The sequence below is a fragment of the Seriola dumerili genome, unplaced genomic scaffold, assembly GCF_002260705.1.
Source record: "Seriola dumerili isolate Sdu_G_001 unplaced genomic scaffold, Sdu_1.0 BDQW01000219.1, whole genome shotgun sequence".
In the NCBI taxonomy this organism is placed as follows: Eukaryota; Metazoa; Chordata; class Actinopteri; order Carangiformes; family Carangidae; genus Seriola; species Seriola dumerili.
In genome coordinates, this window is record NW_019174474.1 from 7,406,482 (window position 1) to 7,476,967 (window position 70,486).

Genomic DNA, 70,486 nt, shown 5'->3' on the forward strand with positions numbered 1-70,486 from the left:
TGAAACTATTTTATTATAAATAAAAACCTTTTATAACTAAGTACAGTGACCAAATAAATTTTGCAGTACCCTTTACCCATTCTAATGGCACCCACTTTTGGAGCCACTGTTTTAGACATCCACTGTACAATGAAAACCTCAAATGCAGAGGTACTGAGGTTCTGTATCACACTGCACTTTCAAACATGTATTACATTGTTGGGTCCAAGTTTTAGCTAAATACTACATGTATAATCATTAATTTACTGATTCATTGGGTGAGTTATCTGAGAATATAATTTCTTTTACAGTAGCAGATCATACTCATAATTTTTTATCCTGCCAATCCGCAGCCTTTCCAGACCCACTGTGCTGGACCAGTTTTTGGTTTGTGGCGTGCGCCAGTATTTCCAGCTGCAGCCAGCCAATGTAGCTCTGAAGTGTCGCAGGGTCATGACGAGGAAGAACACTTTACAAAGGCTCCCAAATCACTTGTGCACCCTCTTCATAAAGCTCTTTTCTCAGCTCAGGAGAAGATCAAGAAGCTGACCTATGAGGATGACTCCCTGAGGAGGGAGAATGCCAGGCTGACAGAGAAGGAGCTGGGCACTCACAAAGCTCTGGAAAAGTTGACTAGTCTTTACACCCAGGTCAAGACAGACAAGGAAGAAATGGAGGCCTGGAGAAAGACAATGGAGGAGGCCTTCCAAGATGAGAAAAAAGCCTGGCAAGAGGAGAGAAGAAAACAGCTGGAAGAGATGAAAAGTTTTAGGATGAAGCTGTTGGTGGCTCAGTCACACAATCACCAGATGGAAGAAGAGGTGAGAGAATCCAAGAGAGAAATCCAAGAAGGACAGATGCAAGCGGAGAGAGAACTCGCCTATCTTAGAGAAAGTCTGTTCATCCAGAGAGAGGAGAATGCTGCGATTAAAGATCACTGGAGAGAGGTGATCAGGGAAAAGGAGGATTCTGCCACCAAACTGAAAGAATCAGAGGAAAAGTGGCAGAGGAGAGTGAGCCAGCTGGTAGAGGAGATACAGCATAACAACTTTGTCTCCAGTTCAATCGACAAAGTGATTGGTCTCATTGGGGAGCAGCAGAACACCTTGACCATGTTGAACCAGAAACAGTCAGAGCTCTGCCAGAGTGAGAGGAAATGGGAAAGAAGATCTAATGCTTTGGAGGAGAGTTACAGGAAGGTGCTGGCTGAAAAGGAAGAGAGCTGGCAGACAAGAATGCAAGAGATGGAGAGAAAGAACAAGCTGGAGAAGATGTGGCTCCAAAAAGAAGAACAGTGGAGGCAGAAGACCAGCGCCCTGGAGGAGGAGATCAAGCGGCTGATCAAAGAGAACACCCAACTTCAGGTAAACTGTCTCTACTGACTTTTTCGCTTTGGATGAGATTAACAGTGAAACATTATGTTATATATAATATTTGATTGCCGTCTCAACTACGGAGGATTGATTTTGTTTAAATCTTTGTATTAGGTGCAGATATGTGTCTCTGTACCGCTACTAGTAGCTAAGCCCAAAAAAAAAAATGGATACGGGGGAAACAGTAGGCTATGTAGCCTTTGACTAACTTATTACTTACTAACATTTTGAACATTTTGGGAAATATGTTTATTCATTTTCATTTTCACCCAGCCATGAGGTGATTAGCCTAGCTTAGCACAAAAACTAGAAACAGGGAAAACAACTAGCTTGGCTCTCTTCAAAAATACAACTACAAACACCTCTAAAGTTGTAACTAGCTCTGTAGTTGATGTACAGACACGAGATTGGTATCAATTTTCTCATCTAACTCTTGGCAAAAAAGCAAGTGTACTTCCAAAAATGTGAAACTATTCCTTTAAAAAAGTATGTTATCCCACAATTCTGTTTCTTCATTCGATTCATGCTTCAGGAAATATGGTCACAATTTCCCCCTCCTGTTATTACAGCATTGGATAGTAATACATGTTTTTGCAGAACATTTTAAAATCACAGTGATCTTGACCTTTGACCACCAACTTTTAATCAGTTCATCATTGAGTCCAAGTGAAATGTTTATGCCAGATGTAATGAAATTCCCTGTGGGTATTCCTGATATATCGTATTCACAAGAATGTGAGGTCTCTGTGACCTTGACCTTTGGCCTTTCACCATCAAACTCTAATCACTTCCTTGAGTCTGAGTGAATGTTTGTGCCAAACTTGAAGAAAATCCCTGCAGGCATTACTGAGACGTCCTGTTCACAAGAATGGGATGAATGGACAACCCAAAAACAATGCCTACCGCCTTGGCTGTCACTGTCGTGAATAAGATTCCTTTTCTTTTGACATAGATAACAGTTTCACCCTGCTTTCACTATCTGTACCAACCCAGACTTCACATCTTTTTTGACCATTCTTTGGACTGAATGCACAAAGACATGGGACGAAATGAGTCATCTGTTAAGAAAACCAGTCATATGAGCATTTTCGTGATTGAAGCGCCTCTCAGCAGGAGGACATTTTCAGTATTTTCCATGAAAATTACTGTTCTGATGACTTCTATGGATTAAGGTTTGGATAGGTTTACTTGGTCAAGGTTAAGGAACAAGTGTAGTCATGGTTCAAAGAAAGTAAGGTAAACCTTTAGCAGGCAAGACGATACAAAGAGTACACACTAATGTCAAACTCACATTTGATGACCAAAACATCCACTCCAACTTCATCCATAAGTCTGGCACAACAGTGTCACATCTGTCTTTGCCCCTGACAGACAACAGCCATTATTTACACAACTGCTAGAGGTCCCTGTCAGTTGTAAGTACAGGTTGTTTTAGGCATTTGAACAAATGACCAATTCTGTTGTTTTTCTGGGGACAACAGTCTCATCTTTAGAGAAGAAGAGAAGAAAACCAATAGCCTATATATCTTTTTGTGTTTTCAGGGGCTTACAGGTAAAAAGAAGAAACGAAAGCCATGGTGGAAGAAACACTTCAAGTTAAGAAGAAGGACACATTGGAGCACACGCGGTATGCCAGAGCAGACACCTTTACTACCTCAGTCCCAGGAGAAGTAAAATAGCTCTCCTCTCTCAACCCAACCGGTCAAGGAAGATGGGCACCCAAATGGAAAAAGAAGTATTCACACCTGGGCAAGCAAAAATTAAAATTATAAACAATCATGGCATCATATATATACTGTATATACATCTCCCACTGAAACCATCTCCTCTCTCCCCCCATTCTCTTCTCTCTCACGTCTCATCTCTCCCCTCTTTCTCTCCTCTCTACCCGTCTACCTGTCTCGTCTCTCCCCCTTTTTCTTCTTTCTACTCGACTCGTCTCTCTCCCTTTTCTCTTCTCTCTACTCGTCTCTTCTCTCTCTACCAGTCTCCTCTCTCCCCTCCTTTTCTTCTCTCTACCAGTCTCCTCTCTCCCCCCTTTCTCTTCTTTCTACTGGTCTTCTCTCTCCCCCCTTTCTCTTCTCTCTACCCGTCTCCTCTCTCTCCCTTTCTCTTCTCTCTACCTGTCTCCTCTCTCCCCTCTTTCTCTCCTCTCTACCCGTCTCTTCTATTACCCCTTTCTCTTCTTTCTACCCGTCTCCTCTCTCCCCCTTCCATGATGGTTTGGCAACATTTAATATGTATTTATCTGCAAAAATAACCCATAATTACCATTGGGTCAAATTTGACCAATAAAACCACAGATGTAACTTTAAATAGGAATTTATAAAGAGAAAATTATCAAAATGTATTTTATTGTATTGATACAACAGTTGTACTGAAACAAGACATAAAGTATTTAAAATTAGTATCACCTCAACAAACAGCATTAAAATGCTGTATTGCATGGGTGCTATAGTAATGCATATAATAATAGACAATGAAAGGAACATACTGCACAATGAGCACAAGCAGGCCTTCATTTTGCTGTTAATACTTCTTAACTAGTACTCAAGTGAAAATTTCCATGCTGGATCTTTACTTGTAATGGAGTACTGTTTATGGTATAGCTAGTTTTATTTCTGTTAAAAGTTCAGTAAATACTGCCATACAATAACAGTTCTGGTATAGCTCTTTTGTTAGTTGATTCAGACTTATAATTTAGATATTCAGTGAAATAAATAAATAAATATAAAAATAGAAATAAAGAAAAAAGGTTACACTTTATTTGGGTAGTCTACAGAGAGTTTATAGAGTATGTGTAACATTTCAAAAATCTTTGTTGAACATTCTAATGTTCAATTAATGTTAAACATTGTATATATACTTAGCCAAGAATTAATAAACTATTTAATGGCCAAGAAACAGTTGAATTATTGAATCTCAACCAATAACCTGTTGAAATGTTTCAAATAGGGCTACATAACTATCTGTAGGCAAACTATGCAAATACAGTGTTATCAAAAAGAAATAACATTTAAAGACATTGATTTAATGAGGAAGGCATGACGAGAGTTACACTAGTAAAAAGCTTTGGTGACACCATACATCGCATTTCTAGAGTATTCTAGACAAGTGCAACATGCAATATCCACAATGACAGCGACATCATGTGGTCTATAAATGTCACAATTATTTTGGACGGATATTGCGTAAGGAAACCGTGGGGCGAAAAGCGGAAGTTCTAGTCACCCATATAACCTGGAATACATTACGAGTAACGGAATAGTTTCACGTGAAACTAGACTGAATAATTATGAAGTCACAAAAAGACCTTAGCTTTAGTCCTCGTCTGTGTCATACATGTACATTCACTGACGAACACTAATCTGATTTATTATTTTCAACCTTTTGTTAAATATTTATCGGGATTTTCTAAATATTGCCCCTTTTGGTTTTTTGCCGTGTGTTACATGCAACGTCATATTTCACATGCTAAACATTTATATCGAAGCAGATCAAATTAATTTTACAGTCAAATTCCATTTCGTCGAACCGTTCCAACCCCTTCATTCTTTATTTATCTATCAAGATAGACCACCCCCACCCCCCTCTAGGCATGAATTGACATGGGATAAAAGGACAAGTGTCATCATCGTAGTATAATAACAGCACAGTTATGTGAATCCGTCCTTATTTTGCACATGTACAGAAATATGCAAACTTTTAAAAGCATTTAAAAACTGTAGCCGGTTAAGTATCGTATCGTTTATGCCAAAATCCTCGTTTCAACGTTGACCTCATCATCCCCTCACTTATCAGACATTAAACGAGTAGAATTTTGAAACAAAATATATTCCCCCTGATTAAATTTCTAATGACGTGTTTTATTACTTATAGAATAATAGAATTGTATTTGCTGACTGTTTGAGCTCTCACAAAGACGGAAGTTCGCGACAGGGAGTCTTCTCACTTCCTTACAGTACTCTCTGAACCCTTTAATTTTTTGGTCTTTCTTGCCGTTAGTCTCTACCAACACCCGGCATTTGTTATGGCTGAGTTTGTAGTATTTTTCTTTCAGTAGGCTTTAATCATACAGCTATTCTGATGGACCTGGCCTTAGTACGGTGTGTTGTATCAGTACAAAGGGCAAGTTCGTCTTTCAGGTTTCTTGGTTGGCTAACGTTACTAAACGTAAGGCTAGCTAACTTCGCTAGCATGTGCTAACATAAGCTGGTCAAGTAAAGTAGCGTGAACTGTTCCGTATGCAGTTTTTCTTTCCATGGGCTGTGTTTGATAAAGTGGCTTTGTTATAGTAGTCTAAGTGCCGCTCGATAAAGCTAAACCGTGCGCTAACCTATCTAGTTTGTCGGCTAAACGCTAACTGTAAGCCCTGCTACTCCTGGTTGAGTTTTGCTTGATTCGCTTCAGACAGCTAGCATTCATCATCTTCTGACAAAATGATGGACTTCGATAACATATTGGACATCGCCTCGCAAAACCAGGGCCTCAGCAATGTACAGGTATGTTGGAGACTAAATCTCGCACAGAAGTTAATCAGGCCAAACAATAAAATGGAGATTTGTGGACAGCCTTGTAAGCACAAATGCCAGCTCATCTGTCAGTGAGGATCTGATAATGTGGCTAGCTGCTAACTTCCACGCTCCTGACCCTGCATGCTAGGCTATGAATTGGTTTATAATGTGTACCTTTCTCGTTTAGTTTACCCATGTTTGGGGTGTTCCTTACATTAATATACCTGATAAATAATGTTTTATCCCTCTATAATTAAGGCATTTGACAACTGTGAATAGCAAAGAGAAATGTGTCTCCTTGCTTCATGTTTAGTAAACCATATCTGTCCCCTTTTGAGCAGAAAAGATACAGTTTACAAGCTGGACCACCCAAAAAGGACCCCAGGTCGAAAGGCGTAAATCCTGCTGCTGTGCAGGCGCTTCTGAAGAAGCAACACTGTGAGACCAAAAAGAAAGGTAACCATAAAATTAAGTTAATTTAAATAATTGGAATTTGATGGTCGTGTACATACTATGCAGAAATCGTTCTTAATTGATTGTTTGATATGCATCTACTTTTTTCAGAGATGCAAATGAAAAAAAAGAAGGAGGAACTTAACGCCAAGAGGGTTGAGTTGAAGTCTGACCGTAAAGCACGAGCCATGGCTTCCAGGACTAAGGACAATTTCAAAGGTTACAATGGCGTCCCACTGGTAGAGGGTCCTAAGAAGAGGAGATCAACTCAAGATCAGGATGATATACAAGGATTTAGTAATAACTCAATTGACCCAGAGGACGATGAGGATAACTATGAGTATGAACAGACTGATTCAGAGACAGAGCAGGAGCCAGAGCCGCTGAGACCAGTGAAAACCTCAGGTGTGAGTGGAAGTAGTAGTAGTAGCGGCAAGTCCTCCTCTAAAAAATCCAGTGGGCCACCCAAGCCTGCCCCACCTCCCATGAACTTTGCAGATTTACTTAAATTGGCAGAGAAGAAGCAGTTTGAGCCAGTTGATCTAAAACCCAAGCAAGTAAGAAAGGAAGAAAGGCTCCGCACAGCTGACGAGATAAAAGAACTAGAGATGGAGCGCAAGGCTAAGAGACAGGACAAAAACAGAGACTCAAAGGCAGAGAGAGAAAGAGAAGGCAAGTCTCAATCTAACACTAGTTCGATAAGAAAAAGCACTTTAGAGAAGGAGCAGAAGAACTGCAAGCCACAAAAGAACTCCTCAGAAAAACAAAGTCTGGCTAGTGGGTCAGGGAAGAAGTCGCATAGCGATAGAGGCCACCCTTCTTCCAAGCCCTCTGTTAGTGACAGAGAAAGAGAGAGACCCAAGATGTCTCAAAGTGATAGAGACAGATCCAAAAGTGGTTTGTCTAGTTCATCTGGTGCCATAAGCAGTAAAGTTCCTTCGAAAGCCACATCTCAGGTTTCAGCCAAACAGGGGGTCAAGCCCTCATCTAGCCACAAATCCAGCACCTCAAGTGACCTTAGTTACAAAAAAGAAAGCTCGTCATCACTTCAAGGAAGAGCTTCAGGTATTCCTGGGACCAGGCCTCCTAGTACAGCTGTAACAGGCCAAAAATCTCAACATGGGAACTCCCAACAGACCAAGTCCAGTCAGGGTACCTCTTTGAAACAGGGCCCTACAGTTGGAGGTCACAAGTCTGGAAAAGGAGAACCACTAAGGCCTGGAAGTAACTCTGCAGTAAAGTCAAGTGGTAATTCAATGATGAGAAATTCATTAGGCGGCCCTCCTAAGGCAGGGAGCCAACCTCAGCAAAGGCCGGGAAGCACACTCCAGGGAAAAGCTGCTGGTGTCGCACAGGCCAGGCCTGGTGGGAGTGGTCTACAGGGTCATCCTGGAAGTAGTGCATCCCGACCTCCGGGGACTGGACCTGGTCGGCCTGGTAGTGGGGGACCAGTACCTGGACGATCGACTGGCGGCATTGGATCAGGACCTGGAAGACCCAAATGCACTGTGGTGTCAGAAACTATCTCATCCAAGAATGTTGGTGGACCCAGACCTGGAGTCCCTCCTCGTCCAGGCATGCCGCAGAGACCGGGCATGCCACCCAGACCGGGCATGCCACCCAGACCGGGCATGCCGCAGAGACCGGGCATGCCGCAGAGACCGGGCATGCCGCAGAGACCGGGAATGCCACCCAGACCTCTGATGAACAGACCACCAGGTAAGAACCAGAAAGAAAAAGATTTGTTAACTGTGGACCTTGCTTGAGTAGTAACCTTTAGTTCTACAGCACTTTTCAACACAGCATTACAAAGTTCACTTTGTATTAATGTGAAATAAAATAATTTGAACTCTGACTGCATTAATATTGTGTGATATTGATGCAATTAATGAATGTTTACACAAAACAAAACAAGGGCAAGGTATTGAAGATGTAGAAATTCAGTAGAATTTCAGTATGAAGTATTTCCATATGTTATCATAACTCATAAATAGTACAATGTACCAAACATATTACTTCATAGTATAGCATTCTACAAACCACAAAGAGGACATTAAGCACTTAATTCTGGATCTTAACACACATAGCCCATAACCCAACACAATACAAATAACATCATAAAACATGCAATGCATGTTTTAACAAAAAATAATTATTATGTTGATATTATTTGGATAATTACATAATATAACAAACAGCTGCTGACAATTTGCAAACAGTCTGAAACAAAAGTCAGTACTACAGGGCAAAGAGTTTGTTTGTCAAACTGAATGAAGCGTGTCAGCAGCACTCAGCAGCCTCTGCCATTACTCCTGGGTCACAGAGCAGCAACCTTTCTAGCACAGATAAACAAAACATAATTTCAATGTCACTATTCTAGCAAGAAATCGACTCTTGTAAACTCAGTAATTCTCAAAGGATCACTATCTTGGTAGTTTTGACATTCCTTAACTCCCCAAGCAAGACCATACAGTATGTTTATATTCATGTCTAGCAAAAGCCAGTATCCTGCATATTAAAAGTGAATACCTGTATTTATTGTCCAGGTACAATGTTACCCCCAATCACTTCTGCCTACAAGAGGAAATATGAAGATGAGGAAGATGACTATGACTCGGAAATGGACGATTTTATTGATGACGAAGGTGATGAGCCAGAGGAAATTTCCAGGCACATTAAGGAAATCTTTGGCTATGATCGAAGCAGGTAAGTGTTGTTCTGACATATTCTAATTTATTATATATAACCCAGTTTTGGCCAAATTAAAATCCTACATCAAAAAACTGTATTTGCTTTTAACTTCCTCAGATACAGGGATGAGAGTGACTATGCACTTAAATTCATGGAGAGCAGCTGGAGAGATATGCAGAAAGAAGAGGCCAGGAGGTAAGATTTAAACCTCCCAGTCTTTAACTCTACACATGTACTTTTTGTTCTGAAGGCTGCACTATTTAGGTCATTTTATATAATGTTATTTTCCCTGTATTTTCCCTTGTGCTCTGTTACTTTAGCTTGAGAATGGCTGTACAAGAAGACCTGGAGGAGGAGAGAAGAGAGGAAGAGGAGGTGAAAAAGAATTGCAAGAGGAGAAAAAATAACTGAAACCCCTGAATGAATGTATTAATGAATGAATGAATGAATGAATAAATGAAAGAACAGCCCTCCCTCCGTGTCTCCAGAAATATGGAGCAATAGTTCTGCGATTTCAACACACAAAGCCCAGTGACTGTACACCCTGGTTGCTTTTTTTCCAATTTTCTCACTGTTCAGAAAAAAAACTCTGAGTGGATTGACACATGACATTGACTCGAGGGAAAGGGAGGAAGAATTGTAGTCAGAGACAAGGTCAAACATAAAATATGCACAAATCATTCAGGCATTAGGTCGATAGAATGTCATGAAAAGTTCTTACATTTCCCTGTTATTTATTTCCCCCACTGAGTGCAGGGTTTACACTGTCAGCAGTCTTAAGTTCGAACAGGAACTGACCTGCAAAACAAAATATAAATCTCGGAAGTGTGATTTTCTTTTTTTTTTTCTTTTTTTTTTTTTTTAAGACTAACAAAGACATACAATGTGCTGATAACTTGCTATTTTTGAGCAGAAGATGTTGCATATTTTTCCAAACAAACTTTGATTATAAAGTCAGCTGAATATGCAGAAAACATTGCCACTTGATGTGTTGTGTGTTTCTCTTTAAAGGGATCTGACAGAAATGGTTGCATAAAGGGTTTTATTTAATCATATCATCATTTTATGTCAATGTTTTCTCAGAAAATGACAATCTTAGTAATATATAAAGATGTTGGATTCTACAACAAATGTCACTAGAAAATTGTTTTAGTTTTTTTTTTAGTTCTCAGTGAAAGCAATGAAATATTTTCTTGCCATAAATTGTGTGTATTATTGTTCAGTTTTTTGTTTGTTTTATAGTTATTCATTTTATTGAAAGAAGCTTGATGACTGGTGATATTTGTTGCCAACGCAGACTGCGTCGCCATGTAACAGCAGTAACGTTAGCATCAAGCATTCTGTGTTTGCTTGCATTTTTGTCCCTCTCGGCCTGCCGTACATGACGTACCAAGTGGGAGGGCTCTGCCGCTTCTCTCATGACTACGCTGAAAGTTTGCGGAAGTTTTTACAGCTGAAGTTGAAGCCAACTATCAAAAGGAGAAACCCTGAAAGAACCGTGTTTTTTTCACTTTACTTAAATAGATGGACCTCAGTTCAGAGAAAGTACAGCGGATCCTCTCCAAGGTTAGTTATGTATCAGACGTCAAGTCTGATTGAAATGAAAACTGTTAAGGTTTCAGCACAGCAGCCTGTTAGCTAACTTCTCTTAAGTGGCTGAACCAGTTCTGTCACTACACTGTCCCAGATAAATGTGGATCATTCGGAAATATATCGACACTAGTTGAAAACAAAGTGATAACTAGTCAGTTTTCAGATTCTCAGTCAAAACAAATTCGTTTAAACTTAATGAAGTGATAGAACTAAATCACTGCATTGAGCTGTTTGCCGCCTTCGGCGCCAAAGCAATTGACAAGGTATTCACTGCGAGCTTATTTATAGCCTCTCTGTCCTCTTATCCTTCAGTTACTGCTGTGCTCAAAAACCATGTATTACTATTGCAGCTGTTGAGTCCACATAACCTTTTTTATGTATGATCTATAAAATCCTGAATGATCTGATGAAACCTTCAAGAAAATGCCTGTGTAATATTACTGAGGCTTTATTGACTGATGGATCTTGATTTTGGTGCAAAATAAAACCAGAAAATAGCAGCTTACATATGGCAGCTACAGATGTTTGTCTTTCCTATCCGTGATATTAGTACAAATTCCATGATGTTGCTGTTGAGGAGTTGCAGAAAATCCAAAGAATCTACCCTGGGATGAAACCTTCCACAGGCACATACAGTGAGTTTGTTTGTTTGAACACACTTCATCTTTTGCAGGCCTCAACACGTGTCTCGTATATAGTACATCACATTAATATTTGGGTTTACTACTCATGTCACTTTCAGCATTCAGTGACAGCACACAGAAAGATCTCCTGAAATTAGTTGGTAACATCCCTGTCCAGTATGAAGGTAAGAACCTCTGAATGTAGAGACTGAGTCTGAGAGAAATCAAACTGTGAATATGCCACTGTTAGGTCAATAATATGGACTGATGGTGCTTCTTTATCCCTTAGGCCGCTCCTACAACTTCCCCATTCAGCTGTGGCTGATGGACTCGTTCCCCTTCACTCCCCCCATATGCCTCCTGAGGCCGACCCCTAACATGGTCATCAGAGAGGGCAAGCATGTTGACCCCAGGGGGCGGATCTATCTGCCAGGTCTACACAACTGGGATTATGTAAGGTTTTACACCCTCTGGATGAATTTTTAAATTGTGTGCACATATGGTTGTGTGTTGTTCTCATCAGTTTTTGGTGCTGCTTCTTTTGCTCTGTAACAGCCCAAGTCGTCCGTGGTGGTTCTTCTGACTGAGATGATTGCCAAGTTTGAGGAGGATCCCCCTCTGTCCTCAAAGACCACAGGAGAAAACAAAGATCCCCACTCGCTTCTGGCATTTGTCTCTAATCTCCAGATCAATGATGGTGCTTCACTTGATATGCAGCTTTGTTGTTGATGATCAATAATCAGATAAATTCTTGCTGTTGTTAGCTTAACTCATGTCTATTTCAGGTGGAGTCAGACACCATGATCAAACGATCAACAAAGTCTCAGTTATCGGGGGAGGGGATTTAGGAATGGCTTCTGTGATGAGCATTTTGGCTAAGGTAAAACACCTTTTTAGATAATCTTTCAAGTATTCGAACTGATATTATCCATTTTCCCTGCTTGAATTAAAACTTCAAACTCATGCATTCTCTCACTGACAGTTCATTTTCCTATCTTTCATAAAGTGTCAAGTGGATAAACTGGTTTTCATTGATGTTGCCGAGAGTTCCACCAAGGGTGGCAGTACTGATCTGGAGATTTTCAGTCTGCCGAAGGTTGAGGTGTCCAGAGGTACGTCACTCTCTGCACTGTCACACAGTCATCCACAAGTGCCTGTTGGCTGAGTCATCACTGATGTCAGATGTCAGACACTGGTAGCCGAATGGCACCGTGCTCAGGGAGACCTTTGATGAATCACCTCAGTGACAGCAAGCTTTAACTGAGTCCCACACAGCTGCTCTTCTGTAGCTGACTCTGAACTTTGGCCTTTCAGAGTGAGAAGAAAAAACAATCGATCAATGTAATTTGCTGTTGCACGTGTGGGGGAGTTAATTACTGATGACTCTTCTCTGTTAGATTTGTCAGCCTCTGCAGGCTCCAGAGTTGTTGTGGTGACTGCAAATGCATGGAGCAGTGAGCAATCGTATGTCAGCGTGGTTCAGACTAACGTGGACTTGTACAGGGGAATCATCCCAAATCTGGCACGACTCAGCCCTAACGCTGTGATAGTCATCGCCTCACAACCAGGTCGGTAACAACACCAAAGACCCTCCCATTGAAGAGCAGACCACTCTGTTAACCTTTTATACCGTCAACTAATTTCTCCTCCTTGCACCAATTACAGTTGACATCATGACCCATGTCGCTTGGAGGCAGAGTTGCTTACCTCCGACACGGGTGATTGGAGCCGGGTGTAACCTGGACTCAGAGCGACTCAGTCACGTTCTGGATATAAACCTGAACACCCACAAACTAGCCTGGGTCATAGGAGAACTTTCAGACAACAAAGGTGAGCCACAAAGGATCAATTCAATATTTACATGACAATCGTTGCGCCAATTGTCATGGTGAATACCCAACTTAATAGTTACATTCACTACACCAATGTTAAATGTTGAATTGTATTTGTATAACCAGTAATGCTGCACTACCAGTTCAGCATGTATGTTTCTTTCCTTCCGTCTGACTTGTAAAAGTGACGTGTAAATGACGCACATGAATGAGCTCGTCGTTGTTTTTGTCTTGCAGTTCCCGTGATGAGTAACACCGGGCTGAGCTCCGATGTGCAGCCAGATATCACCCCAGGATCCAGCAGCGCTAAACCATTGTTAGACAGGTACTGGTATGAATGAGTTTAACCCTGAGTGAAGGATTTATATGATGTAATTTGATATATTTAAGACTTTGTGGCTAAATCAACTGGATCTGAATCTGCAGACCCAGGTGCTGCTGAAGGAGGTTTTAGGAGTTTAGTGAATTAGATGGGATTAGAAAATGTATCAAAAGATGTACCTCTTCATGATGATGCTTAGTTTAGGATGGCTTTTGCATTCAAATTTAAAGTTTAAAAGTAATTTTTTTTTTCTGACGCACACTCTGTATTTGTAGAGCGTTTGAGATTATGAAGAATCGAGGCCAGCGGTCGTGGTCTGTGGGTCTGTCCATTGCTGACATCACAAACAGTATCCTGACAAATAAAATGAAGACTCACTCTGTCTCTACATTGGCTCAGGTATCACAACCAAGTGTAATTATTTTCATTATACTATGTATTTTCATAGATATTTAATTATACAAGATGTCACATGGTTCATCTGCGTTCTCTGTTTGCTTAAGGGCTGGGGTGGTATAGGTGCAGAGGTGTTCCTCAGCCTGCCGTGCATTCTGGGATCGAACGGTTCCACACGCCTGGCCGGAGTGTCACTGGCACAGGAAGAAGACTCCAAACTGAGGGACAGTGTCACGTCGCTTTCTAACCTCATCAGTCAACTCAGGGTATAAAAGGATACGATTGTACCATGTGGCTTTACTGCTCGGCCGGGGAGTAGCTGCGGCCGCCTGACAGGTCAGGTCTCTGCTCAGCACACCCTCAGCACACGGACAGTGCCTACACTGAAGTTGAATGCTTTTTCACTGGGATTTTGAAGTTATGGACAGGATTTCTGCCTTAAATATGTGCAATTTAATCATAACATTTGTTTCTCCATGGTCCTGTGTATTAAATGTGGGTGAAAAAAATCTGAAATATGAATGTACAAATTGCATTTTTTGTATTTAATTTCATCAGGACAATGAGAAGTTACTCATTTTGTCCCATACAAAATTTGCACTTTAGAACATGTTGCATGAATGTTCGGATACAGTTTTTTAAAAGCCATAAAATTCTATGCAAAGCATTTTCAAGAATAACGATGCCTGTAGTTTTCAACAACCATATTTTTGTCAATAACAGCTCAAGTTGTATGTGATAATGTAACTACTGTTATTTTTTTCTACTAACTGGTTACTAATGCCTTTGGAGAAAATCAGGGTGTAGGTGGATAAAGTATGAAGCATGTATATTTTATGCAGAACATGGTGCTGGGAGTGAAACAATAGATTATGTCACTGATGAAGTACAGCTTGTATATTTTCATAGCCTTATTTGCAGCCTTAGTGCTGTTTCCATATTTAATGACAAAGCTTTTAAAATGCCTTAATATTTAAACAGCCTTTCCTCTTACTTTTGTTTACTTTGTTTAAAGACATTGCACTACTAGAACCTAAGATATGTACAGGTACAGTAAAACTACATGATTTCGTGGGTGTGCAATAAATATCTGACATCATATTTGCATCATCTTTGTGGGAAAGAAGACGACAGACATACTAAGGTTTATCTCTTTATAAAAACTCAAATAAGTAGATGCATAAATGTACACAAGCTTTGGTCTGAGCCTCAGCATCACTGATGTCAACCAGACCCATAAAAGGAGCAGTGATGTGCAACTGGTGGTCAGGTCACATGACTAAAAATACTCCAGCAAGCCAAGTGCAGGCCAGGATCCAAGTTCTTTGGTATGAATCACAGCAGCCAGACCAAAGTTCATGAACAAGCCATTAAACATCTGTTAACATCTGGCTAAAAGGAAAAAGGTTTCTTTAGCAGTAACCTTGAACTCCATTAGAAAATAACTGAATACTTCCAGAGAATTGCAAAACCTGTCTGTAATAACAAAACCAGTGCAAAAAAACAAAAAAACAAAACAAAAAAACAAAAAACAACTGATGTTGAGACACTATATAATGTAATATACAGAATAGCTGAATGAAACAATATAAACATGTTTTACTATTAGGTCCTTGTACAGTATATTATGGCTCAACTTCCATTTCTCAAGAACTTTTGCTCTGTACAATTACAATAAACTGACAGTAAAGTCACTGCAATGGCTCTAAATTATGGCTGTGCATATGAACACATTTAGCTTTGATTCATTCACTTCTCTCCCTGGTCTGACAATCTGGAACAGTATGATGAGGAGTGTGTCCTTGTTTTCTTAAATTTAGCTTACTATGTGCACATTCATAAATGAACATTATAGGTAGCATTTATTTCTTGGCTAGGACTAGTTTCCCCAAAGGCATCCTGTCTCTGGATGTGTTCTAAAATGTGAAGACTTCATTTTGGAGTTACTGCCAATATGTAACACTTCCAACCACTAGAGGGAGCTACTCTTCATGAATATGTCTCATTACTGTAAATCAGTCTGGAATCCTCATGTTAGTCTTATATTTCCATCTTATTTAATCTTGATATGTGCATGCATATATACATGAATCACTACATTATTGCTGTGAAATCAAGTGTCAAACAAACAGATATAACACTGAAACTATTTCTTTGAAATTGACAAAATTTAAAGGTTAAAAAAAGCAGCAAAATACCCACAGGGTACCCACTGCCTCCTGCCTGTATTTACACCAGTAACAAATTGCACCATGTCTTCCCTGCTGCTGGTGGTCACAACATTACAACCTTTAAAAGGTCTGCATGCAAACTGCTTTGGTGCAACCTGGTTTAGTGGTGCTTTGTCATCAAGTATTGACCTAGAGATACAGTAAAGAAACTGTGTTATATTAATAGTTTTTCATTATAGTTTAACATACATTTAAGATGTGTGAGCCTGCTCACAGTTGACCATAAATGCAGTATAAATGTATAGGCTTTGGGTGCTTTAGCAAAGACGCTTCAGCCTCAAAAGCCCTTGCGTTAGAGTTGCTACCCAGTGCACTGTGATCAGGTTAAGACACTTTGTTGGAAGAAAAGGAAACTATCTGAAGAAGAAGCAATGGCGAAACACGCAGCTGGTATTAGATCACCTTAATACTGTGTAAATTTCTCATTACCGTCCATTAAAATAGGAAATCAAATCTGGTCTAAAGGAAAAATACACTCACTTTTTGTGCAGAAAAGGTTAACACAGATGGCAATTTTAAATACACTGCCCTTACAAAAAAGGTGCAAGTGTCACAGAAATCTGTACATATCAATGAAAAAAGTCCTTTCACACACGTGCACGCACACATGCAAATACATAAACCTCTGACACACTGGGTAGCTACTGGCCTTTCACCTCTTATATGGCTTTGAAAACAAATCAAGCACAACAGAGAGTCCGAATCATACTGGCATAATCAGTAACATATGAATGATACTTGAAAAATCAGAAGGTCACTGATTTGGGCAACTGCTGTCCACCTGGAGGCATCCTGCAAAAGTCTGGGCTGGATCGCACCAAGGGAACGCCTACTGCTGACTGTCCTGAGGGCCTGGAGTGGCCTGGGGGAGACCCGGTGTACAACAGTGGTGCTGGGAAGGCAGAATGGTCCCTGGGGCCCCTAGAGAAAGGCTTAGAGTAACTGGGTGAGGTGGCTCTGTGTGTGTCTGAACTGCTGGCAGTGTTGCACTGAAAGGGAGTGAGTCTGTCAGCAAAACTAGCTGGAGGAGGGGGGATGATGGAGTCCTCCACCCAGCTACCTCCTTCATATTCAGGCTCCTGTGGCAAACTGGGGAGGGCACACAACGAGGGAGGTATAGGAGAAGGGGAAGGAGGGATGAAGAGAGGAGGTGGAGGCAGAGGGTAGAGAGCAGGGTCATAGTCTCTTTTAATGGCATGTGGAGGATTGCTGTGCATGCTGGGAATTTCCTCAGGAGTGGAGGCCAGCAGCCTGTCCAGGCAGCGATCATCCTCATCAACCTCAGACAGGTTGTCATACTGGGAGGTGTTGGAGGGCCGCCTGTCTCCCGCAGACGCCGGGACATAGAGAGATACTGGGAACTTGGTTGGCTTGGGGGGAGGAAGTGTGGGAGAGGAGGAGGGGGAGGAGTAGAAAGCATGGGAAGGAGAAGGCTTTGTGGGAGGAGTGGGTGGTTTTGGGCATGGTTTTGGAGACAACTTCATCTGAGGAACCAGGGTGGAGCGAGGAGAAGGAGAGCGGCGCTGGGTCTCTGGACCAGTCCCAGTCCCTAGACAATGTGATTCACGGTGAGGCCTTTGGTCATTGTGCGCGGGGTAAAAGAAAGGTGGAGGTGGCAGATCTGGAAGATCCATAATCTCTTCCTCAGTCTGCATGACAAGAGTGTCCAAAGCAGGGGGTACGTAGGGTGGAGGCCAATCCAAAGGCTCTTCCTGGGTCTCTGGGTCTCCACGTTGGCTCTCTGGTTCCACCCGGTCTTCATTCTGGCTACACTCTGGGAGTGACTCCTTCACATTTATGTCCAACCCACCCTCAGCAAAGGGTTTGTCTGCATTTGGAGGTAATGGAGGTGCTCTACAAGGCCTTAGAGGAGAAGGTGTTCTTTGTGTGTGGACTACAACTGGATCTGGTGAGGGCAAAGAAGGTGTTTTTGCCCTGGAGAGGCTACTTGAGTCCTGGGGCTCTGCAGGAGAAGGGGTCTGGTGTAGGTTGATGCTGTCTGTTTGCTGGGCCTCTGTATCAGGCTGGCTGTTGGGCTGCAGATTTATTTTGACCTCCAGAGGAGTGTCAGGCTGCAGCGGCAGTAGGAGAACTGGTCTCTCTTGACCTAGAGGTTTCTTTGGTAGCTCCTCTGACTTGGCTAAATAGGGAAATGGAAGATAAGGAAGCCATCAACAAGGAGAAAAAAATGATACTTTGGGATAAATGAGACGAAGAAGTGACTGTAGCTTTATACTATAACAGAAATACGAAGAACACAACTGCACCTGGAGGACATTGGTCCAGCTTTTTACCGCGTAGCTCAGACATAGCAGCCTGTAAGTGCTCAACCACCATATCATCAGGCAGGAAGAAAGAAACAGCCAGCTGCTCTTGGAGAAATTCCCTCAGGTCCTCTAACTGAAACTTCTGGAGACGCTCTGATCAGACACACACAACAGAGACACAAAAGAGTGGCAATTAAATTACAGAAAGGGAGACTCTTGTCAATGAGGTTAAATGTCAGGTAACCTCTGATATAAATATAAATTTTAATGTTAAAGACAGTACTACACTAACGCAGGCCTATCTTTAAGATAATTAAGGAAGTGTCCTGTCAAAAAAGTGCTTTTGCAAAAAATTGACCAATGTGCTGAGGCAATGCTCCAGCAAAGCATCCAATGAAAAGTCAGCTTCCGGTTCTTCTCCACAGCAACTCACCACTTGCATTATGTAAGCCATCCAGTTAGGAGGCAGCCAAGCGTGATGCAGCGTGCCATGTAATCCACAGAGTAACATCCACTGGTATAGCAACAGCAGCCATGGCTCTGTCAGGGCATGAAGCTGCTTTGACTCATTTGAACGGCAGGGAAGATAACATAACCAGCCTCATACTCACTCTTATGTAACTTGAGGGTTGTATATGCCATGGCAGTTAGCATCTTCTCTCCCTCCAATATGTAAATGTCCCACAAACGCAGAGTGAGGGTGAAAGGGGTCTGTTATGTAAGACACAGGGCGGTAGAGAGTCAGTCTGATTAAAAAATAATAAAACAACCTCAAATGTGGTGCAATGTTCAACAGGAATGCAAGAGAATGCACTGTGAGATAATGATTTATGGTTATGTTTAAGAGCAGAATACATTTGGGACTAGATAGTAACTGAGAAGCTCTGGAGATGGAACATTCATGCAGTTCATATTCTTTAAAAAGAAAAATGTTAGAGAATACTCACTCTGTCAATGAAGCACTGTAGAAACCATTTGGTGGTGTAAATCCCTGTTGTCATCTGCTCCTTGTCCTGTGGGGCAGGAGTTACTGAGAAATACTCTCTTTGGGAAGTAACTCCTTATAATCTGTTCTCAGTTATAAATCTTACTTTCCAAACAGTCCTGACTCTGAACATGTGGCCTTTTGCAACATAAATTAATCACATAATGAGAAATGTCCTGATTAAATCAACTGCATCCCATGACCTGTAAGCAGTCCATTATTGTAGCTCCATGTCTGTTGCATGGGCAGAAAGCATGAGCCATACAGATGTACTGTAACTTACCAGGTGTTTCTTCAGCTTAGGCAGCATTTTGGAGAGGATCAGCTCATGGTGGGCCTGGAAACGGTGCAGCTTGGGAAATCCCGGGATGAAGAACCCTAGCACAGAGAAAAAATAAATCAGCAGGCCATAAATGGTGTGTGGTGAGGGACACAGAGACATAATATTTAGAAATGAAAAAAGTATTTTCCCTCTTAAAAGACCAAATTAGTAGTGGCCTCATTCAACAGTTTTTTATATGTCCAAACATTTTTCTGTATAATTGTTTTTATCTTTCTATCTTCATTTCTTCCTCTGTCTCACCATGCATCGCATGCTTGTTGTTGGTGAGGAGCTGGGAAAGAGCCCAGAAGGCATCTTCCTCATTCAGGTACATGAGCAAGATGGCAGCGATCTGACTCATCCCCTGGCAGTAGCTCACCTCCTGAGGGAACGCAAGAGAGGAGACAGGTTCAATTAAACAGAATGAGCAAATGAGAGGAATTATTCATAATTTAATAGAGCATAGCCACACACAGGCCTAAAGACTAAGAGAGGAGAGCACCTGAATGTCTGATGTGGTCTGAAGGCAGACTGTGGATGTGTGTGGTTTTATTGCACAGCAGGAGCTTCAGACCAACTGTAGATGCAGCTACAATATTATAAACACTTTTACCAAGGTTGTAAAAATATTTACTGCAGTCCAATACATTCTCAGTATTGTCATGTCTTCAACTTGAATTACCGCCAATTTGACTCCACCATGATTCGATGATTTACACTAAACACATTGCCCTTGGCAAGTGCAGATACACAAAACCAGACACACACACTTGGTATTTGTCCATATTAAGCCGATTTATTGCACAGCTAGAGATGGACACTCCAAAGTATCCTTTCAAGGAAATACAGTAGATATAATTGATGTTTGCACAGAGGTTAAACTACACATTCTCCACATTCTTCTCTACCATCACATAGGCGAAAAGGACAAACACACTTTTCTCCCTTATCCCTCCCTCCTCCTTTCTCTCTCGCGCTCTCCTACTGACCCAGTTTCTTCTGAGCAGCGTGTCAGAAGAGAGGAAAAGGGAAAAAGGGGACAGCACATTTCCATTTCCTCTGGATAAAACACCTCTACCACACAGGAACCGACTACAGAACCAAATCAGAAAAACAGACATGGACTGTGTTTGCGTACGGGGGAGATGTACTGTCCTGAACAGATCACTCCTGCGCAGTTGTAAAACCCAGACTTCACTCCACTGAGACATACTCTGGTTTATGATAGAGAAAGGACATTGGGACTTCAGGGCAGACTTGTTATGTCTGACCTCAGCATCCGCAAATGCATTGCTAAGACATTACTGTACAGGAAACACTGTTAAGATTACAAATGAACAATAAAATGTATGAAATGGGATTAGGGTGTCATGAGAAATTTGTTTAGCTACTGTATATCACAGTACTGTATATCATATTTTGTAGGGCTACAATGTAAAATTATTTCCCCTAATAAATTATTCTGCTGATTATTTTCTCAATTAATCAACTAATAAATGCCAGGAGATTGTGAAAAATACAGATTACAATTTCCCAAAGCTTCAAATTCCTTGTTTTGTCAGAAAAGTCCAAAACCTCAAGATATGCAGATTATCATCATATAAAACAAGGAAAAAATCCTCACAACTGAGAGAAACTGGAATTGGTTCTGCATTTCTGCTTGAAAAATGACAAATCCATGATTAATTGATTTTGTTTCCACTCTTGTATTTTGCTTTGCCAAGTCAAGTACATGTAGAGTCAAATGGGAACTTGGTCTAAAGATGTGAGCGCTGAGTATAGATGTGGGTTCACTGGTGGTCTGGCTGTTAGATTGTGTTCCTGTATGTTAAAGGCCGAGTCACACGCATAAATAAAAGATCTCACCAAAGGCTCTGAACAAGAACGAGAACAGATGGGTTTAGATTGCTTGGCCTGTTCTTTGCTGTATGGAAACTAACGCACTCGGTGGACTTGCAGCTGTTGCGCCACTGGTTTGCAGCTTTTGCTGTTCAGCCAGTGTATACAAGACTCCTCCATATTATGTAACACACACTTAAGTAGGCACATATATACACACATGCAAACACACTCACCGTGTTGTAGACAGAGTAAGCTGCTAGTACATGAAACAGCGCTTGCTGCCTAGACAGGGAACACAGAAACCACCAGTTAAAAAGAAGGATGTGATTCCTTAGCAAAAACCGAACAAGCTGAAAACACTGTATTGGAGTATAGCAGAGTTTATTACATGAAAATTCCCCAAGGCCACATGACTAATGATCTCTTAACATCCTCATGCCTAAATTAGCTCCATCAATCAGCACAAACAGATTCAAAACAGTTGCAAATATTTCTGGGGAGGTTGACAAACCCAGGCTGCAGCATATCATCCTGGTAGTGTTTGTGTAATTCTGTGTGCGGGTGTGTGTGTGTTTGTGAGTGAATGTGTTTGTGTGAATTCTATCCAAGGGTCTTAAGCCTGAGCTACCCAGCATTCCCCATTCCAACATTTTATTTTATTGAAGGGAACGTGCGAAAGTACTTCTGTGATCTATTAGTGCTGTGTTGACACTCAAAATTTAATAAAGACCGATCACAAAAAAAGATCCCATTTTTATGGCTTCCGTTTTTAGGGATCACTTAGTGGGTTTTTTTTAAACATGATTTCTCGTATGTCAGCAGATATCATGTTTTCATCATATAACTTCTTCCACAGCATGGAGCTTCTCTCCAGTTTCGCTGACCGCAGGGTTGTGTGCTGCGTAGCTGATTACATCTGGAGTTTCAACTGTTTCAGACAGTGAACACAAGGCAGTCATTGTGTAAGTGTATGTGAGTGGATCAGGGAGGGGGCATTAAGAAATATAATGTAGACAGAGAGGATGTCTCCTCTCCAGGCCTTTATAGTAAATACATGTCTTTAATACAGTGACAGAGACAGGAAAGGAGCTTTAAATAGCTGTCAGTGTCTCGGTGTGAGTAAGACAGCTGTTGACTTGCAGGGAAGGAGTGGGCAGCCAAACAGGATGGAGTGGTGTTTTGGTCTGCTTGGACTTAGCAGCTTTGAATTGGAGGGGAAGGACGTTACAGAGAGCGAGAATGAAGCACTCAGTCACATACTCCGTTAAACTGACAAAGACAAACCAGTAGCTTTCACACCTGTCCCACAACCACCAAGCAAATGCTATAAAACAGAGTGTTTGTGTTCTGAAAGTTTTTTAATGTGTGCTTAATCATTTTTCTCTTTATTATCATTACATGTATGTGTTGTCTCCAGATAACAATGTGGGCAGTGTTATTCCACACATGCACACTTCATTTTCATCAGTGCACATTTCTGTATGAATGCCATTTCCTGTGGGGCTTCGTGCACTGACAGGAAGGCTAATAAAACACTGAGAAGAGGAAACAACCGCTTTGGTTTTGTGTGAGTATGTGAGTATGTGTGCGTGTGTGTGCGTGTGTGAGTATGTGAGTATGTGAGTGTGTGTGTGTGTGTGTGTGTGTGTGTGTGTGTGTGTGTGTGTGTGTGTGTACGTTGGGGGAAGGGGGCTGCTCCAAGGTTTAAACTAGAGGTCACACCCTGCAAGAGGGCAAACCGGAACATGTGAAGTGACAGAGAAAACCAAAACAAGAACTTTGGAGACACCATGTGAGACAAAAGAGGTTGAGGATATTTGTTATGAAAGCTAACTAAACTGTGTCAGAGTAGAATTCACATGACCCACAACAATATAAGCAGTGTGTTTGCTCAAGATAGGTAAAAATTACTCAGGGTTTCCAATGTGACTCTTTTGGGTGGCAGTGATGTAATAGTTTGAAAGAGGAAATTAAGAAATTTTCATGCTACATCAGTAATGTTTGTAGATGATTTGAAAGCTCCACGCAGCTTTCTGCTGAGTGAAGCTAAGAACTCACTTGACTCCAAAGCGATCCATGAACATAATGTGGTTCCTGAAGGTTCTGTTGACGTCCAAGTCGATCTGCTTGATCTCTGTGGAGAAGTTGCGAGCCTGCTGCTTCATTTTCTGGAGGACAGAATAAGGACGACTGTTAGAATTTACTCTTTTAAGGTATCCACATTTTAGAGGAACTGTAATCAGTTTTAAGATTCATACCTCATATTTCCCTTGGTTATCTTCTTTGACTTTCTCTATGTCCAAAAGCAAGGCCCACGCCTGGCCTCTCAGCTGCAGGGGGATGCCTTTATATACTCGCTTCACCAACTGAAACACATGTGACAGAGGCATATGGGCAGACGTGAATGAGGGCTCTCTAAACATAGAGAGACGGTCTTCACCACAAGAGGCAAGAGGGTCACATATGAATGCTGCTCTGTGGGGTGTACCCGTGTTAACTCTCTTGAATGACAAGGACTCATCACACGCACTTATACACTTGCTTAAGTTGTCTAGACTGGAGCGAAGGGAGGGATAAGGGAATAAGCTCTGGTTAAAAGGGGAATGGAAAACAGATTATTAACAGACATGGAAATAATACATCACATATTTTAGCTGAAAAAAAGGAAATTGAGACAGTATGTTTGTGTGTGCGAGTCCCTGAGTTCACTGGTGTTTGATGTGCGTCACTACTGAGTTACACACCTTTTCACTGTTCCTGTACTTGTCCCAGTTCTTTACCATCTTCAGCCATTTCTCCACTCTCTCAACCTCCTGATGCTTTTGCTATGGAGAGGAAAGACATATATACATGTGGTCGACTGCATATGTGAAAGGGTGTAAATATTTCACATGCAAGGTCAAAATCTGGACTAGATCTGGACTACAGAGGTTCATACCTTCTCTTCAAGTGCACTGGGTGTTGGCAGTTCTTCCTCACTGGAGCAGAAAAGCAGAAATACACAACATGTGTTAGAAACAGGAGCATTGAGATGATAATTTAAGTTTAACATTAATATAAAACGGCATCGTGACGTGAGAAAGATGAGAGAGAAAGTGTGACAGAGATACAAATTAAGGTGTTCTCATTGAAACCACAACCACAAAGTTGTCAGAGCTTTAAGTCGGGTAACTTACTGCAGGAAGCCGAAGCGGTCAGTGACCTTAAAGATGCTGTAGTCAGCATCCTCCCATGGGTCAATTTTGACTCCCTCCTGCCTGCCCTGAAACATTCACATACCATTACCTCCTTATTAGAAAATATTGTATGCAAAATAAACTGTTAAAAGTTACTTCAGATGATGCTTGTGTAGCTGCAAACAAACTGTGATACAGATAAATAAAGTAGAAAAAATTGTCCGTGCCAGCAATAGTACATCAGCTTTACTTGTTTGTTCCAACAGCCATCAAAACAACACTAAACAGACTAAACCTTCCGATGATTTTTGCCTTCTCTTTCACATGTAGTTCTCTTGTTTTCCTCTTCCAAACATGAACACTCAAAAGGGTTTTAACCCCAATTTGTGACACACAAATTCAAACATTCACAGTCACTGTGTCATCAATTGATCATTCCAAGTAATCCCATTTCCACTGCCTGTTGGTAACAAATCTATTCTGAGTTCACACATTGCAGGCACCATTCAGGGCCTCTCTTTACCAGAAAGACTGTCGACTCCTCTGTTTTGGTGTAAAACACCTTGGCTTCCCTCTTTAAAGGCAAATTATGTTCAAGATGATCATGATTTTAATTTTTTTAGGATTGATCATTGTTACAAATCAAGACTTTCACGAACTGTGGCTCCAATTTCTCCCTTTGCACACTCTTACCTTGTCATATTTAGAAATGATTTCAGCACGTTCCTCTGCTATCAATGTGTCTATGTCCTTCTTCATGTCAAAATCTGAAAGGAAGCAGAAAAAAATCTCATTAATAATCATCAGAATTGACATAAACCAATCATCAATGTAACTGAATATTTATATAAATAAGGTATTGTAGCTTGGTGGTTTACTGCTCTCTACGGTTTTTGGTGTGGATGGCTACAATATGGAGAGGGTATGGAGAGATCATCACATACTTTAACTAGACTGCCTTGATTGCCTTTACAGGGATGGTCTGGATGTATTTTCTGAAGTTTGCATAACAAGTTAAGTGACATAAGGACAAGGAATTATCTATTCAAGTTTAGGTCAGAGTTTAGGTCGACTACAGAATAGTGCTAATCTGGAAGTATTTCAGTGTGCTGCCCATGGACACTTGAGCAGGGTGAAGAACTTCTGACTCAGGGGCTTGGACCTACGGATGGTTGTGTGCTTGCTTCATCCTATTGATGGGCTACATTTATTTGGGAAGTGTGCATTACGTCAATAAAAAAGCCCTCCAAAAAATCAACAACAACAAAAATGCAGGAAGTATTTGTAGGTCACAGAAAGACACTATTTGAGGTGGTGATGCTGCAGCTTCTCTCCATACATCTCACCATCAAATCAACTTAACATTACTGACTTGCTTACTTATTCATCACCAAAACAGAAAAGGAATAGCAACATATGACAACTCATACACATTTGACACAGATTATACTAATTCTCTGTACCATAGTGTTGGGTCACAAGGCCTACATCACACTGTTCCTTTAAAATAAATATTGTTGAAAGCTGGAGTCTATTAGGAGCCAGGGAATGAAGAGGCAAGCCACAAGGCCATCACCGACTTCCAGTTAATGTGCCCAGAGCCTCAAATGACTAAATACTTGTGTGATATGAAAAACAGTGTTTCTCACATTCTTCCAAATTTGCCTAAATTTCAGGTTTTAGATCCGATTAATTTGAATGATAAGGGCAGTGCAGGACAGGCTGAGAGTGGATCAAGATGGTTTAGACTGAATCTCTAAACCTCTCACAATGCCAAATAATCTGTGTAGTGAAATGCTTTCAAGCAGGCTTTTCCCCATTTTCCTTCTGTGATTTTTGGATGCGCAAACACTGTGTAAAACAGCCGCTGGAAAAAGTACATAAAGACAGAAAGAAAGCATGGCGTACTGTATGTTGAACTATGCATCATTTCAGGGTATTTTGCATTCACAGAAGGCCAGTGAGTCATGAGAGGTATAACAATGTATAGTATGACACAATGACAGTCATGGCACTTTTTTTTTTATATTGTATGTGTGTACAGTTATTCATGCCTGTGTGCACATACAGCCTCGCTGGAGCCAACTCACAGTACTCAAGAAGCATGACAGCGACAGACTGCCTGAGCCCATGAGGAAAGAAACAAAGATGTGGCCAACTGAAACCAGCGCCTGTAGTAAAACGAGAACTCAGATGCTCTTGTTGCCTCTCCCCCTCCCTTTTTCTCACAGTATAACCCCCACCTGACCCCAGTCTGTCCCTTTAAGCCTGTCTCTAGCCTTCCCTGGGCTGATGTGCCCGGCCAGCACAGCTCGGCTGTTTAGCAGTTGTCAGGGCTGAATAAACACCCCAGAGAGAACAGCCTCACCGCTTGTTTGCCAGGTCAGCATTTCATAGTGATGTTTGAATACAAAGAATGTGTCAGGTACACCCTGCAGGCATAGTGGACGAAAATAAATAAAAGAAAACTTTGCAGCCTTTGAATGTAGTGTAGGTGTTGAAGCATCAGTGTTAAGAGGCAGTCGCTAGTTTCTTTTAAGAAACAGGTTAAAAAAGTAGGCCTTTGTTATGCTCCACATTTAAATGCAGTCATGAGACAAATAACCAAGATGAGAAAATTTAAATCAAAGTAAAAGTCTTCCAATAGACAGGGGAGGCTATTGGTGTTACTTTAATATGAATCTAAAATAATTTCATTTTCAAATTGCTCCATAGGTCAAACTAAGGCATATAAATATAAAATTAACTTTTCATAATTGTGTTGGTTTAAAACCAAACTTCTTTGGGATCACTCAGAGACTTTCTGTGACACTGTAGAGAAAAACTCCAGAGGCAACCCCATTGCAACAAATGCTGTGCACCGAGGAATACTTTCACTGACGCCTGATGGCATGTGTAGCCAGCTGAGGCCTCAGGTGGCATGTATGTCTGGCATGCCTTGCAGCAACAGGTGTGAGAGCACCTGCCTCCTCTCACAAATACTCTTTAGCTTTTTCCAACAAACCCTTATGGCTGGTGCTAACTAGGAGACTTCGTCTAGAACAATTTCCCCAACATTTTACATCTCAATGCCAAAACAGTGGGCACAATGACAAGATAAATTAAGGAGATAGGTTGCAAGCCATTGAATTTCAAGATGCAATTTGTTTGTGAGTATACATTTATTAAAAAGTCATGTATATTTTTGGCTCAGATGTGATATGTCTTCATATCTTTACACATAGTCACAGGACAGGAATTTTTGCTTCTGCCTCCCCTAGAATCAGAATGAATCATTAAAGACGTTAGTATTGATGTGTCATTTCCTTTTCATCAGGTGCCAGATCCATCAGCCATATACCTCATGTCTAACAACACAGCACCCAGTCTTCTCCATTAAAACAACAGCTGAGTCTCTTGTCTAACAGGTGGTCAGTAAAACCAGACCAGTGAACACTCTGCTGTTCTATGCTTTCCTTTTTTACCATTTCCCTTTTCTTGTCCACCTCAGGTCAGGGTATTTTAGCTTTTTCGAGGCATCAGCATATTTTTCTGAACAGTTGTAAGCTGTTTGTGAGGGGATACCATTGACATGACTCTGACCTTGTCTATATCATATAATCAGGGAATACTGTCTGCCTACTATATGCAGGCTACATTTACACATCTAGGGTGATATGGTTTGAACAAGAAATGAATGTATAGCTTTCTCTATATTGTTATTCTCTCCAGGGATGGAAGTAATTAAAATTACATCAGCTATTTCACATCAGAGTTGAAGTGAAAAGTTGTGTTGAAGCCTGTTTGTGTGTGTTGTTTCTTTGGATCAGCAAAACTTGAAAAATATGCCAACTAGCTAAGTGGGCTTACAGTATATTATGGAATTCAATGTGTGAAAATACAAACAACACTTCCCATTGCACCTGCTGCGTTATTTAACATTGCTGGCAATGGCATCTGCAATACACAGTATTAAAAATACATTTGTTTATAAATGGATAACAGACAAATGAAAATGATTTTAAGCAAAACATGATAAACTTCAAGGCCCATCCTGGAGTAAAAAACAGAGATGTTTTTCACTCCAGCTCCTCACGGTGACTGTGAGCTTCTTTTTTTCTACATCACTGTCTACTGAGTAAATTTTTATAAAAGGTCTGTTATGCTTCATCTTTAGGTTCCAGCTGCTTACTTCCTGTGTTGAGTCTCCAAACTGCTGATAGCATTGTGTTGGGTTCAGGAAGAAAAGGAAACCAGTGGCCGCCACTCCTTCAACAACAGGTTCAATGAGAACTACAAAAAGAGTGTGACAACAAAATGGGTCTTCTCCTAAGCAAGAAAAGCTTTTACTGACAAAACCCTCAAATTATCTGGACCTGACATTTTATAGTCAGCAAAAAAGATGTGAGTGATACCACACGGAGGTCAGTTCACATTAACACACCAACACAGCTGAGCCCCTCCTCATGGGCACTCAGTGGTTGGTTCAAAGAAATTTACTTTGAACAGCTCTTTTCAAGTGGTGATTAGAAAGGTGGGTAGTTGTGGTGGAACTCAAGGTGTCTGATGGATGGAAGCTCTAGGAAAAAGTGAGTAAGCAGTAGAGAAGGTCACTAAGTGGGAGACAGATCATGCAGTTAAATATCATACATGGGGGAGTGCACATTTTTGTAGGAGTGTGTTGTAGAAAGGAGTATATGAGAGAAAGAGAGAGAGATTAATTAAGGTTTCAATTATTTATAGATTTTAAGACAGAGAAACAGCTGTAGGTTTCAAGCAGAAAATGTAAGCTGGGAATTAAGTGCGTGACAATAGGCATTCACACCTTTTACAGAAAAAATAAAAATATAGATCTTTTTACATATCTCTCAGAATGTAGCGGTGGTGAGAAAGTGGTGGGTTGACCAGTGGGCCAGTAATGCAAAGAGCTAATGACACTGCACATGTAGTGAAAAACCACTTTCCTGTATGGCTAAATTTTGATGATCTGGTTGCTTACAGGATATAAGATTTTGAGCCTGGGGCCTAGGTGACATCATTTCCTGTTATGACATAGAGCTCTAAATCTAGCTTGCGTATATAAGCTCTCAATGCACTGTTGTAACCACAAACAGCTTGCAAAGCGTTCTGAATCACATCCAGCAAATTGTATAGTTTTAAACAGCGATGCAGCAGTCAAAATTTCTTATCGCTGAATGTATTGCTTCTTTGTGCTGCGTTCAGCCTGGGCATGACTTACATGATCTAGGGTGTCATTTCTTAAGCCATAAATAAATTGGCTTTCATGAGGCAGAATTATTAGGATAAGTAATTTTACTACACTTGTGAGGGGTTCATTTTTCAGACAAGAAAGTAGAGGTATAAGCCGGGCTCTGCATGGGATCCCAAAAGGCCATTTATTCCTGTCTTAAAGTCTAGTGCATGAGTTGAGAATGCTACAAAATTTGAAAAAATAAGAAAAAAAAATTGGACTCAGATCAACATTTAGCAGTTGTCCTTAAAAAAATGTAAATCAATTACATTAAATTTAAAAGAGATGAGTGCACTGAAATTTAACACACTTTCTGATGTGTTTATTTATTTTTTAATCTTTCACATGTTTCACATGGGATGATAAAGCACAAGTCCTCTTTTTATATATTTCTCCTTGATCCATGATCATCTCTCCTTAGGTTTTTAATCAATCTTAATCTGAGTAGCAGTCAGATTTAAAACAGATGATTATACAAGTACATAGTCAGAATGAAAGGCTGAGATTAGAAGGAGTCTGGTAGTAGTCATTTTACTGTGGGATCCTGGAAAAGTGCTGTGATATACCCTGGACTGATAGTTTAGGTTAGGTAAGGTGTGTGTGTATTTGTTTATCAGTGGTCTGACATCTTGAGCCGAAACCCTCAAGTGAAACTACATTAGGGTGTGGGATGTTTATACAAGTAGAACGAACAGCAGAAGGTTGCTTCATCTGAAGCCACTGGGTTTGTTTCATCTTAACTAATTGTGTTCATAATGGTTGCTCACTGAAAACACTACATTAGAAGCATTACACAGATTTTGCATTGAAATCCCAAGGGACAGATTTATTTCTTACAGAAATATGATCACATTTTCATTTTCACTGAATGTCTGCTATGTGGCTGGCACTTAAAATCCTAGCCCCAATTTGCTGATGGCAAAATGAAGCGACAGATGACAGATGTTTAGTTCTTTACCACTGGATGATTAGTCAATGCTGTGTGGTCTGCCAAAAGACGCTCTGGCTCCGAGATAAGACAAGCTTCGGCCAGGCACTCATTCAACCATGTTAACCTCACAAATCATACTCGCATTCTGCGCTGAGTCTGCCATATATACATATGATTTATTATCACTCCGCATCATAAACCCTCAACTATCCTGCATGTGCTGCATTATGTTGCCCTGGGGTCTGAAAGTACTACCCACCAATTACCACAGACAAGTAGAAAATACCAGCGTATTCTAATGATTCCTAAATGAAGGGACTTTTAACTTTTGCGTCTGCATTTCATTTGAAAAGGTCTAAAATGAAAAATCTTAATTAACTGACACCTATTGCTACATCAAGGAGATACATAAAATATAACAGGCAGCCAAGACAGTCCTAGATAGAGTCCTACGCTGTATGTCTCTGGTATTCCTTAATCCCATGACATTCATGTTTGTGTGATACCTTCTTAAGATATTGCAACACACATTAAAGTCACAACTTTTGCAACTATTTACACATCTTTTGACTTCAGGACTTAATGATTGCAGTAATTTCTAGAGTCATTATGAATGCAAATTGCAACAATAAATTTCAAAGAATGTTCTGCAATGCAGTGTATGTTATTATCCCTGTCATTACATTAGCCTAATGCTGTAGGCTCTTGGTGATTGTGGAGAACAAGCATCATTCTAGTTCAGAAAAGGAAGGAGGCTAACAAGCAACCACATGGCTCCAATTTCCACATGAAGAAGTCTTAAGTCCCAGATGGCTTCAGAGTTCTAGTTTTTAATGGGTGTCAGACACACAGTGTGTGCATGTAAGCATGCATGTGTATAGAAGAAGCAGAAAATGAAAGGGGGGGAAAGAAGAGAGAGCTGGACAGAGAGAAAGATTAGGATCACCAAGAGGTTCTGTTTTTAGCAGGGGCAAGATGGCTGTGAAAACAGATCAGAAATGTTGAAGTTGCCACAGATGGCAATCAAGTTCACCCTCACCAAAACTTAAGATCTTTTGCTCAGTTCTTCTCAACATTATGTTGATCTGGCGATTATAAAACATGCATGTTATAAAAAGGAAGTCCCTCAGAGACTAGGAATCACTAACTCACCCCACAGGAAATTTAAGCAGGCTAGTACAAGATGTTCAATGCCGGCCCTTTCTTTAAAGGAAGGTATGGACTCCAGATGGAACTTCAGAGACACAGAAATGCTGCTTAAAATGAATAACTGTAGGCTCGATACTCTAGGTTTTATCGTGTACCATCTTCAAGCATGTTGCAAGTAATGACCAGTCATTACATATATGCTACAATGATAATGTGTATGTAAATAATCGGTACCTTCTGTAGACATAACAAGGATGCAAATGCCCTGTGCTACGAAACATGTGTTTTGCAGGTGTGATGGTGCATGGACAATGGACAATTGTTTACCCATAGTTCCAGTGGTTCCTCTAAGGAGTTGTTCAAAATGGCTATTGACTCACAATAAAGCATGGCAAATAGTGCGCTAACTTCATCTACTCTTGACTGGGTTGAAGCAACCACTATGACACATAAACCTGGGGATCAACTTAAGAACAGAGACAAAGATGATACTGAATTAGACCAATGAGAGAAAATCTAACTGTTGGGAGCCTTAATAGCGAGCCACAGTCTCAACAAGAGATTCCTTGTCTATCTTGCTGTCTTAGGCTCTCATTCTACCATCTCCCTCTGTTTCTTTTGTACAGCTGTAGTGTTTGTGTTTATGCATAGAAAATAGCAGCGACACAGAGACTGTGTGACCCAGGGGCAAAACATCCAGAATACAGGGACTGGGGAAAAGCACAAGGCTCAGAATAGATTGTTGTCCCCAAGGGGGTTTTTTGTCCTGCTCCACTCAATATTACCACTGTCGCTCTGCCTTATTGTTTTTCCAAAGCTAAGCACACAGAACATAGATTAACCTACACCATCCCAAACTATCTATTCCACATCTTAATAAAGGAAATAACAAGCTCAAGCCTAAGGGACTCTCTATCACCTCACCCTGAATCTGACCCAGCCTGAGAACTGTCTCTGCTTCCTTGCTGCTGCCTCCCCTGTTACCTGGGGGGAGGGGGGTCTCTAAATATAAAAATGACCACACAAAGTTTTAGATGCAGGAGTAGCGGGCCAGCCAGAGAGGCCTTGTTTCCCAGAGTGGCAGCACTTTTTTTTCAAGGGTGGTATGAGGAGGACAGGAATGTCAAGGGAACAGTATTCATAAACACAAAACCACAGGACCCTGCTGAGAAAGCCACATTCTCATAAATGGATCCTCTTCCTAGCAAAAAATGGAGTCATAATACAAACAGCGAAAAAAGGGGAAAGCTCTCACCCAGAATTTGAGTAACTAGTGCTATTACATTATAAAGATTATAAAGATTTTGCACCACAAACTGCTTCGACTGCAACAAGATGCACATGCTCAGGTCATCAATAAGCTCACAAAAACATGAGATCCAATACCACTTCCACTGTTTGTATACCACTACAATCCCCTCACCACACCACAGCACAGTGCAACAAAACGCCATAGAGATTAAATAATTCAAGAAGGTGAACACATACAGAGCATGTTACCCAATGAATAAGGCCCAAGCAGGTGCAAAGTTAGCTGGTCTCGAGTCAGAAGCTAAGCAGAAATTATGCTAGGTTCACTGATACACATTCCACTGGTGATTTGGTTATCATAGTTTTCATGTTGAAATCATGTTTACAAGCATAGAAACAGAGGATTAAGGTACATGGGAGAGGAGCAGTCTTACGCTGGAGGGAAAGTGTAATTTCACCATGATTTAACAACAGAAGGAGGTAAAGAATTTGGAGCAAAAACAAACTTGAAGTGGCATGTAAAAAAAGACACAAACTGGAGACAATCACAGAAGGGAAATTCCAAGATAGCCTGGTTTAGCCATACATGCCAAAAGACAAACAACTATTTGGGGTTATTATCCCAAGGAGCCATCACTCATCTCCTCTGTGGTGTGGCGGTTTTCAGCCTGAGTGACAATCTTCCATCTCAACAGTAATGTGACCTCAATTTAACCAAGGGGACAGAGTGTGGGGAATAGATTGGAGTAATTTAGACAAACTGGCTCATGCAAATGTCTCGCTGGTTTCTGACAGAGGCTCATACAGCCAAAATGTAGTGGACCAACTTTTTTTTTTTTTTTTTTTTTACAACTAATTAACTTATCATTTAGTCAATGAAATGTAGGAAAAAGTGTCATACACACACAAACATACACTACACAAACAATTCCAGATTCCAAGATGCTATCTTAAAAATACTTGTTTTGTCTGACCAACAGTCCAAACCCATTTATTATTCTTTAGTATATGAATATCCTATAAAAGGTAGTAAAAGTCATGATCATCACCGTGCCATTTCCAAGGTCTAGGTGTTTGTTATAATCCTGGGATTGAAACCACTGGCCGGCTGTGGCCTTTTCTATGAGTTTGGTTGTTCTCTCTGGGTCTACAAAGATTTCAGGCATGCAGTGTTGGTCAATATGAAACTGATAGTAGCACATAGCTGAAAATTTGAGAGTCACTGTGGTTGTCTCTATACTTAAGTCTTGTAATAGACTGGCAACCTGTTCAGGGTTACCCTTACCTCCCAGCCTATGTCTGGTGACACAGGGTGTAAAAACTCTAAGATCTCTCGAGTCACACAGCAAGGCTACAGCCTTTCTGTCTTTTTTATGGTTGGCAAAAAGCTTCACTATCTGGTGTGTTTTGTGACACTGGTGCGTTTGTAGGCCTTTGACGTCCATTATAAAGCCACCATTCAGAAAGACAAGAAAGGCTATTGATGCCTCTCGACTGAAATAATATTATCACAACAGCATACAATGAATGCTGCTGATTGAAGAGAGTTATGACGGGGCTACAGATGGACATTAAATTTGGTCTCAGTATAAAACATTAGGATTTAGTAATAATAAAACTACACTTTGTTAATTGAATTTGAAAAAGATGCTGTTGAGTTTTCTTAACCAAAGTATAGTTTAACTTATTGTTTGCATTTCTGGTGCAATGCTTTCATCCAGGAAAGGAATTTATCAATGCCCTTTGATACCTCAAAGTGAGGTAGTGATGACTTACAAAAGAAAAATGAAAAAGACTTAATCACCAACACTGATTGTACTAAAAATGGCTAATGCTGCTGACTGAAGCCCATTCACAGGCATAAAAACAAAATAAGGGCTCACATGCTCTGTCTCACACGTGGCTCACATCCTGTTGGCATCAGAGAGGGCAGTCAGATCATTGTTCAAGAGCACATTGAAGAGCCTCAAAGCTTTCTGCAAATAAAAGCTCAGTTCACATGTATTTCTTAAATTCGAACTGCACAGCTGGATTCAGCTTTTCAAACATCAAACTTCTCGTACAAAGCACAAAGTTAAGAATTCCTTGGTGTTTACAAAAATATACATTAAGAGAGGTGCAATTATATATACGTTGATCCACATAAGGGAGGCAAATCCTGTATATCAGACATTAAAAATTACAATTGGTTGCCTTGATCTCTGAACAAATATGGTTTGAACGGATATCAGAAATTAAACCAATTAACACCAACAAGAACACATAGCAGAAAGACGGACACAATTAAAGAGACAGAAATGCTGTGGGATACGATGGGGGGGGGGGCTCAATCATGCTACATCACACAAAAGCAAAGGAACAAAGCTGTCACCTTTCCGATGTGGGCCTTCCTCCTCAAACCACAAGCACAGTGACACAAAGTTTGATACTCAAACACTAAAGGCTGAACAATAAGAAATAGGCTTGTGAACATGTGCATGTACAGCTAAGCAAAATGAACTATGTTATATATGTTTGTGGACTGAGCAGATAAGATTTTATACAACTGGACAAAAAACTCACACAAACTCATTTACAAAAACATCTTTCTCCTTCCACTTCCTTCACAGACAATGTTGGTCATCATGCATATTTAAATTGTGGAATAATGGACTCGACATTAGCAGCATGCGCATCTGCAACATTAGACTGAAAACAAAAACACAATGAGGGGGTAAATGACAGTAAAACAATGAGTACCAGACATCTGGCAGAGGATGAGAGCTGGATCCTGCTGGAGATCTTTGACTCAGACTGTCTGCAACCTCCCCCACTCCAAAGATGAACCAGTGAGACGCCCAGTTAACCCACCAAAGGGGACCACGCATGGCATGACATGACATACAGGCCAGTTACTGGCCTACTTCTGGATGCTGGAGCATCTGTGGTCTGTGTAGTGAGTTATGTAGGGTAAAATCCTGCTTGACAGGAACTATGCTTACTTCTTAAACGAGATATCATTATATATCTCGTTCAGAAGTATGGTTCCTGAACTGAACCATAGACTGAGGCAGATTGAGATCTGGCTTCATACGCAGACACAGACACCAAACAGCAAACAAATACTGTGTATGCTGGAATAGATAGCCAGAAAATTAAGGCGACATAGATAGATAGATACATTTCTCAACCATCCTTGCCATAGGTTCACAAGCCATTTAACTGTTGGAAAGCCCGTGAAGAGTGATGCAAAATCAGAAATTCCCCAAGAGAAGCGCTCATTCGCTGCCCTTACCACAAAGGGGTTGTTAGGCAAGCCATCTACTCTTTACACTAAATTGTATCGGTTCCCAGAAAACGAACCAGCCTTAATGTTCATCTCTACAAATCACATGTGTATGGGAGCAAAATTTAACGCACCCCACAGCTGCACGCGAGCGAGTAGCCGTTAGAATGAGTGGGGATTGTTTCCTGTAGTGGTTTGTAGAGAATTAGGCAAGTTGTAAAAACATAAAAGGACCAGATAATAAAGACCCAGGCGACAAGTCTTTTGAGGCCACCCACATACTACCGTTTCCAGCGCTAATAACTGTGAAGAGAGTGAAGACTAAACAGTATTCCGAAGTACAGACGCTAACAGTTCAATAGCAAACAGTCGTAGCTGCTTACCGTTTGGAGTGACTTCCCTTCTACTGCTGCGCTGTACCGACAAGTATAAACAAAATCCACTATTTTCATTCTCCCCCTCGCTGTCCAGGGGAGCCGGTGTCACTGTGCTGAAGGCTTGTCTCTGACTGTCGACTAGCTCCGTTGAAATCGATGCTGGTCAAACGGACTCACCCCCCCCTGCCCACCTCCACATGCCGCGAGCTGGTCGCAGCTGTCTGGCAGGCGCAACACCAGTGACAGTACAACGCACGCGCACGAGCAGCAGTGGGAGGCGCGCCTCTCCTCGCAGACACAGTCAGAACGCGGGTTTCCGTATTTGATGTGCAAGAATCGACCTAAAGGACGGTAAGCCATCATAATTAACTGTGTGTTTAAAGTTACGCAGCATATATTCAAATAATGAAGGAATTTAACTTATACCCCCTTGTTTTATACAGATATTTAAGACGAGGTTTAGCTAGTTGATAACAGAAATCTCCCCAACTCAACCTGAGTTGAATTGTGGTTGGCAACAGCGGTTAATGTAATGTTAGCTTGACACATTCATGTTACTTGGGTATTTACGAGTGTTAAACTTTAAATGGTTTCAAACAAATTAATTAATTAATTAATTAATAAACTCCTTGACAAAAAAAATTGTCATCTTGCGCCACCTGTTGGATAAACTCTAGACATACATGTGATACTGGGCTGTATAAAGGCTGTATATCTAATGTTTGGCTTAGATTGCTCTTAAAATAAAGCAAGGTTTCCTTATGACCTTCATCACAGGCGATGGCCTCAATTAGCACATAACCCAGAGTCTTATTTTTCCTTTTCAGATTGTTAACATTTTTGGGGCAAGAAAACACTATCGCTACACTAGCATCATCGAACTCATTTAGCTGCTATTCTAGTCCTATATGGGGCTACCATAGAGTTGAAAGTATCCAGAATTTCTAAACAATTATCATAGGAAACAATTTTGTGATATCATAAGTACAACTTGAAAATCTACCCTTAACTGCAAATGACTACTTCAAATTCTTTAAAATGAAACGCAGCTTTTTTGCCAATTGGCAGTTGAAAAATTTATCCTAACTGGAGAAATGTATTGTTGCACTCCTGACCGCTTGGTGTATTTAATAATGTACTGTTAAACCACACAAATGTTGTCTGTTGACAACACCTCACATTGCTGCTATCTGTCACTCTTAATAAAGAGTAGAATCCTTTAACCCACACAGTTGATGTCTTTTACTAAAGATATAGTGGTTTCCACTCGTAAGTCCCATTGAACCCAAGTCATGCAGTTATTGTAAAATGTAACACAAGAAGTATGCAATAAGTAGAGTGACAGAATCTGTTTATTATAAAGCAGGAACATCCACACCTGGTTTATTGCCATACTGTTAAGTACCATTGCTGTTAAAAAACACACACACAACAAAATACAGTTTACTTTAATACAGAATCCAAATTTGTCAGTGGAACATTGCCTGTGTGCAACTGGGGAATGACCCATGATCTGCAGCATTGTGCAGCAGTGCCCCCTGCGTCTGAATGTACTTTTAGTATTGTGTTAGTAACATCTGTGCTTTACCTACCATGACAAGTCCATGACAGGTCAAATGTTCACTGTGAAAAAGATAGACCTTTATCACAAAAGATAATTCGACTTATCATTGCAGAAAACTTAGTTGAAACTAGCAACAGTAACAATGGCTTCATTCCATTTGGGTGTTCTCGTAGCCAGACCACCTAGTGAGCAGGAGCAATACCAAAACCTAAAAACTGGGTCACCTAAGAGGAATGCAGCCTATATTAATGTTGATTACTACACCTGTGGTTTCCCTGCTATGACTTGTCAACATCATCACCATTTCAAAATACTGGGGACTAGTAGCTGACAGAGCTCAACCACACAGGTATTTCCAGTTGTTGGTGTTGATTGGAGGTTGATGTTGAGTGGAGCAGGTCTGGGGGATTGCTGAGGTCACAAAACTCGTTATACTCCATTAGGGTGTTGGCTGTCCCAATCTTAAAGGCACGACAAAAAAACATCAAAAAGAGGTCTATGAAGCACAGGCCAGGGTCATTCCAATGGAACCACAGTTCTTGCTGACCACTGCAGGAACCCCAGTTCAGTTCCCATTAGCAGTACCTGAAGTTTGGCTGTGCATTGCTATGTCTTTTTTGGCAGTACTGGTACTAGTGACTTGCTATGAGCAACTCCTAAGTGGCCTGTCCAAAGAGAGGAGGGATCCTAGAGGTAGCAAGAACCCTCTCAGTGAAGGTCGTTGCTGTCAGGACTTAGTAGGACTTGGCACAGCTACAGGGGAAGGGGTACAGTAATTGTCATGGTAATGTACATGCTGGGTTGCTTGATGGAATCAGAGGAACAGAATCATTCATCTGATTAGGAACACCTGTGGTTTTTCTGCTTATGACAAGCCACAACACCTGCAGTTTAGACTGCAGGTCTCGATTGGACATTGAAGAAAAACGAGATAAATAGAAGGTCACCTGTTTCACTTGTGGCTAATTAGACCAAGCTCTTACAATGACAGTTTGTTATGGCAGTTGCTAAATGTGCCCACACATATGAACACCTGTACAATAATATTATAGTACAGTACACATCCTGCAAAAATATCAAATTTGTGAAACATGTTGCTGTGTTTCAAAAGTGTTTAACATTTAAGCTCCAGAAAAGTGTTTTTTTCCCAGGGCCATTATATTGCATTGCATGTACTTTTATTGCATCCACAACCTGTCTCTGACAGTGAGAACTGAATTTCACCTTTCGCACAACTGAATCTGCTGTGATGGTTTCATTCACTGCATAATTATTTTTTGTATTTGATTGTACAGGTGTTCATAATATTGTGTACATGCACTGTATAGCTGAACAACTTAAGTACATGGTGTACTGGTTCCTGAAAAATGCTATGATGCTATTTACTGCATTATGTCCTCCTATTGGTTCATCTGCTGTCCTCATATAACCTTTACTATACATACAGGTGGAATATATTCACACCCCTTAATTTCTTTTACATTTTGTTATGTTGCAATCTTATGCTGACATAAAATTTTTTTTGCCTGATCAATTTACACTCAGTACCTCATAATGACAAAGTGAAAGCTGAATTATAGAAGTTTTTGCAGATTTAAATAAAGTAAAAACTGTAATATCACATTGACAGAAGTATTCAAATCCTTTACTATGACGCTTGAAAACTTCCTTGAGGAAGTTTTTACACAGGATCTCTGGAGCTCAGCCAGTCACCATGGGGTTCTTGGTCACCTCTCTTACCAAGGCCCTTCTCCCCTGATTACTCAGTTTGGCCAGGCAGCCAGAAGAGTCCTGGTTGTTCCAAACTTGTTCCATTTAAGAATAATAGAGGCCACTGTGCTCTTGGGAACATTCAATGCAGCAGGATTTTTTTGTAGCCTTTCCCAGATCTCTGCCTCAACTCAATCCTGTCTCTGAGCTCTGCAGGCAGCTCCTTCCACTTCATGGCTTGGTTTTTGCTCTGATATGCATTGTGAGACCATATATAAACAGGTGTGTGCCATTCCCAATCATTTTCAATCAACTGAATTTACCACAGGTGTGCTCCAATCAAGGTGTAGAAACATCTCAAAGATAATGAAGAGGAGTGGGAGGCACCTGAGCTGAATTTCAAGTGTCATAGCATAGTGTCTGAATACTTATATCAATGTGATATTTCAGTTTTTACTTTTTAATAAATTTGAAAAAAAAAAGATAAAATCTAAAATTCTGTTTTCACTTTGTCAATATGGGCCATTGAGTGTCGATCGATGAGGGAAGTAATTTTTAATTTAGCATAAGGCTGCAATTTAAGAACATGTGATATACCTCTGAATGCACTGTAGCATAAGAGACCTCAGGGGGGCACTGTTTCTACCATGACGTGTTTTGTAGGTCAGTGAAAGGAAAGAAATGTGACGTACCAAAAGGGGCGGGCGGTGTGGCGGTGTATACAAGTCTGTGCTCCCATTCATGCAGAGTATATAGCAGTCTTCGCCGACAGCTAAACCGTGCTACTTCCACGTCAAAACACGAAGCTCAGCTCTCTCAGACTAATAGAAAGGGCCGGTGAGTAAAAAAATCTCCCTTTTCACTGTGTGTCAGTCGGTTTTGACGCTCTCTGCAGTTTTCGAAGTAGCCGTGTAAATATGGCTGCAGGGCTTTTGGGGGAAAAAGAAGACATCGACAAGTTAAACAGAGCCCTGTGAAAGCTTTTGTTATTTCTATGCAGTTGACGTAAATGTCAGTATGTTGCATTTCCTTGTCGGCGCAGTGCGTAGAGCTGTGGGGTGTTTACATGACGTACAGGAGATTTTCTTAGCTCCGCTTTGACTCAACTGGGCGGATTGTGAGCTTATTTGGCCCGTAACAGTCAGAAATCAAGTTTACAGACAAATCTTTGACTTGTGAAAATGAGACCTAAATCTTAGCCCATTGCACTCACAGCTGTTCTCCTAATTTTTAAAAGCAAATTGTGAAAATATATGTTGAAGAGGCCCCCTGAATATCTGCGTGAAACATTTCATTATGACTTAACAGTTTTGTATTTAGATAGCATGTTGTACGACCCAGGTGGTCTTCATGTTCATAAGACGAATGTAGGTAAAAGTCCAAGTAAAGGTCATTCATTGACAATCACCTGGTAATATACAGGCACTTCTATTAGTAAGTAATAATACAGTATAGTGTGTCTGTGCCCGGCAGTGGCCTGTGATGTGTAATAGTAGCAAAAGAGAAATTTAGTAAAGGTATATATGTCTGCAAATGTCACCTGCCAGTGAAGGTCAGTAAAAGCTGGTCTGTCATGGTGTCCTTTTTGTAAGAGCTTTTATAGAGGTAGAATTAACACGCTGTTTAATTACATGTGGCTGAGAACCCTGGTTATTTTGATAAATAAATACAATATAGTTTATTGACAACAGTGGGGGGTGCACACTACTGACATAATTTCACACAGACCACGTGGGCGGGATACTTGATATAGTAGCAGACAAATGTAACCTACTTTTTGCCGGGGGTATTTGTTGGTAGTGATGTTGTGCATTATGTTGAGGTGTTTAGTAATGACAACTGTAAGAAAGTTTAATGAGATGGATGATGTGGCGTTTGCGGTCTGAGTCAGTGCAGATACACAACAGGGGGGTTGCCGTGATTATTAATTAACGCTAGACAGCGTTTTGCATCTGCTTTGAAATATAGAAATTGGACAAACGCCGATTATACAATGTCCAAGACAAAAGCTGTGTTTTGCGTGGCTTTGTTGTAACCACAATGTGTTATAGTTTCTGGCATAGGAGGATTTGTGAGTACACTACGTTGCCAGTTTTACACGGTATCTAAGCGGCGGAGCGCTGCGACCTTTCCCCTAGTTTCTGCAGCACAGGGTAGATCATGTGATGTTGGAAAGTAGCTGGGGGAAGGGACTGGCTGCTGAAACACCGATCTGTGGATGCTGCTCCTTCTGAGGACTGAAAAGGTAGAAACGACGTGTCCTGCTTTCAGAGTGTTTTAACTGAATGAAATAACCATGAAAAGAAAGCATTGCCTCCTAGAAACGTAGCAGAGGTTTGCAGGAGAAATGAGGTAAACGTTGTAGCCAGGAAAACCTAATACCACCAAGCCTTAGCATGAAATACCATACATTAACGTAACCCTGAGAACGCATATAATCAGCGGTCAGTGCAAGACTTTACCTGTCGTTTTAGACCGTTTATTCTTATGTTATAAAAGAATATGTTGTATATGCATTTATATTTCCGACAGCAATTGAAGGCAACTCGAAAATGGTATTGCCTCTCAACGCCACATCCACAGTTTCATCATACAGCTTTCAGTTTGTAATAAATCAAAAAGGATCAGCATAGAAATATTATTGTTGTTTGCAACCTGCCACAATATCATCTAAAGTGGCACAGTATATTTAATGGATTTAATTTATTGGTGCATAAGAAATAGCCTAATTAAATCTTAAGTGTCTTACATATATAGCCAAGACCTAAGCAATTCTACTGAGCCCCATCTGCACAACCTGTTAATACAAAAGAAATACCAATCATATCTTAATATTAACTAACAGTATTTATTGCCTACTGAATATAAGACAGACAAGAAATCTGCAGTCTTAGATGCTGGTTAAGGTAAGCACTGACAAGACCCACTTACCAAAATCCAAGCTTTAGTCCCTTAAGTCCCTTTTGAGCACCCTCCATTGAGAAGTCTTTTTTATTAAGAAGTCTTCCACTACTGAAGGAGGGGGATAGATATCAGTATAAAGAATAAGCATGGTCATGCTGTCTCTGCTTGGTTAAACTCAGTTCCCACTGGGCTTTCCTTTATCTCCACTCTCTTGTTTTCTTTTATGTCCCTTCCAATATCAAATTTAAAAAATGTCACCATAACATTGTTTAAACATGTAATAGCTCACTTAAGGTTTATAAATTCAAGATAAAAAGAGCCTCTAGTTATAGTTTGCATAATGTTAGTTCCCTTGTAGTAAAAGATAAGATGCCACACCTGCCTAACCAGTTCAGAGATGGGTAACAGTGGCACAACAGTCACCTCCCAGTGCATCTCCTTTGGTGTCAGCTTGCAGGAACCAGCTTAGTTGATATAGTAACTGAATACAAAACATGCACATAAAGCTGGTTTATGCAGGATATGCCTTTATTCACAATATTACCCCACCCCCCCACCCCCCAAAAAAAGACTTGCAGCTTTTTGTGAACGTTAAATGTTGGTTAATAATCACTATTACTAAGCTTGCTTGACACAGGAAAACAGCAGAAATGTTGTCAGTTTGGTGCTTTGGTTATTTTTTGTACTTAAGGTATCTGATCTTATTTTTTATAAATAAGTTTCAATGCTATCTCACATGATAGCTTTTTAAAAAGGACACACAGTAGATAGTTGTCTGAGACATAGTGAAATCATTGTGCTACAGTTATGCGCTTGACTGGTCTTCACTGACAACACAATTGAGGTGTTACACAGAATCAACACCGAGTTAAGTGGCAAACAAGACCAATAGCAGAAAAAGTGTCCAATGATACAGAAAATCAAACATGTAGTCTTTAGGCCTGTTTTGAGCCACAATAACCAATAAAGGAGACTCTTCTAAAAAGGTCAATGTTGATCATAGTAACTCAAAAGAGCTGCTCATCAAGCACATCATTTTTCCAAGTTTTAGTGCTGTAGTAATTGTGTCTCTGAACTCATATACTGTGCTTCTGAGTAAGTATCCATCCTACTCAGCTTTAACTCTATCCCAGTATTGCTTTCAAACCAAGTAAGAATCATTTCCCACTCAGTGGCCATTACCTTACAAAGAGCTTAAACTGATTAAATCTTGGAAATCAGGTAACCTGCAGTGTTGTCGAGGAATAAGGAGTACTGATTACAAGGAACTCTGACAGGAATTGGTCAGCGTGAAAGATTGTTCTGATCATTTCCTTATAACAATTATTTACAGCTTCATCCATGTATCAGGATGTGTTGATTGTACATTGTTTTTCTGGTGAGCTGGTCATTCTTGAGGTCAGTACCAATGTGACCACAACTTTGTGACGAATGTACGAGAGGGAAATGATGAGCGTGAACATAAAGTGAGAAAAGATTTTAGGAACAGTTATTAAATGTGTTTTTGACATACACCTTTTATCTTTGATATAAACTGTCTTCAATCTTCCATTTAAGTAACTTAACTATCTTGCACTTTCCTCTCACTCAGTGACCCTGTGCAGTAGTAGCCACCATGGCAGAAGCTCACCAGGCGGTGGCCTTTCAGTTCACCGTCACCCCTGATGGCATCGACCTACAGCTGTGCCATGAGGCTCTACGCCAGATCTACCTCTCTGGCCTCCACTCCTGGAAGAAAAGGTTCATTCGCTTCAAGGTGAGAGGTGTTTGAAGTATGGGAGAACAAAGTCCAGAGGGTTTATGTACAGGGGAAATTTTGTTTATCTTTGACTGAGTTGCTGTGACTCTGCTTCTGTTTATTTCTCTTCTCAGTAAATATTCAGTTAATAAGCAGCATCATAAGGGGCCCCAGCAGCACTATGTTTTTATTTACTGATTGCTGTCCTGCTGTAAGTCTGTTTGCTAGGCTACATTAACTCAATCACACTAGAAGGTCACCCACTCTCACACAAACAGCCAGCAGTGACGGTAACCTTCCTGTCTGTTCTTTGTGTCCTAACCTTTGGCCTAGATGTCTCTTTACACACAGTCATATTGAGTCATTCAAATCCAAAGCCTTCTAGCATTTTCACACATTCATCTTCCATCCTTTGTTTAGATGTCGGTAATTAATGATAGATCACATTTATTAACAGGAGAACACTATAGTATGAAATGTTATGAAGTGGGTGATTTTTATAAATTACAGGCAAATATATTCTTTGCTCTCTCTGACCTTGATGACCTTTGTAACCCTCCGTTTGGTTGACTCTCCACAGAATGGGGTAATGACTGGTGTGTACCCGGGCAGCCCTGCTGGGTTCATGGTAGTGGTTGTGTCCTACATGTCCTACAATAAATATAATCAACTGGATCCTTCTCTGGGGTTGATTGCCAAGCTGGGCCAACACATACCTATTAGGTAAGGCCACTGGTATCTTGACGTGTTTCCTAGCATGACATGGTCTTTGTTTTGAGGTGTTTTTCCATTACTGGCAATATGGAGCATATAATAACTATATTGGAGCTACAATATGGAGCAATATGAAATATTGATTGGCTAGATTCTGTAGTATGAGTTAAGCTAGAAAAGATAATAGATATGGAAGAAACTGTGATAAAAGATCCAACGTGAAAGTGCCACATCTTCAGAAGCAATGACACTGGAATTTCTTTTTACTACATCTATGCAATTAAGCACATGCCTCAGGTATTTACGAGAAAACGTGTAGGCATGTTTCTCCAGCACCTCCATCAGTAACAGCTCTTGGTTTAGTTACAGGCTGTAAAGTGAAAGTATTGATCTCATTCCAAAATCACAATTTGTTCTTCGTTCTGTCCACCACACCTCATCTTCATGTTTGCTAACAATATTGATCTTGTTTAGTTATTGTGCAAACATTTCCTGTCCATATAAAACTTTAATGCCTCTCTTATCAACAATGCTGGGGATTTTCCCTCAAATGAAGGACGTTATTTATGACAGTGTTGTTAAGGTTGGTATTCTCAGAAATATCTAAAATCTTTCACAAGTACATATGTGTTAAGTGAGACCACCTGTTGGTGTTATGTTGTTTCAAACACTAAAATAACAGATTAAAGCTTATTTTTTCATTTTCTCAAATGTATCATCAATGACACTGGCTACACTGAGTAATAAACGTGTAGTATTATATATTTATTATTATGTTATTATTAGTGTGTGTGTGTGTGTGTGTGTGTGTGTGAGTGTGTGTGTGTGTGTGTGTGTGTGTGTGTGTGTGTGTGTGTGTGTGTGTATTTTAGTCCTATCAAGATAAATGATATGCATTGTTTATCAGTCATGGTTTAATGTGACTTTGTTGACTTTGGACTGAGCTAAGTCTGGCAACTGCTACATGAGATTTATTGTCCAGTGTTGCTGTTGTTTTGTTGTAGCTCACAGTCTTTTGGATTGCTCAATTGGTCAGACTTGAAAGTTAAATAGCCGGTGTTATTACCTTAATATAGCCACCATATCATCTAATTGTTCTTCTTTCCATCTAAGATAGAAAATTAATTTGCTACAATAGTAATTAATTCTTTACAGACCCACTTTTAAGTCCTGCTCATTATAACAGCTTGATTCTTAAGCAGGAAAGAATAATCTCTCATACTTTATATGGTTCCACTGTGCAGTTAAATAAGAAACGCTTGATTTGCTACAGATTGTCTCACCCTCTTTGTTTCCCCTTCTCTGTCCACAGCCGATATATGTCCACAGACAGCCAGAGGATAGTTGGAGGAGTGTTGGTGGGCACGGGCCTGTGGGTCACCATAATCATGATAATGAGGAATGTCCTAAAGTGCCTGTTGTCGTGGCATGGCTGGATGTATGCACGCCATGGCTCTGTGTCCTGGTCTACTCGTCTGTGGATGGTGAGCCAATGAATGCGCTCCTCTGTTCAAATTACTTTATTAAATTTAACTAAATTTTTTTTCTGTCCCTGCGTATGGAAGACATTGTCATGAATTGTTAGACCCAGATGTATGAGAGGCAAGCATTGAAACAAACATTTATTGAACTCATGGCTACAATATTTATATTACATTTGTATAAACTCTGTACATTATTATACACTTGTGCATTTGTTTCACTTGTGAAATGATTTGGAGTGATGTCCACCATGCATTGCTTCAAGACATTAATTTCCTCTTGATGTAGGTTAACAATACCCAGTTACACCTTATGTAAGGTGTATGACATGCCATGATTGCTACTTTGGTCCTTATAGTTTAACCCACTGGTTACGACGTATTTGACCTTTGGCTCATACCCTGCAGGTTTCCAAGAGAGACACACACTTTTCTTTACCTTCCTTTGCCCTCTCTCCTGTCCCTTATCTGTTCTTCTTGTCCAGTTATTAGTGAAGGTGTTCTCTGGCAGGAAGCCAATGCTCTACAGTTTCCAGAACTCCCTGCCGCGGCTACCTGTTCCCTCTGTCAAGGACACCTGCAGAAGGGTAATTTCCATCTGTCATGTCACCTCCTGTCTGATTGTTCATAATGGTCCTAGCTGTCAAACTACAACAAAACTTTCCATTTTAAAAAAAAATTGAGAAGACTTATCATTCTCTATTCTTTTGTTCTAATAACCAATTGAAATAAAAAGCCATTTAATACCAAATTGCCTCTGATGGCTGTTAAATTATTGTATGGGTGTATGTGGCAAGTATTGTAAAGTGCTTTGAGTGGTCGATAAGACTAGAAAAGCGCCGTATAAGTGCAGTCCATTTCATTTACTATTGAACTGCTTGTAAATGCTTATCTCTGTCATTCAACAAAGGGCTCTCTTTGAGCAGTGAGGAAGTACTTACTTGAAACAATGAAATATCTAGTCACATCTCTGTAGATTCCTAAGACTCCAGGAAGATTTTCAAATCTGGCAATGTGAATAACACGTTCAAACAAAAATCAGTGTAGGTTTTGATTTGTGTCAGTTCACTTTTCCTTGGGTCATTTTCTTTATCCTTTGACTGTGTCCCCCAAGGCAGAGCCACTAAACAAACCTCTGGCTGCCTGTCATTATCTGTCAGGGGAGAAAGAGTAGATGACTAGTTTTTCTGGCCTATCTCGCCTTTCCTTGTTTAAAACTCGTCACCCTTGGCTTCACTCTTTGTTACTTTTCTTCTCTCCGTGTTAACAGTACCTGGATTCTGTGCGCCCACTGATGGATGATGAGCAGTATGAAAGGATGAAGGGCTTGACTAAAGACTTTGAGAAGAACCTGGGACCTAGGTTGCAGTGGTACCTCAAACTCAAGTCGTGGTGGGCCTCCAACTACGTGAGTCAAAAAGAATTCCACTCCCTTTCCCTCTTCTCCACCCTTTTGATACAGTTTCCCTGTCCTGGGTCTTGATTATGCATCAAACTGTCAGTATAAGCAGTGTGTCTAATAATGTCACCCTCTGTTTCTTCCTCCCCTCCCTCTCTTTGTGTTGCACAGGTCAGTGACTGGTGGGAAGAGTATATTTACCTCAGAGGCCGTGGGCCCATCATGGTCAACAGCAACTATTATGCCATGGTAAGATATCCGTACCTGAGTGTCTGTTTGCAGGCAATGGCACAGCCTTTTGTTTGAAGATGAAGCAATAAGCTTCTTCATGTAGGTTGTGATTGATTCTCTGAAGGTGTGTGTTTGGTGGTTTTTTTTCCAGAGTAAATTCCAAGTGCTTTTGATATAGTTGTGTGAGTGTGACCCTTTTTCAGCACTGTGATGTAAAACTTTTAATTGAGAGTTATATACAATGGCTATTTTCTCCTTTTAATGACCAACTGAGTGACCTGTCACCTCCATAAATTTTTCTGAGTGACCAACTGAGTGACCTGTCACCTCCACGCACCACCATGTTTAAACTGGCATCTGTTTGACATACCACACTGTTGGTGATGTGTAGTAACATGAGCACTTAAATTACAGCTTTAAGTCAAATGACAGCTGTACCAAACACCAAACTTAGACAGAGCTACAAATTGTATGAGTAAATATTGAAAAATAACTGTATCTGTATCTTGGAAGTACAGTTGTAGCTTCTTACTTTACCTGAACTTGAAACCTGAAAAATTGAATCTTTGATGTGACTGAATACATTATCTTGCATTCATTTAGTAATATAGAGAATTTGTTAAAAAAGCCCTTGGATATTAAGTTTTATGGAGTACCACTATCTCATATGTGATAACTGTGCGCACATTGATAGTAAATGTTTTTCTATGTAAGGAAAGGATGCACTCTTAGTGGTATAAACCTTGTGTGTCTGTGTGTAGAAATATACACTATGCTAGTGTCTCAGGGGACATTATGCAGCTTTACAACCATAGTCTTAGAGTTTTCAGCATCTTGGCTGACAAAGCTGCATTACAATGTGTCTTTACTGAGTAGACAGGTTTCTCCAAATCTATGGACCCAGTGAACTTAACAGTGCATGTAACAGGAAAACCCACAGCTCCCTCTACAGGTTTCTGCCTGAATGGGTGAGACTGTAAACTGGACTGTTACTGCAGCAGTGCAGATATGAATCATTGCTTAATCGAGCAATCACCACAATCAAAATGTCTGTTTTGCAGCATGTTAAAACTACATCTCATATCACAGTCACACATCTGTCAAAGAAGGCAGACTTGGTATGGGGGTCAGTGGAAGAGCACTCAGCAAGTTTGAAATAGCAGGTCATGGTAGCTTCTGTATAATTGTATACAGTACTTGACCTAAATAACAAAGAATCTATGGATAGATCACTCAGTAACAATGTGTTCACACTGTTCTTCTGTTGTCATTTACAAGTCATTACTTATGCTGATGTGTTTTTAAGGACAGTGTAACATGTGGGATGAAATGTGACTGATGATTTATTAATAATAAGCTCCTTTTCTCCAGGATTTCCTGTACGTGTTCCCCACCTCCATCCAGGCTGCCAGGGCAGGTAATGCCATCCATGCCATCATGCTCTACAGGAGAAAACTTGACAGAGCCCAGATCAAACCAGTGAGTACAGAGCTCTTCTTTTCCTCACCTCTTAAATACTTTTGTTAAACCCAGGTTAATCTATAAACTTTGTTCAAGCTGTGATACAAAAATACATTAGTGCATGTTTGATCATATCAATCCTATGTAAATGTTTAACTCGTTAATCATTTATTGATTTTTAGCTATTATCACAGTGTGTTTGTCTTTTAAGTTTACTTTAACAGCTGCTTATCTTTCACAACCTGTTCTTGTGTGCTTAAAGTAAGTTTGTCATCCACAATCTCACCTGTGATGAGGCAGACAATTGTTGTTGCCCACAGCTCAATGTGTCTAACTCTAACTTTTGAATGAGCCCTGCACTGTGCTTCTTGCTTGTTTTGATCAAAGTACAGCTGTGATCACGAGCTCACAAGCATTTTCTGAGTGAAGCTTAGTGAATAAGGCTTAATGAATACTCGTGATTTCCCTGCAGCTCTTGTCAGTCCTTTTCCTTTACCAGTCTGCATGATGCTTAAGTGTAAATTATCTAAACTTTTTTACCTTTGCACAATACTGGTACACACCCTACAACATGTTGTGTAAACACACACTGACCTCTGACTGTATACATATATGCAAACACCAATGCATGAGCTCCCTCTATTGCACACTTACATTCGGTTGTCTCTTGTTACTGTTTTGTCCCTTCGCTGTGTCGGACGCTGCGTTAGCTTTACTTGCTGGCGAACAAGGTTCCTCTGTGTTCGGCTCAGTGGGAGCGGATGTTTAACACCACCCGCATCCCTGGTTTGGAGACAGGTAAGAGGAGGGCACATCTCCGCCGTGCCCTCTGACCCCCTACCTTGTGACTCTAGCCACTTCTATGGCAATAGCCATTGGAAACCCTGACTACTAGACTCATTCTCAGCAGCACAACCCTGAAGAATTCTACCTTTCATTGGCTTTCATTGATATAAGTATTCAAATTAATTTAGTGAAATATCCTGAAAATAGTTACATTTTAGTTCAAATCCCACTGTTACATCAGGGTTTTGCTGGTGGCATTGAGCTGGCAGACCACTGGTTTCTGGACCCTGCTCATGTCTCCTTCTCTGGCAGCCTTCTGGGGTCTCTCTTGCTCCTTAAGACTGCTTATCAAACCAATCCTCATTGCTCCCTCTCCACTTCATCCATGCTCCTGTCCCTGTATGTGTGTGTCTGCTGCTGCTCTCTTGGGATTTTAGTGAATTAGTTTGTCATCTTTGTGTTTGACTCTCCCCTTTTGCTTTTCAGCTCATGCTCCTACACACTATTCCCATGTGCTCAGCCCAATACGAACGTATGTTCAACACCAGTCGTGTCCCAGGTGTAGACACAGGTAGAGTCTTTAGCAGTGCTTCCTCCTCACACTACTCCTATTGTACTTCTCCTTTATATATTTTTTCCTTCTGTTTTGTAATTGGAAATGATATAAACTTAATAATGCATGTGTGATGGTCTATGCACATGTCAAAGACTAATTTGCATGTGACTGAAATCTAGTATTTGAGTTTGAGAAGGCGACAGCAGTGGTGTTAAGGTAAGACCTGGAAATGTCCAACAGTGCTGGGCTTTCCTGATAGTTTGATGTGTGTTCCATGGAGTTAGATACTGACATACAATAATAACTTTTACTTCTGGGGGATGCTAATAATAAATCAACTCTGAGTGGGCAGGCAGCTATACTACTGCAGAAATTTCATGATAAAAAGTGACTCAAACAAGAACTTTGTTGAAAGTTGAAATTAGTAGCTCTTGTTCAGTCAAAGAAGAACTGTGGATAGAATTTCTATTTTGTGATGTAACAAATTATATCCTATAACCAAGACAAGGACCTGTTCGAGATGAAAGCCCAAATGCCTCAGGACTAAGACCTGGGGCTGTGATGTCATATAAATGTTTGACACAATGTGTACATTACTAAGACTTTAGGCTCTTGGGCTCTGACAGACTGTTTTTAAGACTGACATACTGCCAGTAGAGCACAGAGGTGAATTCTAACTTTAAATAAATTGAATTGCATGAGAGAAATAGTGAGGAATAGTGTCTTTGAAAAATCAAGTATCACTTTAAATTGTGTTGTTACATTGATACAGAATTTAATATAATTCAAATGTTGTGATATGAGTTTGAAGTTATCTGACAGGTTTCAATAGTTTGTATTTGTAGGTTTTGGCAGACAAAACGATTGGAGTTACTGATCCTAGTAATATAGACACAGAGCACCAGTGGAAAAGTGTCAGTTTTTCTTTTCATATTTACATTGCTGGAGGTGTATTCATGTGCTAGAGGAAGCACAATAGGCTCAGTATTACCTGGATGTGAGGTGGTGGTTGTTCTTGGGGTTGTTCCTAGTGTAAGTATCCCCCACTATGTCCTTTCTGTAACAAGGGCACTGCCTGTTTGAACATTATGAGCGTCAACAAAACAATGTTATACATTTGTATCCGAGATGCAGACAATGTTTTTGAATTGGTTCCTCTTGGTTGTGCACAGTGCTGTTCAAACAGACATTGCCTCAATTCATTGTATTCAAAACCACTGCCCTGTTCCCAAATTACTTTTCCTTTTCATCTCACTTCCTGCACTTCCCATTTCAAGCTGCTTTAGTTTTTGATCTGGATAGCCCTCCCCCCCACCCCATCATATAATATCACTGTGAACTGAGTTGTTTTGTGCCCTTCAAATTAATGTAACTTCAAAATAAACCCTAAAATAAGTATTTTTCTCACAACACAAATCTGGTATTTTGGATATCCCATCATTTCACCACTGGGGCCAAGAATTGGGCACTAACACTTTTGTTACTCCCAGAAACGAAATGCTGTGACATTCATACTCTATTTGAACTGCTGTCTTCCTTTACACACAGATCTTGGCAGCAACAACATTTTAAATTATAAGATACACAGAGACACATGTACAAACACTTAAATCTACTCTCCCTGACACCACCAACAACACAACTCCAACTGTCTTTGTTTCTTTGTTTTCCCCATTCATCCCTCCTTACCATTGGTCCCTCTCTCCCAGACACACTTCAGCACATGAATGAGAGCAAACACATAGCTGTGTACCACAAGGGCCGTTTCTACAAGGTGTGGATGTTTTATGACGGGCGCCTGCTGTTGCCACGGGAGATAGAGCAGCAGATGGAGAGGATCTTGTCAGACAAGTCGGAGCCCTTGCCAGCAGAGGAAAAACTAGCTGCACTTACTGCAGGGGACAGGTAGGTGGTATAACAGAGCAATCTGCAGCTGGTATTGACAGAATTTACATGTGTAGTGCGTAGTAACACAACAGACAGTGAAGAAATACTGTACATACATAGATGGAAATTTATTGCAATGATCTTTCAAGGTTTATTCAGTCAGGTAGTGATTTGCTTTCTGGACAGCAGTTCTACAGTGTTAATTTACTGAAGGTAAACACAGTAATAGATTAATATGGCAGAGTTAGAACAGACTAAAACAAAACAGCAATTTTGAGGCAGATATCAATATTTGACCTGGTGAGTTATCCAATATTTTAAAGATCAGATCAGAAATCAGTTTTTAAAATATTGATATAGCATAAAACATTTTTTATAAAGATCACTTAAATTTGACATTAAAGAACTGTACCCAAGATATGTACGGCTCATTTTGAAAAATAAACACAGTGGACAGACTATATGATACAGTTTTTAAATGACCTCAGACATACAGTATCAATAATGCTGACATCTGCAATAAGCTAAATTCATATAGTTCCCATAATATCAGTCCAGATATGTGGGATTTTAGTTTTTGAAACTAGCAAAGGGTGTGGCAGTGACCACAGAAATGCAATGAAAGTACTGTACCTCCCTCCCACACATCACACTTTTCTCATACAGATGATGAGATACTTACACACAGGTTTGACTTTTGTAATACACTGATTCAGGTGTGCCTGAAATGACTAAAGTAGCAGAAAAGGTTCACATGCTTCCTGTTACCTATTCTTTAACATTCTGCAGGACCCCATGGGCAAAGGCCCGTGAAACCTTCTTCGGCCGTGGTAAGAACAAGCAATCTCTGGACGCCATTGAGAAAGCGGCCTTCTTTGTAACCCTTGATGACACCGAGCAGCGCTACGAGGAAGACAATCCAGTCAAGTCTCTGGACAGTTATGCCAAGTCCCTGCTCCATGGAAAGTGCTATGACAGGTGGGACAGATAAACTTGATGTAATTTGTTGCTGATCAGCAAAGAGTGTCTGGCACATGTTCATTTATAAATAAACTAAGGGTGATAATTATTTGTTTTTATTCAGGTGGTTTGACAAATCCTTTAACCTGATAGTGTTCAAGAACGGCACCATGGGGCTGAACGCAGAGCATTCCTGGGCAGATGCTCCAATCATTGGTCATTTGTGGGAGGTACGTCAGTTTAGTTTAAAGATGCTTCTAATTATCACATTGTCACATAATTATTTTAGAATAAATGACCTCTCTTTTGGCATTATCATAAAGTCAGGTTTCCTTCTTTTACTCCCACAAGCTAAATTGGGGTTTTTTCCTGGCTCAAAATGAGGCCGAGGTGGTACCATCCTGATCATGTGCACACAGGCATGTGGACCGAGCTTTCAACTGGCTCAAGCAAGCACGTTTTACAAGCAACATATTGTATGAGTTCTTTAGTGAATCCTGAGTAATTTCCATAAGGACAATAATAAACTGTCACCTTGTGCATTTTTTTTACAAATTCGTTGACATTTTAAAGACTTAATTAAACAATTGAAAAATTTTATCCCCAAATGTCTTTGGGGAAGATGAATGAAAAGTGGCATTAAAATCACCTGATTGTGATACAGCGCCACCAGATTTGTGTAATGCTGCAATTGCAGTTACAAATTACAGACACTCACTGAGTGCAACACTTAGAAAATAACCCGTCAGAGTTTGTTGAGAGATGGAGGCAGCTGCCTTATAATTCTCTAAGCAGGAAAGACCCTGTCTATCAAGAGCTGTCTAGAGCTGTCTAGAGCTTTTATTTTCTGATTGGCACAATATTTATACTTAAAGCACTTAAACCTTTTTGACAGAAAAGCTAAAGAGCAATCAATCCATTTCTTGTCTACCATTTAATTGAGCTCATCATGTTAAAACTTGACTGTTTTGCAGCATGTGCTCTCCATGGACCCTATTAAGCTGGGATATACTGAGGAAGGTCACTGCTGTGGGGAGCCCCACCCCAACCTGCCAGGTCCTCAGAGGCTGCAGTGGGATCTTACTGCTGAGGTCAGACTGCTACAACATCTCTCATACTACAGGATTGCACCTGAGATTTTGATATTCAGAAGTCTTGTCTTCCCTCTGCTGGTAGCTTGAACTATGTGCACCAGTGTTAATATTTTATTACTTAAAATTTAAGATGTATAGAAAAAATAAGCCTGCAGGGTAGTGTATACTTGAAACGTGTGGAATTAAGTTATGTCAGTTTAAGTAATTATAGCTTAGTAGTAGTTAGTAAATAGTAAGTTAATAGCTTTCTTAATACCAATGCAGAGTAATGAATATGTTTCCATCGATACTACATCCATTTTATCTAACATACCTCTCTGTTCCTTTCTCTAGTGCCAGGAAACCATCCAGAGCTCTCTGACATTAGCTAGGAATCTGGCAGATGATGTGGACTGTCACATTTTCCCCTTCACTAACTTTGGCAAGGGTCTGATTAAGAAGTGCCGCACCAGTCCCGATGCCTTCATCCAGATCGCTCTACAGCTGGCCCATTACAGGGTTAGTACACTCATCTCACTGGTTTCTCAAAACAATTTGTAATTTGCTCTTAACTCTTGTACACATTTATTTATTTGGCATTTAGTGACCTTTACATGTTTTACTTTATGTTACATGTTACACTTTAGGTGTATTAAATATGCCAGCAGTGAAATATTTAAAATATTGAAATATTTAACCTTGTTTTTTCCTTTAGTTTTGCCAGGGTTGTGAGAAATAATTTATCACACTTAATGTTAGCTATCAGTTTGTTTGTGGTTTATAAATTTAAGCATTTTATATTGCAGAAGATTACTGTTTTCATTAACTATTTTTTTTTGTTATGTAGATATTTATTATTAATATTAATATTATTATTGAGGATAAAATGTTATGCCAAAGCTTTAGGGAGAGCAGAAATGGAGAAAACCGATAAAGCACACTGCTCATAAATCCCAGCAGAGGGCAGTCACAACTTGACTGAATAACATACCCCAGAAGACTGTCAGACACTGTCCATAAATGATTTAATGAAAGCAGTGGTTTGATGCTGTATTTTCCTGGTCCTGTTTAGGTTATGGATTGCAGATTAAATACTGCATTTCATTGTGCTTGTGTTATTTAGTCAATCCATTGTAAGTGTAAATGTAAGCCTCCTAAAAGTCACTGACTTTTTTTGTAATTATCAATCATCAAAGTCAATAATCTAATGTAAACTTACTTACAATTTGCAAAAACAACTTCCTGTGGTGTCTCTTTTTTGCCGACCCAAACTCTCTGTCAACAGGACAAAGGGAAGTTCTGCCTGACATACGAAGCCTCCATGACGCGTTTGTTCCGTGAGGGCCGAACAGAAACTGTGCGCTCCTGCACGATGGAAACATGTACCTTTGTCCGTTCCATGATCAGAGATGAGACAGTAAGGCTAAACAGTTGCAGTTGTTGTTAATCATGCAACTAGTACCTATCAATTGTTTGCCATGTTTCATTTTTGTCTCTTTCCTGTCCACTCAGAGAGACGAGCGCCTCAAGTTGCTCAAACTAGCAGCAGAGAAGCATCAAAACATGTACCGCCTGGCTATGACGGGAGACGGCATTGATCGCCACCTTTTCTGTCTCTATGTGGTTTCCAAATATTTAGGAGAAGACTCAGCTTTTCTCAAAGAGGTATGAATTGTTGTTGGGAGATTTCTGCTAATAAGGTTGTCAAGTTGACGCTTGTCATATTGTCCATATGAATCCAGGGCCTTTCTTCTTATTTCTTTACAATAAGTGCCTTATGTCACTGAGTGCATCAGCTCATTACCTCATACAGTGAGGAAAATTTGAGAGGTTTGCAGTACAAAGGATGTTTTCAAGGTTTGTGTCTAACTCTGGTCTAGACTTAAGGGGCCCTTTTTTTAAAAACAAATCGGGCTGAGTTAAGAAGTGATAGCTGGTTAAAATAAATCTTGTGCAGGACTCAATAAGTGAAGAAATAACTACTGCAATTTTTAAAGAGTCTTATTGATAGAAAAGAAATGTTACGTGGGCTTTCTTCGACTAGTGAATGAAATGTATGTTCCCTTTATGTTTAGGTGCTGTCCGAGCCGTGGAGGCTGTCCACCAGTCAGACTCCTCTGCAGCAGGTTGAGCTGTTTGACCTGGTCAGACACCCAGAGTATGTGTCCTCTGGGGGTGGATTTGGTCCGGTGAGTTATCCATCAACTTTTAAACACAGACTGAAGACTGAAAAACATAAACTTGTGCAGTCATGTCCCATATGGATCAGTCCATCTATCATAAATATGTGTCACTAAGGGTTAGCATGTTACAATAAGTATGTATCCATCCACCTGTTTTTATGTACATCTTGATTTAGTAAATAAAAAATCCAAATGTACATGTTATGTGTTCTTGTCAAACAACTCATCGCTCTTTTATTTTCCTCTTGTGTCCTAAGGTGGCTGATGATGGTTATGGTGTCTCTTACATCATTGTTGGTGAGAACCTCATCAACTTCCACATTTCCAGCAAACACTCAAGCCCAGAAACTGTAAGTTCACCAGTTTTTCACTAAATGTCCATTATTTTATGTCCATTATTTCACGAAGACAGTTTTTGAAATCTTGTTTCCTTCTTTTTGCTCCATCAGGACTCGCACCGTTTTGGTGCCAACATCAAACAGGCCATGCTGGATATTCTGGATCTCTTCCAGCTTGACAAGAAAGCCAAGTGATTGCCCTCTGCGTGGATGGAAAAACACAAGATGCTGTTTTTAGCAAAGCATATATTCTTCCTGAAGCTTGTACAGAATCAAATGTTGGATTTTGGGTTGTTTTAAGTTAATTGATGTTACAGATGTAAGGATGATTGAGAGGTTTTTGGAAACATTACTGTCAATGTTTGTGAGGCATTTATGTGTACTGTATGTATAGGCAGGGTGAGGTTGTGGAGGTAATGGGTTCAGGTGGTGCGCAGATCAAAGTTTTTATTTACAGGACTGTACACACCTGTGCCTTAGTGACCCACTAATGTAAAAAGGGCAGAAAGGGAGGAGAAAATTAGTGCCGCTCTAGTCTAAGATCAAGTCTGTATTACCACAGTAAGAGACATTTCAGCTAAAGGATTGTTCAGTAGCATCATTGCATATTTGAATCACATTTTAAGTTAACAGATGATATAATATTTTTTACAAGCCTTCGTCCCAATTTTAGGAAAAAATCCTATAATATGTTTTTGTTGTTTCAAGTGTCTCCTCAGTTGCAGCACCTGAGTCAGGTGTAACAGGTCCAATCAGCACACTTCATGTAAAATATCATAAGAAATTGTGTGTTGTGTTGTGTCCATTAATTTCATATGGCTTAGTTTAAATACTGAATCTTGATTCTTTAGGGTGGACAGTTTGTATCCAGTAATATTATACCTGCTGAAGCTTGTAGGAGTAAATCTGTTGAGCTATAATTAAAAGAATTATAAATATTCACCGTTGATCTGGATCTGTGATTCTGGATACCAATACAAAAACAGAGAACTGTTGCTGCTGTCCACCAATGGATCTCCATTGCCTTTCAGTCAAGTGCACAGCCAGTGTGTTTGTTCTTTTTAGCTGCTATGATTTTATGACATAGCGACAAAGGCAGAACATGTTTATGCGTGCGTGTTTGTTGTTTTCTTACTCAGGTTTTACTAACTTGGCCTAGTATTCTGTGCTGCTGGCTGCAGCATTGCAAGTGCTTATGTTTGCGTGTATATGTGCAACAGTAGAAGTTGAGATGCAGTACAATGTCATGTGACCCTGATGAGTCGGTGGGTACTAGAACATTAAGTTTGCTGTTGAAGTGAGCGATTGGCAGGACAGGGTGTGTGTCTGGGGTGAGTGTGACCCAGTGTGTAGCCAATGGGTGACATTTTTTTTTCCAGTTTCCTGTGTTTTGAAAGAGTGGGTTAACTGTACTTCAACCCTGTGGTGCACTCCATGACTGGCCCTTTAGTTCAAACTAACCAATTTCTAATAACCTTGGTAGCCTTTTGTCAGATCAAGACAAATTACAAACTTTTATCAGCAAACTGTCAAGTTGTTGTGGTGTTGCAGCTGTTGTTGCCTTGTTGCGATGTGGTGCAGATTCGCTCAGTGGGTTATTGTGTCTCTCCAATACAGTAGGAAATCTTTGTTTCTCTTGGACTAATGCTTATGAAGGGCAGAGGGACTGTTGTGTGTAGGAATGCATTTTTGTTATTATGTATAAGTTGTTAGTTCAACATTATTTATTTTTTTCCCCCATGTTTTAACCTCTTTATTCACGCAAAAAAAACTGTTTGAGACTTGTGTATTTACCAGCTGAATGCGGCTAATGATAAGCACTAAGTTAAAGCTTTGCTGATATTAAGAAGTGAAACAGACAAAATGCTTCCTTATTTTTGACATGACAAATTTGTTATCACAGACTTTGCCAGTATGATGTAGTTGTATGACTTTTTATCTTGGTAGACCTCATGTTTACACTGCTGCATGGTTTTTGAAGATGAAGCTGTATATGTTTGCCTTTAATTTAAAGACGTGTAAAAAGACAAGCAGCTGATATACCAAAACAAGTTTTAACAATAAAGTGAATGTCAAGACACCGGTATCTTCTCCTGAGTATGTCATCTCTTTTTTTTTTTTTTAATTTATTTAAAATCCCTGTATTCACCATAAATGCCAAACACAGTGATGACTACAAACACCAAGATAACAGAAACTAGTTTTCTAACAGAACTAATGATAAAAAAAAAAAAACAGTTTTGATAATTGATCAATTTTTGCAGTTTCAGCTCCTCAAATGTGAAATGTGATTTAATGGTTTTCAGAATAGCTTTTTAGTTTGTTGGTTGAACAGTATAAGTAATCTGAAGATTTAGGAAATTGTGATTGGTAAGGAAAATAATTGCTGGATTGATGAACAATGAAAACATGCAAAGGTCTACAGCCATGCTAGTGACTGAAGCTGTGCTTTATAAGGCACTGCGGTGTTTTGAGCTAAATGCTAACGTAACTAAAGCATCAGGTATAATTGCTACCATGTTCACCATCTATCATTAGTTAGCACTAAATACAAAGTTCAAGTATCTGGTTATTATCCAAAATTTTGGACAAATTGAAATTATGACCTGATAATTACACTAGAGGAAATGCTAAGAAATCACCAAGATTATTACATTTCATCCTGAGGGGGACTTAACAAATGTCACATTGATCCATCCTATAGTTAATGAGGCATTTCACTAAATACCAAAAATGTCAACTTCGTGGTGCTAGAGGAAAAGTTAGGGGATCACCAACGTGACATTGCACTCTGGGGACCATGACTGTCTTGTAAATTCCATCTAATTCCATCCAATCCATCTAATAATTGTTGAGATATTTGAGTCTATATCAAAATCGTAGTCCAACAACTAACAAACATTGCCATCCAGAGACCTGCATCAGTTGCTGCCCAAACTTTTAGGTGTTTAGCTTGGTGACACGTATTCTTTTACTGTTAGCTCAGATAATCTCACCATCTAATGCCCTGAAAACCAATGGAGAATAAGAAATTTCAAATGGCATCAGTGAAGCACAAAGATCATGCTGTGTCTTATTGGCATTTAATTTGGGTGTTCAACCCTCATCCATATCTGAAGGCTGACTTATTGGCAGAGTTATGTTTATCAGGTTTTATTTTAGTTCTGGCAATATGTAAACCTCCTGAAACCGGTCTGATGTGAAAATTAGATCTTTCCTTACTTAGCTCAGTGTTTACTTAATTAAAGGGAAGCTGGAGCCGGCCCTCTCGCCAGGTGGTCGGGCTCAAGTGGACGTCACCGAGAAGCCAGTTCAGTCTCTGAGGGTATTAATAAGTCCCTCTGCTCGTGGCGTATTCAGCTATTAACTTAAACTAAACAGAAGATGTCTAAAGGCACTGAAAGGTGACAGGTTTCCAAGGAAGACATAGGCAGGAAGTGATTACATGTGACAGTTTCCCTCTAGCTCCTGTCCATCCCATTTTCTCTCTCTCTCACTCACACACACACACACACACACACACATACGCACACATCCACAATGGTACACCCGCCCCACGATGTCACCCTGCCCTGGGCTTCCGATAGCAGGCTAACATTTCCAGACTGCATTCCTGAGGTCTGCTTACTCCACATCTACTCTGGGAACCTGCAGTTTGGCTGCTTCAGAAAAAGGATCACTTTCATGGCCAGCCCTTTGTATATATTTGCTTTTGATGTCTTTATCAAAAGCATGAAGTGTGTCTTGCCTTGTGCATTAGGAAATTTTTCATTCGTATTTACACAAAGGAGAAAGCCAGTATCTTCTCTCTTCGAAACACAAGACAGGCATACTATAACAAATCCATACAGCGTAATCAACAGTCTTCAACCGGCTGGCTTCTGGACAACAAGCCTTTAAATTGTACACCTAATTGGCAAGCTGGAAAACCCATTCACTCAAGAGCAGACGCTGAAACCTAAAACCTTGACTTGCACTTTCTAAAAGTAGACTTTGGGAGAGATCTGCGGCCTGCGCTTGTCACCAGTTTAATTCATGTGCCACTTGCTCCACAACACCCTCAAAGAAAAGAGGGGAGCCAATGTTGCCTATCCTGTTTTATAAGCTATTCATTCACGCAGCTAGGAGTAGGGATGTTCCCATTTTGTCCGCTGGTAATCGCCGGTAGCTGTGAACAGTGGAGAATAACATTGCTCTCATTGCAGCTACTGTATGTAGATCATTCGTGTCATTCTTGATTTGGGTTTTGGCAGGACAGGTTGTTTTTCCTGCACTGCTGGACAACTTACGTAAGGCTCTGTTATGCCCCAAACTAATTGGGTTGAATGTTATATGTTGATTCAGTGAATGAGGAAAAAAATAATTGGACCGCTGTGTCCTGCTGCTAAATGTTAATTTAAGGGTTGATGTTTTTAACCGCAGGCTTTCTGGAAGGAACTGTGTTATTATGCCTTGATTTCACATTAAAGTGGACCTCACAGGGGGAGATCCACTGTTCAGAATAAAGGATCAATATCAAACATATATAAAACTCATTTATGTGCACAGATTAGGGAGAATATATATTACATGTAGAATTAAACTATGTGAACCTCTATTAACTGAAAAAATGAAATATTTCGAATGTTGAAGGTCACTTAAGGTTTTGCATACACAATTCTCCAACTCTAACTCTCTAACCTCGGCTGTCCTCTTCAGCACTGTAACTTCATCACCTCACAAACCATGGAGCCACACTAGTATGTCTGTGAATATTATCTGACTGAGAACTGCGCCCAGATTCTTAAAAAAAAAGAAAAGAAAAAAAAAAAAGTGCCATATGAATCTAAGTGATTAAGGCGAGGGTGTAAACGGAGATGGTGAGCTTGGTGGTTGGCCTGGAGGGACCGTGCATGTCTGCGGCCAGCTGCACCTGTCTAACTGCGCTAAAGGAGTAGGGGGCCTGCGTGGGGGGCCCCAAGGTGGAGCTCAGCCAAGGGGCAGCAGGGGAGGAAGGTAAGGAAGAGAAGCTCAACGGAGGTTGGGGCTGAATGTGATTCCCCTGAGAATCTCTTCCACCGCGTGCTCACCAAAGCTATAAATAACTTTTATTAGGTTTAAGTGGAATTAGTGGAGATGTGCCCACAGATATATAGACATAGACTTTCTGACACGAGGAGAAGGAAGAGTGAGAAGTGTTAATGATAAGAGCCCCACACCACCCCACACACACACACACACACACACACACACACAGGAGCACGCATATGCAAGTGGATACGAACATGGATGCAATAGATACCAGAAGTTAAATAATTGATTTACCAATGACTTCCTTCATTTAATCATTTTCTATATTTACATATCTCATAAAGAGCTGTCCAGGTGTTTTTTGACATGAAGGGTTCAAACCTTGTCTTCTCCGCTACAAGGGTGGTCTCCGCCCTGCTGCCTTCCTGCTGCCTTCCTGCTGCTAATATATAAAATAAAATCCTCATGAAATAAGCATGAACTCAATGACTTGAGGAAGTGAAGTAAGAAAATGTAAACTTTATTGCAACTTTGTCATTCTAAGTTCTCTGATTTACAGAAGAGAAAAACACTTGTAATGGCACAGTCATCGTAATATGTACATTGCTGATACTGCAATAATCCAGACACTTGCGCTGTCCAGATTTAAGAGTGGCATATTAATTAAGGCACATGGCAGCATGTTCGCTCAGTCTGTAGAGGGAAGGAATAACACATCAAAGCTTTTCCTGCAACTTATACAAGAACATACCACAGCATTCCATAAAAGCATTAGAACGGGAACTAGAAAAGCTCCTCACACGAAAGGGCTCGGTTGGGAAATCACAGTTTGTCCATTGTACATTCAGCTCTAGGAGAGATTAAGACGTTGATGTGTTCACAACATACTGCGTTGTACTAAGACATTTGGTGATTTTGATAAGCTTCAGTAGACCTGAGTGTTGGAGTTGATACAGTAAACTTGTTAGATCAAAGTTACACAGTCAGTTTAGTGATAAAGCATTCACTAAATGATAAGGTTCCAGAGTCTGAATCATCACTGCTGGCCAGTTAAGATCGTCTTGTGAAGAACAAATCAATACAGAAAAGCACTGCCAAAGAGCACTGTCAACTAACTGTACACAGAGCAATGTATCATGGTGCAAAGGTTGTTCAATTTCTCCATGGGCCGATTCTGAATATAATCACGAAAGAAAATCAGTTATCTCATTTACATCTTCTTCATCTTGCTTAGATCATTTAGTTAGGGTTCACACCGAGTGAAAAGTTCTCTTACATAAATAATGCGACTGAACTAAAACAAGCCATAGAAGTAAATGTAATTGCAAGGACAGTCCAAAGAGTATGAAGGTTCATATGAGGGCAGCAATGTAATTACTCATCAAGGTTTATGTCAAGTGGCCACTGCACCTCTGGGACATTAAACATCAGGTAATGGTTTCAACAATTCACGGTAAATCAAAGATGGCTGCAACAGACATTTCTTACATATGAGAGCATTACATATTGATGTATTTTGGGGTCTTTCCCCCATGTTGTCCTACTAGAGGGAGAGTTCAGCATTTTGGAAATATGCTGATTCGCTATTTTTGCAGAGAGTTCAATGAGAAGTTTGATACCACTGTCATATATGCCTGTTAAGCAGTACGTCTATAGACAGGCGACAGCTATCTTAGCTTAGCATAAATTAGCACATAAAACCACCACCATTGTTTTTTAACTTTGGTTTTTGTACAGATTAAATAAAGCAGATATAAGGTTAGTGGGCCTCGGAGGTTGTTAGATTTGGACCAGGCCGACTGTTTCCCCTTTTTCCAGTCTTTACATTAAGCTAAGCTAGCTTCGTATTCACTGTACAGACACGGAGGTGTTATCGGTCTTCTCATCTTACTCTCTGCAAGACAGCGAATAAATCTATTTTCCAAAGTGTCAAACTATTTATTTACAATATCCTTTCCACTTCTGTGGTGTTGTCACCAAGGCTTTCTTTAGCATTTAATTTGGCACTCATTAAAGAGCATATCAACACAACATCAGACAGAGTTAGTTACAAAAAAAAAAAAATGAGCAGCTCACTTAAAAGCCCTTACTACAGCAGGTTAGTAAGTAGGTTAAATCTAATCTAAATTCAAATATAGTCAGAGTTACAATGACAGTGGCTTGGCCTCAAGTTCATGCGGCCTACAGTACTAAAGGACATTCAGATGTGTCCAACAGAGTGGTATGTTGATTTTTAATTGAAGTTTAAGTATTCTAAGTATAAGTGCTAAGGGGTGATAAGGTTGTTGTGTCCGATGACTCTGCAAAGCAGTGAAAAACCGTAACTTGAGGTACATTCATAAAACATCAGCCGTTCGGCCTGATAAGTTCAAGTAAAGGCCTTTCCGATGAGTGAGCAAGACATACGGTACCACGGTGCATCGGTTTTTGTACCAAGGTCTCTGTGAGCTACTTTCATCCCAATAAGCGTTTTCCCTTGAAAAAGCCCTTTCAAACATCGTCCTTTGTCTTTCTTTATCTTCATTTGGTCTTCTTGAGAGATTCAGATTCTTTTTAAGCAAACAAGGCGCTTGCTTTGTTCCTCCTTATCAAGAGAGCCAGCAGCAACTAAAAACTTAAAGACTGTAGAAATGCAGTATGTAAACACACAGATTTCTCTGGAAGTTACATACACACACACACACACACAAAAAAAGGCAGAAAAAAAGTCCAGAAACAAATCAGCCGAGAGGTAAAACCAATTAACATCTTTAAAAAAGGAAGAAAAAATTGTCACAAAGGAAAAAAAAATACAAATAATTTTGAACTGTAAAGTGCAAGTATAAAAAAAAATCTTTCTATGTATCATCTCAGGACAGAGTCTTGAGACAGGGTCAATGGTCTTTAGTGGAAAAGTGCAAGTTGAGAACAGCACAAGTATTTAAAAAAAAAGAAAAAAAAAGAATTTGATTCAGAACAGTAACAGGATAAGTCAGGTGACTCAGTGGATCATTGACATGACTCAGCTTCTCTGTAAGAAAACGGCCACCTCCTCCAAGGGCACAGGGTAGTCCTGTAGGAACGTCCCCCCATCGAACACCTGAGCGTTCTGGCTGTCCTGCCACTGGAAGCCCCCGTCAGGCAAATAAATATCCCTTTGCACTGCCCCCTTCTCCACCACCGGTGCCACCAGGACCTGGAAACAGGCAACAACAACAACAACACACATATCAGTTCGGTAAAACAAACTCAGATGTCAGAGAGATTGTACACTTAATTAGCAAGACATCAGGTTACAGCCAGGAAGAGGGGGGTGGATCATACGCCGTCATATGCCAAGTACATCGGACGCTGACAGAGGGAACTCAATCCCCTCCCACCAGGACGTCATTAAGTCACCTTGTCTCCGATGAGGAACTGGTCATCGATGGTGAAGGTCATGGGGTCACTGGGACTGAGCCACCACATCGGCCTGTAGATGGGGTTTCCCGTCATCAGCCACTCTTCCGCATACTTCTCTATCAGCGGGACTACATCCCTCTGGTGCTTTGCTATGTAGGTCTGAGTTAGGTTCAGCACCTATAGAGATAAGACATAAACATAATGAGGATTACAGAAGAAATATTAGGAGGGTACTAATCCATTTGTATAACAAAGGTTGGTTCATGTCTATGGAAGCTAATTCTCTGCTTTGTTGAGGAGCTGTAGCTGCTGGAGCTTTTACTAAAATCCAGACATGTATATTTTAGAGCAACATAGAAACTGAAACCAATGAGAAAAAAAGCCCTTTCCTAACTAAATCAGCTGCCACAAGGATTTCAGGACAAGAAAAATATTGACAGTGAGGTCTGCAAAAGACATTTGTGCCATCTCTGCACCCAGACGCACAGACAGAGCTTCTGAGCAGTTCATTGTTGACTTGAAGTGAATTTAACACTGTCCAAGTCTTTGTCCTGTCTCCCTCTGGCCACGCTACTTCAGCATTCCTGGAAGGGTCACATCCTTTTCAGTGTCCCATGACAAAAACAAAACTTGACCGCATCTATAAAAAATGTATTTTTATGGGTTGGGATTGAGAACATTTGTAGGAATGAGCTTGAAGTCACAGGCTGGCTTTGAGTGGATCATTCTCTAATTGAGAAGCCAGGCATGCGTGTGGGTTTGAGGTTTTTATTGCTGTTTGATTCCAGTGCAGTCGCACTGCTGTGACCTATCTATGACTGACTGAAGCCTCATATTCTGGAAATAGAGGTGTGGCACATTTAAACTAAGGCAAAACGCCCATAAAACAATAGTCATTTATCGCATGCCGTCAACTCTCCTCCAAAATGTCTTCTCAGTCTCACTTCATCTGAGTTTATAAGTTGAAGGCCATGCAAGAGACCAAAGTGGAAAATATTGCTGCTGTCAAACGTTTAGCTGTCCAAAAGACCTATTTTTATCTTTGTCTCACAGCAGCACAAGTCACAACCAATATATTTTGCTGTCTCAGTCCTCTCCTAGTGGAAAAAAAAGCATTTGATCACTCCCACTCTGTCACACTTGTCAATTACTCATGGAAATCTTAATTGCCACAATAAAGTATTTTTCCAAGACTTGTCCTCAAATTCATTATCATTCCTGCTGAAGCGGCTCTCGAGAGCGAGCCGTAAATCTAGAGGAGGGATTGTAATTCAGAACAGATGGACGCTTAACCACAGGTGATGTTGGGAGGGGGCCAAACAATCGCTCCTATTGAGGGAGGAAGGGAAGGGCAGCGGAGGGGAAAAATAGCCCTCGCTGGCTCGAGAAGCATCAAGTGCTTTGCTGTGCAGGAACCCGAGCTGTGGTAGCACACTGTCAAACGTATCGGTATCTGTCACCTGACTCTCTGAGACCGTAGGCATTGTTTTCCTGCCACGCACGATGAGCGATACATTCCTGATCTCCAGCGGCGAGGGACAGGGTTTAGTCCTGCCTCTCCTGCTGGGGGGGCAGAGCCGGGCCTGAGTTTTGACAGGCCAGGTTTCTGCAGACCTCACGCTCCTTCGGCTCACTGACATGGTGGGAACTTCTCGGCACTGACCCGCAGAGCCGAGGAGAGGCCGCTGGGTCAATAAACTCTTTCTCTCCTGCCTTTTTTCATAAGTAATCTTAACTGCTGTGCGAGAGGGAAGGATAATCTCCCGCTCCCTTTTAGAACATCTAATTGGCAGCATTCACACATCACTTCACTTGATCTCTCCACTGTAAAGCTTCACAAGTGAAAATCTTATTATCAAGTCTGGAGAAGAATGTGAACCTGCTATGTTATCGCTATTGTAATTACATCTAATGTGGATGGCGCAGATGTCGTGACAAACACCTCAGCCTGGTGGTGCAGGTTCAAGCGTGTTAAAGTGGATTAAAAAAAGAGTTAAAAAAAAAAAAGGGGGTTAAAGTTTGTTTTTGTAGCTGTATGAGCTGCTCTGACTGGTTTGTGATATGTTTTTTTGTTTTAGGTTGTATACCCGGTCCTCTCCGCAGACCCAGGGCGGTGTGTGGAAGCTGATAACAGGGAGAAAAGCTGCGATTTCCAACCAACGGATGAACAACTCCTCATCTGTGACCAGGTCTCCAGACAGAGAGCCACCTGTGGGGAGAGACAGATGGGCAGAAAATATTATGATATATTGGACTGTTGCTCTTCCTCTAGCTATAAGAAAAAAAAAAAAAAAAAAAAAAAATGTCCAGGAGGAAAACAGGTTGTGTGAGCTGTGAGAGAAGTCGGGGAGATGGAAAGTGAGTCCCATTTTCTTTTGCTCTGTACTTACTACGATGTTTTTAGAGTAATAATTTTACATGAAATGGCTAATTAAAATAGAGAAATATTATTTATCTTTAATAACTTTAAATATTATTTAAAGTGTGTTTAACTTTGCCTCAAAGGCCTAGGAAAGAGGACAAACTAGATTATTAGTATTTATTCTGATTCCTTCATTAAAAATACACAGTATATACTTTATTTTGTCAGTGATTTATAGATGTTTTTATCTAACAGGTTTTCTTTATTGTTCTTCTCTTTGTTGTATTGAAAAAATGTAAATGCATTCTGGTTCTGGCTTTGATTAATTAATAGTGTTTTGTTATCTTTTGTGGGCTGAAATTACATGATGCAATAATAAAAACGTAATAAATCCATTCATTTATACGCTGATACAAGAAAATTGTGATTTAAGAAAATGCGAATGCTCCCGGTACAATTCTCACACCTACCAACAGTGATGGATATACGAGGACAGAACTAATAGTCAGTCTCAAGTCAGTCTGAGTGCAATTATACCAGGCCATCTATTCTGTGTATAAAACTGACAGCTCCCTCTTTTCCCCACTTCAAAGTAAATAGTTCTCTCACAGACATCAGCTGTCTGTCTGGCTGAGGTCCGCCTTCACAGGAATTTGGAATATTGCAGGAAAACACTTCAATGTTTTTGCCAAGAAATAGAAAATCAGATGTGTTCTTTGTCTGTTTTTGTTTTAGTTTTCACATAAGAGAAAAATATTAAAATGAGAGAAGTGACCCATAAGCTGTGGTATTACCTACTGCATCAGGAATGAGGAAGTTGTATCCCAGCAGGCTATGGTGCAGCAGGGAGGGAATGATGCCCTTCAGGCCCATCGGGCTCCAGTCGGACTGCAAGGGGGTCATCCTCACAAACAGTGGCTTGTGGCTCGACCTGAGATGCAAATAAAACCAGAATAAGGATAAGCGCGCTTTAAAATGAAAAGCAGATTGAAGGTGTAAAAAAAAAAAAAAATCAGTCTCCACAGATTACCACTGGGGAGAAATGCCAGTTGATAAAGATGCATGAGAGCATTACCGTGTCCCTGCTGTCATGATGGTAGAGTCTCCTATCCTCGTGGCCAGGTCAGCCAGCAGGCTGATGTACTTGTCTCCACCCAGAGCCTGTGGTGGCCGCAGGGCCTGCTCCTCAAACACATTTCCCTCGCCCCCCTCCAGCAAGATGTACTCCATCCCCAAATGGGCCTGCAGGGATCCCACTCTGTCCAGGAACCAGCTCACTGCTCCTGGGTTGGTGATGTTCAGCTTTACACAGAACTTTCCTCGCCACTGACTCATCACAGGGACCTGAGGGAGAGAAGTAACTAGATTTTAATAGGAGTTTGTTTGACCTTACTATCATTTTCTTTGTTGGTAGTTAAATGATTCTTTTTTTTTTTGTCATTTTATAAACTCACAAAATACAAACAGACAAAACAAAACAAAAGTTACATGATACTAATATTAAACCAATCCTAACCCTAACCCTCAAACAATATGTACTGTTTATAGGCTTGACCTTCGGTTGCACTCTGTTAATACAGCACTCACAGAGAAAACAAAACAAATCAAATCTATAACAGCCACAGCAGCAGCAGAACAAATACTGAAGTAAAACAAAACAAAGTTAAATGATTCTTTACAACATCACCTCTCCTATTGCAGTGATAGATCATCTGGATTAGGCCACTTTCACACTGCTCTGCCTTTATAAAACTACAAGCAGGATAGAGAGTGTCCCCTCTGTGTCTGGTTTCTTATCTATACAGAGACAAATATTATATAATACAGTGTGTTCTCATAGGTTTTGGAAAGTTAAAATGTTTCAGACATGGAATATATTTCCTGTGAATGGACCAATCCAAATGTAAGGGAAGTGGAGTTTCTTACTTTACAGGAAGGTGACTCTT

General features: G+C 40.4%; 5 protein-coding genes across 6 annotated transcripts in view; 3 read left to right on the forward strand and 2 right to left on the reverse strand.

Annotated features, from left to right (window-relative positions):
* The first annotated feature begins 5,362 nt into the window (after positions 1-5,362).
* Positions 5,363-10,158, forward strand: spty2d1 (SPT2 chromatin protein domain containing 1). Its single transcript, XM_022754737.1, has 6 exons — positions 5,363-5,854; positions 6,208-6,322; positions 6,431-8,038; positions 8,866-9,025; positions 9,128-9,205; positions 9,331-10,158. Exons 1-6 carry the CDS (start codon positions 5,792-5,794, stop codon positions 9,419-9,421), a joined length of 2,115 nt encoding a protein of 704 aa, XP_022610458.1. The 5' UTR covers positions 5,363-5,791; the 3' UTR covers positions 9,422-10,158.
* Positions 10,159-10,274: 116 nt separating this feature from the next.
* Positions 10,275-14,876, forward strand: LOC111228722 (ubiquitin-conjugating enzyme E2 variant 3-like). The gene is made up of 12 exons (XM_022754738.1): positions 10,275-10,576; positions 11,154-11,238; positions 11,346-11,411; positions 11,516-11,679; positions 11,782-11,923; positions 12,012-12,106; positions 12,233-12,338; positions 12,624-12,794; positions 12,892-13,056; positions 13,296-13,383; positions 13,656-13,779; positions 13,884-14,876. The coding sequence occupies exons 1-12, from the start codon at positions 10,535-10,537 to the stop codon at positions 14,046-14,048; spliced, it is 1,413 nt and encodes a 470-aa protein (XP_022610459.1). The 5' UTR covers positions 10,275-10,534; the 3' UTR covers positions 14,049-14,876.
* Positions 14,877-14,916: 40 nt separating this feature from the next.
* On the reverse strand, positions 14,917-37,000 carry LOC111228719 (USP6 N-terminal-like protein). The gene is made up of 14 exons (XM_022754735.1): positions 36,809-37,000; positions 25,293-25,366; positions 24,600-24,685; positions 24,362-24,401; positions 24,168-24,248; positions 23,682-23,789; positions 23,482-23,591; positions 21,657-21,705; positions 19,843-19,963; positions 19,543-19,637; positions 19,222-19,287; positions 18,886-18,985; positions 18,275-18,427; positions 14,917-18,147 (listed from the first exon to the last, which is right to left on the reverse strand). Exons 2-14 carry the CDS (start codon positions 25,356-25,358, stop codon positions 16,754-16,756), a joined length of 2,469 nt encoding a protein of 822 aa, XP_022610456.1. The 5' UTR covers positions 25,359-25,366; positions 36,809-37,000; the 3' UTR covers positions 14,917-16,753.
* A 3,823-nt stretch (positions 37,001-40,823) lies between these two features.
* On the forward strand, positions 40,824-59,868 carry LOC111228696 (carnitine O-palmitoyltransferase 1, liver isoform-like). 2 transcript variants are annotated; one of them, XM_022754702.1, is made up of 19 exons: positions 40,824-40,913; positions 44,572-44,736; positions 45,299-45,441; positions 46,745-46,916; positions 47,399-47,500; positions 48,184-48,321; positions 48,484-48,561; positions 49,915-50,022; positions 51,277-51,361; positions 53,056-53,251; positions 54,023-54,211; positions 54,318-54,423; positions 55,168-55,284; positions 55,621-55,785; positions 56,552-56,683; positions 56,779-56,931; positions 57,342-57,455; positions 57,707-57,799; positions 57,899-59,868. In XM_022754702.1, the coding sequence occupies exons 2-19, from the start codon at positions 44,596-44,598 to the stop codon at positions 57,980-57,982; spliced, it is 2,316 nt and encodes a 771-aa protein (XP_022610423.1). In that variant the 5' UTR covers positions 40,824-40,913; positions 44,572-44,595; the 3' UTR covers positions 57,983-59,868. The 2 variants fall into 2 exon arrangements, with proteins under 2 accessions (XP_022610423.1, XP_022610424.1); XM_022754703.1 differs by lacking the exon at positions 40,824-40,913 and adding an exon at positions 42,238-42,321.
* A 5,930-nt stretch (positions 59,869-65,798) lies between these two features.
* The window catches only part of LOC111228725 (SITS-binding protein-like), a 20,914-nt gene continuing 16,226 nt past the window's right edge, over positions 65,799-70,486 (reverse strand). The window contains exons 6-10 of the mRNA XM_022754741.1: positions 69,616-69,884; positions 69,335-69,471; positions 68,266-68,387; positions 66,176-66,355; positions 65,799-65,972 (exon numbers count right to left, since the gene is read on the reverse strand). Coding sequence (XP_022610462.1) covers positions 65,799-65,972; positions 66,176-66,355; positions 68,266-68,387; positions 69,335-69,471; positions 69,616-69,884 — 882 coding nt within the window. The remainder of the gene's footprint in view (positions 65,973-66,175; positions 66,356-68,265; positions 68,388-69,334; positions 69,472-69,615; positions 69,885-70,486) is intronic.

What these genes read in the sequence shown, in the direction of transcription:
- spty2d1 (XM_022754737.1), top strand. Translation starts at nt 5,792, where the DNA reads ATGATGGACTTCGATAACATATTGGACATCGCCTCGCAAAACCAGGGC. An exon ending in CTGTGAGACCAAAAAGAAAG is followed by an intron (nt 6,323 to 6,430) that starts GTAACCATAAAA and finishes TACTTTTTTCAG; the next exon opens with AGATGCAAATGAAAAAAAAG. An exon ending in TCTGATGAACAGACCACCAG is followed by an intron (nt 8,039 to 8,865) that starts GTAAGAACCAGA and finishes TTTATTGTCCAG; the next exon opens with GTACAATGTTACCCCCAATC.
- LOC111228722 (XM_022754738.1), top strand. Translation starts at nt 10,535, where the DNA reads ATGGACCTCAGTTCAGAGAAAGTACAGCGGATCCTCTCCAAG. An exon ending in CATCCCTGTCCAGTATGAAG is followed by an intron (nt 11,412 to 11,515) that starts GTAAGAACCTCT and finishes TTTATCCCTTAG; the next exon opens with GCCGCTCCTACAACTTCCCC. An exon ending in AGTCATCGCCTCACAACCAG is followed by an intron (nt 12,795 to 12,891) that starts GTCGGTAACAAC and finishes CACCAATTACAG; the next exon opens with TTGACATCATGACCCATGTC.
- LOC111228719 (XM_022754735.1), bottom strand. Translation starts at nt 25,358, where the DNA reads ATGAAGAAGGACATAGACACATTGATAGCAGAGGAACGTGCTGAAATC. An exon ending in ATGGATCGCTTTGGAGTCAA is followed by an intron (nt 21,706 to 23,481) that starts GTGAGTTCTTAG and finishes TTCCCTGTCTAG; the next exon opens with GCAGCAAGCGCTGTTTCATG. An exon ending in CAACAAGCATGCGATGCATG is followed by an intron (nt 19,638 to 19,842) that starts GTGAGACAGAGG and finishes TCTCTGTGCTAG; the next exon opens with GGTTCTTCATCCCGGGATTT.
- LOC111228696 (XM_022754702.1), top strand. Translation starts at nt 44,596, where the DNA reads ATGGCAGAAGCTCACCAGGCGGTGGCCTTTCAGTTCACCGTCACCCCT. An exon ending in GGCCAACACATACCTATTAG is followed by an intron (nt 45,442 to 46,744) that starts GTAAGGCCACTG and finishes CTCTGTCCACAG; the next exon opens with CCGATATATGTCCACAGACA. An exon ending in ACAGAGCCCAGATCAAACCA is followed by an intron (nt 50,023 to 51,276) that starts GTGAGTACAGAG and finishes TTTGCTTTTCAG; the next exon opens with CTCATGCTCCTACACACTAT.